General features: G+C 32.5%; 3 protein-coding genes and 1 pseudogene across 5 annotated transcripts; all 4 read right to left on the minus strand.

The window, feature by feature from the left end:
* Positions 1-7104: 7104 nt before the first annotated feature.
* On the minus strand, positions 7105-8288 carry LOC124848404 (ethylene-responsive transcription factor ERF106 pseudogene; annotated as a pseudogene).
* Positions 8289-17675: 9387 nt separating this feature from the next.
* Positions 17676-24129, minus strand: LOC124848401 (alpha/beta-Hydrolases superfamily protein). Of its 3 annotated transcripts, none has more exons than XR_007029689.2 (11): positions 23510-24129; positions 23246-23313; positions 22786-22856; positions 21939-22181; positions 20553-20716; positions 20395-20450; positions 20256-20308; positions 20053-20170; positions 19092-19189; positions 18776-18897; positions 17676-17937 (listed from the first exon to the last, which is right to left on the minus strand). XR_007029689.2 is itself a non-coding variant. In XM_047326063.2 (10 exons), exons 1-10 carry the CDS (start codon positions 23635-23637, stop codon positions 18826-18828), a joined length of 1071 nt encoding a protein of 356 aa, XP_047182019.1. In that variant the 5' UTR covers positions 23638-24128; the 3' UTR covers positions 18491-18825. The 3 variants fall into 3 exon arrangements, 1 of the variants encoding a protein (XP_047182019.1); XR_007029688.2 differs by lacking the exon at positions 17676-17937 and adding an exon at positions 18491-18698 and having other exon boundaries at positions 23510-24128; XM_047326063.2 differs by lacking the exon at positions 17676-17937 and having other exon boundaries at positions 18491-18897; positions 23510-24128.
* A 5079-nt stretch (positions 24130-29208) lies between these two features.
* Positions 29209-35804, minus strand: LOC124848403 (cucumisin). Its single transcript, XM_047326066.2, has 10 exons — positions 35685-35804; positions 34387-34472; positions 32287-32381; positions 31902-32136; positions 31125-31644; positions 30811-30914; positions 30499-30720; positions 30284-30395; positions 30000-30213; positions 29209-29866 (listed from the first exon to the last, which is right to left on the minus strand). Exons 1-10 carry the CDS (start codon positions 35769-35771, stop codon positions 29340-29342), a joined length of 2202 nt encoding a protein of 733 aa, XP_047182022.2. The 5' UTR covers positions 35772-35804; the 3' UTR covers positions 29209-29339.
* An 18156-nt stretch (positions 35805-53960) lies between these two features.
* Positions 53961-67604, minus strand: LOC148194026 (cucumisin-like). The gene is made up of 11 exons (XM_088096920.1): positions 67521-67604; positions 63319-63407; positions 62254-62348; positions 61931-62165; positions 60039-60555; positions 59869-59966; positions 59564-59785; positions 59271-59382; positions 58727-58940; positions 58063-58591; positions 53961-54184 (listed from the first exon to the last, which is right to left on the minus strand). The coding sequence occupies exons 1-11, from the start codon at positions 67602-67604 to the stop codon at positions 54151-54153; spliced, it is 2229 nt and encodes a 742-aa protein (XP_087953046.1). The 3' UTR covers positions 53961-54150.
* Between the last annotated feature and the right edge of the window lie 4485 nt (positions 67605-72089).

The following is a 72089-nucleotide window of genomic DNA, read 5'->3' on the forward strand; positions in this document are numbered from 1 at the left end:
AAGGCATTTTGTGATTTTAAGTAAACTTTGACCTAATCAATTACTCAAATTTGTACTCTTTTCTTAATACATTGGTTTAAAACAGTTTTAAACATGAAAACTCATACCAATTTGTTCAATTTTTCAAATTCAAATTCTCTCAATCACACAAATCCAAGCACAAACAAACATAAATCATGAACCAATCATTCAAACCGTATAAGCTAAATCAACCATACTCCCATAAATCAAATTTATCAAAAACAACTAAAATTCATTCTCAACATAAAAATCAACCATCATCATGCATTAATCAATTTAGCAAGAACTCTACAAAAGAATTAAAGACTAGCTTCTCTTATCTTGACAGAGTTGCTCAACGAATCAAAAAGCCAAAATGCCTCCCAACTCACAAGGTACCCCCTTTCTACATTTAGAGACAACATCAAAACGATTTGATCATGCCAACAATGACATTGATCAACAAAGATTCAAGAAACACAACACCAAAGACACATACAGAAAAAGGTTGAAAACTAACTTACTATAAAGAAGAAATTGATCAAATGATCCTGACGAGCTCATCCCAAGGAAAAATCTTATAGTTTCTGAACTTCAAAAGGATGAGCAAATTGTGAGAGATCTTATATAGAAGGAAGAAAGCGTTTGGAGAAGAGTTTCTAAAAAGATAAAGTGTCTTTTAAGTAACGAGACTATGAGTTTTCTATTTATATAAAAACGTTATATCATAAAAATAATAAAGCGTTATATTTTAAAACTTTTCCACTCTTAAAATACACTTATTACATTCTCACATAATTGACACTCTATAATAAAAATAATAAAAAATTACTTTATCAAATTAAAGGAAATTAGAAAAAAGGGAAAAGAATAATTTAAAAAAAATGATGAAATTTATAAATGAATAACTAAAATTGTAATTTATATATACTAATTTTTAACTCTACTTTAGTTTCTAAAGGACCATGTAAAATCAAATTTGATATAGATTTATATGAAGTATGAACAAAATTATATTTTATAAAACTCTTCCAGAAAACATAACTTATAACTTTTTTAAAGATGATGCAACAAAATAGGTTTAATGTTTCAATAGGTCCCTATTTTTGTTCAGAATTTGAAATAGGTCCCTTTATTTTTTAGCGTCTCAATTGGGTCCTTATTTTTGTTAATTTGATGCAAATAAATCCTTTCCGTCAATTTCATCAAACGACGTTAATGAATGTGTGACGTGGCCTGAGGACAGTATTGACACGTGTAAGGCCACGTCATACATTCATTAACGCCATTTGATGAAATTGACGGAAAGGATTTATTTGCATCAAATTAACAAAAATAAAGACCCAATTGAGACGCCAAAAAATAAAGGGACCTATTTCAAATTCTGAACAAAAATAGGGACCTATTGAGACATTAAACCCTACAAAATACTATATATAAAATAAAAAAAATTTATAACATGGCTATTGGATATGTCAAAGCAACCTTATCAAACCATAGTTCAACCAACATATAGCTGCCACTTGTATTGCCTATCATTGATGCACATGGAAACCTAGAAATTGCAGAAGAAAATGGTGACATAAGTCATTTTGGAGGTAATGCGGCCAAATGCTTCCACGGTACCCACAATACAAATTAAAGAAAGAGAGAAAGCTAGAAGATTCTTCTCATACTTTTTGGCAGATTCAACACTTCAAGGTCACATTTAGAAGATATATGTTCATCCATAACTTTCCACCATAAAACAGGAAATGTAACACACACCAACTTAAAAAACTTTAATGCTTTAGTTTGCATAATGCTATTTAGTAATTTTAAATATATGATACTTTTTAACTTTTATTGTTTAATTAATGTTATTAATTAGAGTTAGTTTAATATTGAAACAAAAAATATCAATTAACATAGTTAAGACCATAAATAATATTTTAAGTAAATATAAGTATATTATATTATTAGACGTATAATTTAGTTTTTTTTATTTCAAATATGTTTTAAAATTTTGCAAATATTATTTTGTATCATTTTAATTTTTGTAATTTTTATTATTCTTAAATATTTTAGATTTTTATTAATATTTTTAGTCTTTACTATTAACTGTACTTGGTACCAAAAATTTAAAATATTAACTAAAATAATTAAATTACTTTTAAGTTCATAATTCAATTAATTAATATATATGTTTAATATATTTTTTAAAAGAAGACAGTCGCATCTAATTTTATTTTCTAATATATTGAGAAAATTATTAAGATATTTTCATAAGCACAAGTTTATCGTTTTTAACGTAAAGAAATTGAAGGAATACATAATTAATAAGGATGTTCTACCAGTATATTTGGCGTAGATACTATTTTAATTCTTATTTTTGTTTAGTTTAGTATTTATTTATGTTCAGTTTGTTTAATGTAGTTTTTATTATTGTTGTTTGTGTGTTCAATTTGATTTTTTCATAAAGAGTTTAAATGGTTAACAAAAAATTATAATAATATGTTTGCATGTGCTATTTTTACTTAGGTGGCTTGATACGTAATTTTTTTGAGTTGTAAGTTGTAATTTTCTTAATTGAAGACTTAATTGAAAATAGGAAATTATTATTGTATTTTGAGATCCAAATTAAGGATAAAAAGGAAATAAGGTTTGGAAAATGAACTAGATTCATGATATATGTTTGGTTGTCAATCTTTTTATTATAATACTTGAAGATAACGAATTTATCGTTCTTCACATGATGGTGATTAAAAAGAGTTAAAGTTAATTTTTATTTGTAATTGTGATGAAATGATAATATCAATGACAAAAACTTCAAATTATATTGACAAGAATTTCAAAGAAAATGTTCAGAATCTACTAATTCCCTCAATGAAATTTGAAAACTTTAATTAATTAATGAATATGATTTCGTTCAATTTCAAACCTTAAAATTAATTGCCATCCATTTTTAATTAAGTCTTCAATTAAAAAAAATAAAACTCACAAAATAGTTATTATTTCATTAATAATTTAAACATCGTCATTGTAAAAATAGAGTGTTATAGAACAGATAGGTGTGTTAAAATAATGAGACAGATTATTTTACTTTAAAATAATCTTATAATATAATTAAAATTTTATAAACACTTCTCATTATTCTAAGAACATTTCATCTCTCTAGAACTCTATTCCTCATAGTTCTCTGACTTCTCTCTACTTTTTCTTTTCGCTGAGTTATTTGTTCGACGATCAGGAGGTGCCTAGGCGATCTTGGCGTTGAGAGCTTCGTTTTGGACCGATCAATTTTGTGTTCTTCATATGGTAAGTGGTTTCCATTGTTGTTCGTTCTTCACTGAACTGTGAGCATGCAACGTTTTTGTATTGCATGTGGTTAATAGTTCTTCCTTCCATTTTTTTCTAGCTCAAATTAGGTTCTAAGTGTTGTTCTCTATCACCAATTGGTGAGTTGTAGGTTTCTATGGAGTTTCCTTATAGTGCAAGGTACGGTTGGAGCGTTTCTGTGAGTGGGACTGTTTATCTCTGAGGTAAGGGAAGCTAGGTTGTGTTTCAGTTATCAGTTTGTGTTGTATAGGATAATTCTGTGTTATTGTGCTGTTTGGTTGAAAATTTAGCTGATGAATGTATGTTCTTAAAATGTTAAATTGTGGAGACTGTGGAATGATGATTATGAACTGAATTGGATGTTGTGTGATGCTGTAATTGAATATATGTTCAGGTGTGAAATCTAGTATTGTGGTGATTAAGTAATTGTGAAGTGATTTGAATGTGTTTAGTGTATTTTAGAGGAAGTGAGGTAGTGAATTTGAGTATTAGAGGTCAAGTGTTGTTAGAGGTTGCTGGGGTAGTTTAGACAGGTCATTTGTGACTTGTTTGAGTCATCAAAATGGTTAAAATCAGGTTCAAAGTGGTCAATTAGGATTTGGGTCTCTAAGTTGATGAAATTGAGGTTTTAGAGTAGGATTTGATGCATAAACACTTTAGATTGAGGTTAGGAAGGTCTAGAATCATTTAGTCAAGTCTAATTAAGTATATACAACGGATTAGGAGTGTTAGAAGTTGGCAAAGTTGAGTAGAATTGGTAAAGAGGGGTTGAGTTGCATAATTCTGCAGAATTTCGTTCTGTAGATTATGCAGACTCGTTGTGCGAATGGATTCGCATAGCGAGTCACCTTGGCGAGGTGATCTCTTCCAAGGCACTCGCATAACGATGGGTGCGCTATGCGAGTGAAGTGAGAGGGTTGCTCTCTGTTTGTCAATCCACATAGCGAATCAAAACGCTATGCGACTGGTTGGGGTTTGGAACCATTATTCATTTTATTCGAACAACGAGTGGGTCTCGCTCTGCGAGTGTTTAGGAAGTCAGAGGTTCTCGTATAGCGAGTTAGGACGCTATGCGAGGGGTTGGGGTCTGTTACATTTCACAGTTTATTCGCATAACGAGTTTAGTCGCTATGCGAGTGGTTATGAGGAGTTGGTCTTTGTCTAAGTATTTTCGCAAGGCGAGTTAGGTCGTTGTGCGAGAAGCTTATGGTTTCGCTATGCGAAGTTGTGCCTTATGCGAGTGGTTCAGTTCTACTTCAATTTCTCTTGTGATCTTAAGTTGTTTTAAATGAAACATTGAATGGTATGAAGTAAGTTGAAGTTGTATCATGTAATATCAGTGGTTATTGATGTATGTTGTATTTAAAAGTGTAAGGTTCAAGTGTGGTTAATGGACGTAATTCCATGATCCTCAAGGAGAGGAGACATGGTGGTGCCCTATGTTGTAATTCAAAAATAAATCTCTAGTTGAGATTCAAGTAAGTTTAGAATGGATGCAGGAGCTTAGTCTTGGGGGTTATCCTGAAACTCCAATGGTCTTTCATTCTCAAGTAGAGAGGATTGATCTATGTCGTGAGGAGTAGCAGGAGGTCCAAGTCTTGGGTGCTTCCAATATAACCCAAGGTGAGTGATAACGGACTAACCTCGTGAGTGTGGTAGGGTGAAACCCATTGGCAACGACTTTGCAAAGCAGTAGAGGCCACCACGAGTACACGACCCACCATAGCTCGACAATCATTCTAAGTCCGGACAGTCAAAGTCAGTGTGGTGTATGTGTAAAGGGTTTAAGTGATGTGAATGAATAATATGTTTGTATGAAGTTAAATGAATTGACGTATGATTAATATTTGTTTAAACTAGCTTACCCTGTTGTGTGCTTGTGTTTTGTATGTTCTGTTGTTCTTCTTCTGCAATGACCATCCTTTGGATGTGAGCAGTAGAAGAAGAGGTCTCTCTGGAGCAAACATTGGATGGAGGTGATGCTGCTGAGTAGTTGGATTAGTTATTAGTGATCTTGTGTATAGTTTTCAATTTCCTTTGGTTTGTATTTATATAAAGTTTAAATTTATAGTTATTTTTGGATGAATGTAAAAGTAACATTTTATACTCTAGATGGATAACTGTATTACTTTATCATGTATGGAGTTTCTCTTTAATATAGTCTATACTATACATTTTGGGATGTTACAGTCATAAAAATAATTAAATTAGATAAAATTGATTAAAATAAGAACCTGGACGAAAAAAAAAACCTATATTAAAAAATTGAACGAAAATAAAACTAAAATAATATTTACGTTTCAATAAAAACTATAATAAGGGAGTAAAAAAGTTCAACGATAGCTTTCGGCTTCAAGAAAAATCATACTTTTTATTGTTTTTAAATATAAACAATATGTGTTCCTATTTTTATCTCAGTTATGTTATTTTTTAAAATATTATAATTTAAATTGGTTTTAAAAAAATGATTTCAACATCATATTAAAATAATATAAAATACTTTTTTTAACAGACAATACATGACATATTTATCATGCTTACATGATAAATGCAATTTCATGATCAATAATAATAATATAAACCCTACGTGTAATTTATTGAGAAAAATACTTCAGGTAACATTCATAAAATACAAGAATGAAATAGATGTATATTTTAATTAAAAAGAAAATATAACTTTTCATAAAATTGTACATAACTCAAATTTTTATTATATAATCACAGATAATACAAATATATATATATATATATATATATATATATATATATATATATATATATATATATATATATTAGTTTTTAAAAATATTTTAGAAAATATATTAAAAAATTAATAAAAGTTAATCAACTTAATTATTTTATTGTAGAGATTTTTCTTTTTCTGAAAACTGGAGGCAGTACTAAACTTTATTAATGACTTTTTCCGACAACTGTACTGACAAGGTGCAGAAATGAATTTATGAACAGCTTGTTATTAATTTCCCTTATTTTTTATTTTTTACATTATAGATAATTACATTTTTTTATAAGACTGGTTAAAAGTAATATTAATTTGTATAAATAAATCCATTAATTATAAGTGTATAAAAATAATTTTAATTAAATTTATTTTTGTTGATTTGTTAAGTAATTTGTGAAACACATCAATTTAAGTATTTGTAGTTGCTTTATATACTACATATAGTTTCAGAAAAATGTTAAAATATAGGTTTAATTGCTTCCTTTGTCCCCAGTTTGGTTGAATTGTGTCAAATTCATCCTCATTTTTAAAAAAGTTTCATTGTCATCCTCACGTGGTGTAAAAGTTTCATTATCGTCCTCACGTGGTGTAAAAGTGTCAATTGAATCCAAACATAGAAAAAATTTGTGTCAAAGTAGTCATTTTTCCTATATATCTGTGTCTTCCTTTCATACAATCAAGTACAGATATTCATTTTACCTTATCCAATTTAAGGCTTTTCATAGCTCCAGAGAAGTGACATATGAAAGGAAGACACAGAGATATAGGAAAAATGACTACTTTGACACAAATTTTTTCTATGTTTGGATTCAATTGACACTTTTATACCACGTGAGGACGATAATGAAACTTTTTAAAAAATGAGGATGAATTTGACACAATTCAACCAAACTGGGGACAAAGGAAGCAATTAAACCTAAAATATATTTAACATTATCCATTCGATTAATGAATCATGTTGCAGGAACGAAGGCTGGAAAACGAGTCCACAGATTGAAGGTGAACCGAAGATTTTTTACGTTTGCCTCAACAAAAGACAGAAAAACAAGAAGAAAATATGTTGGTTTCATTTTTTTTGTGTATTTTTTCAAACAGAAACCGATTAACATTCTGGTTTTAAGGTCCTAAAAGTTAGTAAAACTTCCAAAACATAGATTCACACAGACATTTCACATTAGCATTGCTTCTATGTACAGATTGAACAGGCAAAGCAATCTTATTTTTCTAGAAAGCAAACTTATGCTATCGAAGTGTTGTGTTCTCAGTTTCTCATGACACACCATGATGAAGATGGACCTGTGGCAGCTCCAATTGAAGGCTCTCTCTTCTTCTTTTCCTGCCACAAGTGTTTGGTTTTGGATCATACTCTCCAGCCTCAAGAGGGAAGTTGAGAATGGCCTTCTGACCTCTCATCTTGAAAGCAGCACAATCATAGGCCTTAGCAGCATCGATTTCACTGTCGAAAGTGCCAAGCCAAACCCTTGTACCTTTCCTTGTAGGGTCACGGATTTCAGCAGCAAACTTACCCCAGGGCCTTCTCCTAACTCCTCTATAACGTTTTGCTACATCGTATTCTGCTTTCTTTGCCTTCTCTTGTGATTCCGATGATGCCAATGGTTCAGGAGAATTGCATTTGTTTAAGGGGATGGAGATGGTTGGTGTTGATGTGGAGTTCATGATGGGCTTCTGATCAACAAACTCCATGTCTGCCACCAAGTCATAGCCTTCAAGGAAAGTGAAGAAGCTGGTGTTGTCTGAGATATATGAGCTTAAATCAAACTCTGCTGATGAGGGGGCTTCAAGCTTCACAAGGTTGGAGAAATTGGAGAAAAAGGAGGTTGAGATGTTTTCTCCCAAGAGATGTTGGCGTATGAGATCCAAGTTTGAAGTTTCTTCTGCTGTTGTCATCTTTAAGGAGTGGTGAAGAAATGTGAGGTGGATTAATGGATTGAAAAATGGTTAGAAGCTAAGGTATATATTTATATTTGTTTGTCAAGGGAAAGGGTCCCCCACGATACCAAAGTCTTTGTTCAAATAGTTGTTTTCAATTAACAGGTCATTTGATGATGTAAACACGATCCTGTGTTCTATCTAGTATTTGCTCTCTACCCTTGGAATTTGGGGAAACCTTCCAACTAGATATTTCTCAAAGAAATACTGGCAAGTTGGAAATTTTGCCAGAACAAGGGTCTATGAGTGTGTTGGAATACTTGTTCAGTTCAGGTCAAGAATATATCAGTAGTGATTATTCTTTAATATCCTTATTCTATATAGGATAAGGTTATCTCAAATTGTAAAAAAACTCAAATTTTAATATTTTTTTATCTGGATTAAGTTAGCACCATGCATCGTCTATCTAAGATGTCGTCTGTTTTGTAAACTGAAACTCTGTATAAGTTTTATCTTTAAAAAAAGATGAAAGATTCTAATGATGGCTATTCTAACCATGACTTTGAGATGACTTTAGAAATGTGTATTTGAAAGTATGCAAACTCTAAACAAACGCACCCTTATAATGTCAAGTTTTCTTTACCTTTTGTATCTTAAAATTGAAAATTAACCTAATGTTTAACTGAAGTTGATCAAATTGCATTTGTTTATTATTCATAATGGCCATTGTAATGAGAGAGTAGAAGACAGAAAAGGGTCCCAGATTCAGTTGTGAGAGACATCAGAATTGATGGTTGGATGAGAAAGGAGGCTCTTTTATCTGGTTTTTGCAATGAGGTGTTTCTGGACACTGCATCTTCTTATCCAAATTGTGATGTCATAGTGTTAGAGGTGTGCCCACAAAGAAAAACACAATCTTTAATTGCATTTCACCAAGTTGGTCCTTGGCATATTCTCATATCCTCTGTTGTTCTTACAAGGAAGCAATCGACATGGACATCGGGGACAACAAAATCATGCAACTTGTGCTACCATTTTCTGCAATAATTCTTATTTAAGATATTTTATACACATCTTTTGTAATTTTAAATATTTTTTAATATGAATTTTATTTTTGGGATGATTTGTCCATGTCTAGAACTCAAAAAGTTGGTTTTGTTTTTTTTGTCTATTCTCTATATACATGCAAGAAGGAGACTATCTCCATTGCAAGATATAGAAAGTGGTTTTTAATAATGTTGATGGGACCCTATTTCTCAACTTGCACCAAAACCATTGGCCATGAATTTTGATACCATTAACCTTTCACATAAAATCAAAAACATCCTCATTAATAGGTAACAACATTACTTGCTCAACTAGGTTACCAAATCCAACAATGCAAAATAGTTGTTGAGAAATAACATATTGCAAGAGTTTTTCAGTCCAAAATTTAATTAAATTAAATTATTTTCTGTGATGGCTTTTAGTCGCTGAATGTGAATGTTGAATTCATTATCTGAAATAGAATTTTCTGACATAATTTAAAACAATACCACATCATTTTTAGAATTTGATTTGTTAAATTCATCTTATGAAAGGTCATTATTGTACTCTCAGATTTGTTTTCTGATTGTATGATAAAGATGAAATCAAATATGAGAACCTTACTAAAATATGATATAAATTCAAGATTTTTGTACAAATCAGATAATATTTTTGTGTTATCCTATTATATATTTGACAAAGAAGAATATTTGAGAATTCAAAGCTGTTATGTTGATTGCATATTACCCGTGTAAGCATTATTAACCCATATATTAATATTAAATATGAAAGATATTTTTTTCTTTTTTTCATTTTCTTTAAATTGAAAAGGAAGAGTTATTCATTAGAACATTATTATATTAGAAGAAAATAAAATATGGGTGATGATCCTTCTTAGTTATTAACAAGTTGTGATGATGATGACAAAAGGGTTGGTGGTAGTTAGAAGGAGAGACTATCATTTTCAATTATTTTTTAAATTAGCTTCTTTTTTAGGATTAAATTAAATATTACAATAACATGATATGAAATAGAAACTTGGATAAATGTATTAGAATATGTTTTGTAACTTTTTGTTGGATATGATTAATTATAATATTTTGTTTGGCTAATAAGGAGTTAACATTGTGATTCATACGGTGACGTCTTAGTCCATGAATAATGTCATTAATTTCAAATATGGGACATTTACTTCTAATTATGCAAGAAACATAGTGAATTGAACCACTAGATCACAATGGGCGGTGCCTACGGTAAATAACTCCATGTTGTTACACAGTATTAATTTCTCTTTAAAATTGGTCATTGAAAACTCTAGAATTTGAAACAAAGCACATATAATAAGAGCATGATATTAAAATACACAATAAGTCCAAAGAAGAATTATAACTTTTATAAGGATAAAATTATAAACATTTTTCTATATTTTTATAAGAATAAAGCTATATACTATTTTATAATCATGAAAAGGATTGCAGTCGAAGCTGTTGTGTAATGTAATTATGCAAAGTTTTATGTAAATGTGTATTCCCAATTGGCAAATCAACATATAAGAAAGTGATTCATAGCAAGAATAGGAAAAGAACAAAGAGAAAGGTTTTAGAAGAAAGAAATGTTATTTCACTATATTGTGTCTATATAAAAAGAGAGTCGAGTTTATATAGAAGAGGAAAAACAAAGAGAATATAAAACAAAAAAATAGAAAACAATTAGGAATTTATTGTATTCTCATAACACATCTCAAGCTTGGAATATATTCATAGTGTCAAGCTTGGGATAAATGTTCATAGTGTCAAGCTTGAAATTGATATTGTGAAAGGTGGAAGAACAAAGAAACTTAGTTAGGATATAAGCAAGTTGTAGAGTAGTGTATATAAGAAGGAGCTTGACAGTGTTTTGTTGGACCTTTTCATGGATGAGATGAGAGTCAATTTTTATATGCTTGATTTGTTCATGGAAAACTTGGTCATTGGCAATTTTAATGGCGGACATGTTTTCATAGTAGATGGTCGTAGGTTAGGAGAGAGGGAGGCATAGGTCCTTCACAAGATTGATGAGCTATTGAATTTTACAAACAATTTGTGCATGGGCACGATACTCTGCTTTTGAGGAGCTGCGTGAGACCGTTGACTACTTTTTTGATTTCCAGGATATTGGTGAGTTACCTAGATAGATAATGTATCTAGTGGTTGATTTGAGGGAGTTAGCCTTGACCAGGGGTTTGCTTTATATAATGCAGGATTCTAAAGGCAGCTTGTTGGTCAAGTTGGTGGGGCAACAACGTATTGACTTAAATGATGGACAACATAGGTTATATTTAGGCGAGTGTTAGTGAGGTAAGTGAGTCTCTCGATCAACCTTCTGAATGCAGTGAGATCATCAACATCAACACTTCATTAGGGTGCTAATAAGTGTTGGATCAAGCATCTTGGTTTCGATGAGAAGATCCAGGGCATATTTTTGTTTTGATAGAAAGATGCCTTCTTTGCTTCTATCAACCTCAAAACCCATAAAGTAAGACAAATTGCCAAGATTCTTTATTTTAAATTGGTCATTGAGCATGTTAGTAACTATATCAATATCATGAATATTGTTGCCAATAATTATTTTATCATCAACATAAATAAGCATTATAGTGATATTGTCCCATTATGTTTGGTAAAGAGAGAATGGTCACCAAATGTTTGTTAAAACTTGTTAGAGAGAAGAAAATAGGATAACTTGTCATACCATTGTTTGCTAGCTTATATCAATCCATAGAAGGATTTGTGGAGAAGACAAACTTGGGTTTTACCTACTGTAGTGATCCCTGGTGGCAACTACATATAAACTTCTTCATTTTAATCACCATGCAAGAAGACATTGTTGACATCCAATTATCATAGATGCCAATTTTTAGTTGATTCTAATGATAGAATGAAACAAACACCAGTTAGTTTAACCATAGGGGAAAAAGTGTCAAAGTAATCGATACCTCCATTTAAGTGTAACCCTTGGCAACTAGGCGAGCTTTGAATCTATCTATGTCCCATCAGCTTTTTGTTTTATTTTTTTACACCCATTTACACCCTATGACCTTCGTGTTGGGGGAAGAGTGATGATGGTTGTTAAGATGTCGGCAAGTGTACCGAATCGTATCAAGTATTGTTTCTCAAAGGACTCATGACACTAAACAATTATGTGATTACCCAACTAATTAAGACTTTTTAAGAACAATTTAGTGGTTTTGAATGCAAATGCTATAAAAATAAACATGAATGCAATTTTGACCAATTGAAAGAAAAACAAAAAAGTGAATGGATGATATTGAAAATATGAGATGAATATGTTGTTGGGGTTTAGATTTCACCAAGTTTTCTCTCATGCATATATGAATTCATGTTCTTCATTAATGTTAATATCACTTTCTAAATTACTAAAAACCTGATGTTTCAGCGAAGAAAGCCTATCCTTAATTACTAGTTTACAATGTCTTGTCTCCCTAGCAATTAATTATGCATTACATACGCACAGAAGCTTAAGATAACCAAAACTCATATCCCTATGTCTAGGCAATACTGCTTTTGGGAGCAATTCTCTATATCTAGGTTTTCCCGTATGTTTCCATATCACGAAAACCAATAATCATGTCATGAATGAGTTAAACATAACAAGCATTGAGCAAAGAAGAATAACCCTAACAATTAATGAAAGAAGCATAAATAAATAAGAATCAATTCAAATACATGAGAGTTCACAAGGTTACATCATCCCCAACAACAAAAAATGTTTAGTTCTCCATCGTCATGGAGAAACTAGATGAACAATGGAATGAAAAAGATAGAAAAACCCTAAAAACTAAAGAGAAGAGCTTCCGCATCCACTTTTGCCTTCGGAGAGTTGGAGAAAATCTGAATTTATGTCAATTCTGTCAAGAGATACCCTCTCTAGGTCGAGCTAATCCTTAAATAGGGTTGAATTGGGCCTTGGGCCAACGTTGCCACCGCTCAGCGCCCCTACTTAGGGCGCTCAGGCGTGCTTGCGAGAGAATGGCGCTCAACGTCCAATAGAGGGCACTCAGGCGTGAAACGTTGTAGGAAAGATGGCGCTCACCGCCCCAAAAAGGGCACCTAGGCATGAATGCGAAGCTCCAGCGCTGAAGGTCATGAAAGGGGCGCCCAAGCGTGAGTGCGACCTTCTGTAACCTTCTTTTCTGGTGCTCTTTCTGTCCTTTATGAGTTCCAACTTCTTGACAACTTAACTCCTCTTCCAATTTATCTCAATTTCCTACAAAACCAAGGGGATTTAGTGATAAAATCTTCAAGTGTAACCTCAACTCTCTTATTTCCCAAAATAAACCAAAATCAAGAGAACAAACAAGTTTCTAAGTCAAAAAGGGTTCATTTGATATCAAAATTTACTCTCAAATAACGGTGAAATCAATTGTTATCAATGGTCAATGTGTTGTTGTATTCAAGAGCAGTGATTTTTTCATGCATAGCTTATCGCCAATGACTATGTTGCATGGTCTCCTTATAATCTTGTGGACCAACAAGATTGTCTATAGAAAAAATGAAGGTTTTATATGCAAGTGATAATTTTTCAAAAGTTAAACACTATCAATAGGGTACTTAGTGTTGGTGGTGCTATAAGAAGAGATATGAAAATCTTTTAGATAAGCAAGGGGATTTCTAACTCTAGTAGACCGTCTAGGAGTTTGATTTTCATTTTCTGCATTTTCTTAGGCATGGTCATCAATTATGGACATATTATCAACTGGAACAATAGTATGAGTTTGATCATCATCATAAATAGATTATTTATTGTGTAATGGTAGATAATAGTGAAGGTCTGTAACAATAGTGAGTGGTATCAGGAAATTCAGTTTCAGTGAAAACAACATTTCTAGAAATTTTAATATCATGATTTTCAAGATCATATGTAATGTAACCTTTTGTAGCATGATGTAGACCAAGAAATAGGCTGGTCTTGGCACGAGGGTCAAGTTTCTTCTTATTGGCTTGAAGAGTGCTAACATAGTAAAGACAACAAAAAGCTTTTAATCTAGAAATGTAAAATCTTTTTGTTATAACATGGCATACGATGAGTTATGATTGAGAAAAGGGGTAGGCATAATGTTAATAAGAAGAGTAGCATAGTTAAAGGCCTAGGTCCATAAGTGAATGGAAGTTTGAGAATGAAAAAGTAAAGCTCTAGTTACATTTAAAAGAAGTTGATGTTTCCTCTCAACTATACCATTCTGTTGAGGGGTTTCAATGCAAGATGTTTGATGGATAATGCCTTCTTAGTTGAACAAATCTTTCATAGCAAACTCGTCATTATCAGACCTAATAGTCTTGATGTTGACTTTGAATTGATTTTTAACATATGCAATGAAATGAACAATATGTTGGTAAGTTTCAATTTTTTTTTTCATTAAGTGAACCCAAGTGTATCTAGTATAATCATCAACTATGGTTAGAAAATATCTATGAGAGTGTAATGAAGGATTATAGCAAGGTCCTCAAATATCAATGTGAATAAGATAAAACATTTGAGGTATAAGAGGTACTATGAACAAAAGGTAGCCTTTTATGTTTAGCAATATGACAGACATTGCAATCATCAGTTCTAGAGTCAATGTAGCTATATTTTTGCCTTAAAATTTCTAATCTCCTATCAGACAAATGGCCTAAGCGATTATGCCAAATATTTTTACATTTAGATATAAGTATATGATGCTTTTCTATAGAATGAGCAAATCTTTGTGTGATTTTAGTAGGGCCACAAAATGTGTATAGTCCTCCATATGTCTCAACTGAACCAATCTTATTTTTTGTTGTCAAATCCTGAATGAAACATGTTGAGTTAATAAATATTGTCGATAAACTTTACCACAAATCGTGAAATCTTTCAGTAATTGTCGATAATCATAAATTTGTCGATAAATATTTATTGATAATTAATTATCGACGAGTTCTGACCTTCACTAAAATATGCAACCAAAATTGTGATTGGGTCTTCTTCCTCTTCCTTTTCCTTTTTTTATTCTTCTTCCTCCTCTCCTCCTTGTCGTGTGTCCAACGTCGCCACTGTGTCCACTATTGTCACCTCGTCTCCTCCTCCTCCTTTGCTTTCTCCTTTTATTCCTCCTTTTTCTCGTCCTCCTCTAACTCTGACAACCACCATTGTCGCACCTTTGTGTCAACGTCGTGCCTCTTTGTTACTACTACCACCGACTTCGACCTCCTACTCCTTTTATCCCTCTTCTTTTCTCTCTTCTTTTTCTCATTCATCTTCCCTTAATATTTAACAAATCCTATCAGATTTGATGAGAAAATTATCGTTCAATTTACCAACATATTTACCAATAGAAAAATATGTCACTAATTAGAATTATAAGTTATCGATGAGATATACCGACCAAATTCACTATTGATACATTATCGATGAAAATATTTGTCGATAATACAAATTTTAATTTACCAACAAATTTTACCTACGAATTTTACTGACAAATTCATTAATAAAAGAAATATATATTTGTAGTTTAAATTCTAAAATTTGTCAATAAACTTAGATTTATCAATAAATTTGTTTATGTTGATAAATATTTGTTAGTAATTATAAAACTATTTATAATGTTTATTATGAACAAGTATAACATCCCAATTGCTATTATAAAAGTTTATTGTCAATTTATTGTTGAGATGTTTTTGTTAGTGAAATTATAAAAAAATATAAGAATTCTAGTATAATACATTATATGTGTTTCTTATAAGCAATTTACTCATTCATGTTTCTCTTCCAATCCATCGAAAAGTAACTCGTTTATTTGTGTTAAGTTCATTCAAAAGTAGCTTTTTCATTTGCGTTTCTTTTCTTGTTTTAGGCTAATTTAAAATCATTTCTATTTTCAATAAATTTATAGAAATTATTATTTTTACTAATTTAATTAAATAAAAGTAAAGTTATTAAAATTTGTATCCAAGCTGTAGATGACCTCACAAATCCATATATGAAATGTTATGCAAGATGAGTAAGAGAAATTAACCATTATTTCTTATGCAGGAGAGACAGGTCCAATCCACTTTTTACATGCCAAATACGGGACATACTAACCTGCATTACTATCCCTATATATTTTCTTTTCAATCTCACAATCACAATGCAAAAGAAATGATAAATATCTTTTGCCTTTTATTTTATTATTATTTCTTTTGCCTTTTGTTTTATTATTTTATCTCTGTCGAAGGCTTATCTTACAAGCCAATTATTCTTAAATACAATCTAACACTCTCATTCCCTCACTTCCTCCTAAGTTTTCAATCATAGTGAATTATTTTTTAAATTTTGGTAGACTACTCCTTAGCTATATCTATCAAACCAATTCTAAATTACACACTAATCACCCTCTAAATTACTGTGTACTTTAATTATTCAAACAATTTAACATGACCCTTAATCTCATAAAGAAGAGTGTTTTTTTCTTAAATGCTCTAATATCTACGTTCTATTGTGTTTGATCCAATGTGTGCTATAAAAGGTGAAACTCTCTGTGTATAAAAAAAGTTTTTCTTTTTTGGGAAATAGTTCATGTATTTCAGAAAATTCTTTCTGAAACACATTTTATGCTGAAGTGTTTCAAAAATACTAGTGCAGAAGGTATTAAATATGTTTAGGAAAATTTGTTCTGGAAATTTGTTTTGAAAAACATAATTCATAATATATTACACACGTTTTGGAAATTTTATTTCAAAAATTTCATTTCAAAAATTTTCTCAGAAATTCTGTTCCAAAAATGTCATTATGAAAATTCTGAAAAATCCTGTTCCAGAAAACCTGTTATGAAATTAATAATCTAAAAATCACTTATCATTTTGAAAATTGATGGAGTGTAGAAAGAAAATATGAGGTGTAAGAAAAAATTGCTATGAAAAGAAGTAAGGTTAATGCGAATTTAAAGCCCAAATTAAATCAATCAGTATTAGCACAATCCACTTTATTAAAATATATAAGACCATTTCTTCCTGTCCGTACCTTTTTCTTTTCCTTATATAATTTCACTTTTACCCTTACTAAAAACCCTAATTGGTTTTTGTCTCACGTCGTCGCCTGCACTTACAGTCTCCTTTCTTCTTCACTTTTCTCCTCATACAAAAATGGTGCACCTCCATCTCATTCTCTCACTGCTCTTCGATAGTTCTCCTACGTCTATACACTTGAGTTCCGAATTATTCATTCTAAAATGTATTATTAGATTTAGAAATACATTTCAGATTATCAGGAATGTATTTTTAGTATATTTTGTATTGACCAATCCGACCGAAAATGCATTTTAAACTATCTAATCCAAAAATCATATCTTCAAATTGATCAATTAAAAAATAATTACTGAATTTCAGATTGACTAAATTCAAAATATATTCCCAAATCTAAGAATTATTTTTGGATTGGGCAATCTAAAAACATATTTTAGATTATCTAATCCAAAAATCACACATAAATTTTAGATTGAGCAATTTAGAATACATATTTTTAGATTTAGATTAAGCAATATAGAGTGCATTCTCGGATTTGGAAGTGCATTCGGAAATCGCACCTGAGTTTCAAATTAAACAATCAGAAACCAGTTGAACTTTTCTGATTTTATTATTTATTTTATTATATATTTAAGAAGGTAAACTGGGATAATATATTTTATTGGGGTAAAAAAGGGAAGTGCATGAAAACATAGCCAACATATAAATGTGCACATAACTCTTGCTGTCCTAATATTAAAAATAGAAATTCATTTTAAAAAAAATACCAAAGCTCTTTATATTTCCAAATGTCCTCAATACTCTACTTCCTCAGAAATTATAAATAAATGACTTCGTCTGCATCAATGCAATTCACAACTGTGAGAATATTTCTGTCTTTGCTTGTGACTTTTGAGCACCATTTAGGTCACAACCACGCCTGAGTTAGGAGAATAATTCTTCCTGACGCAAGTGAAGAAGACCCATAGTGTGTTAGTCCAACATTTTCCTACCTCACTTCAAATCTCTTCCAATTCTCTACCTCACATCAGATTTCATCAATATGTAATCATATTATTAAAAAGAATTTACAATAATAATAATAATCTACAATCGCCTAATATTTTTTCTAATTCACTGCCTGACTTCAAAATTACTGCTGTTATTCTGATCACTCGTAAACTCTTCAAAATATAATTAGTATAACCTTAAAATCATGGCTAATAAAAAAATGAAAAAATTATTATATATTATATTATTTACAAGCTGTATTTTATACAAATATTTTTATATATATAAAAACCGTTTTGAAATATTTAAATTTTTATTGTAGAGAATGATGCGTGCCAAATGTAAAATAAATAAATAGTTTAATTTTAATGCCGTCAAAGTAAATTGTTAATTAATTAAAAATCATAACCAGACATTTAAGTAGTTATTACATGGTTAATAAATTAACTTTACATGCCATATGAACATGATTAAATGACAATGTGTAAAACATTTACATCAGGTGTATATACAAATCAATTTCATAAATAAATAACCTCAAATGCGGATACAAAAAATGGAATATAGATTTTTGAAATTCTATTGTCCCCGTGCAATTCACGGTTTCCGACTAGTTTATACAGTGTTAAGGATTATGGATGAGATCCATAAACAAAAAATTCATTTTCTTCTTCACGTCAATTTCATCACTCAGGAAACCAATTGTTTCCATCCTACAACGAATTCAATTTCAGATAAATTCGATTATTATAAACTCTAGCTTACTTACAAATAGTCAGTTTAGATTTACCTATAGGAAGCATAAATTGCCAAGCAGCATATTTAAGAGACAGAAGGCTACTACAGAAGAAAATGATCAATCATATGCTGTATAACATCTGCACCTTCTATTTGTGTGATTTGGTCTTTGACCTGTAAAGCATTGTAAAAGATGAAGGAATAACATGCGCAGATAAACCAATGCATTCAAACAAATACAGTTTGAAAGACTGGCTATATCAGAAAGAGGACAATTTAAATGGTGATTAATTATGAGTCATACATCAAAATTTAAAGGATATGCAGACGAGCAAATGTGTTTATCACAAGGGTATCGCAAGACAGACCTGAATGATAGTATGAGCAGCAAATTTATTCTTGCTATTGCGGAAGCTAACATCTACTTTTTCCCATGACACACGAGATAAGCCAGTTACAAGCTCCTCTGCAAGTTTTCATTCGAATTAGAAACCGTTTACAAATTGAAGATAACATAAAATAGAAAGAAACAGACCACCGTGACTCTATGGCCCAAATTCAAGCCATTTTAGTTATCCAGGGCAAGATCAATGGCCCCCATAACAACCAAATCTTGTCCTTTTTATTACCTAGAGCCAGCTTCAAATAGATCAACAAAAATTGCTGGGGTCTACAGAATTTAGAACAAGTGTAGAGCCATCTAGCATAAAGACCTTTTTATGGGTCTCTCTTAATGAAGCTGACCAAAATAAGTATTTAGGTGATTCATAAAAAGAAATTTGTCATTGCTTATCAGGGTAGGTTCCGGAACTGTTCAGCATTTCTCATGGTTTGATTGCACTCCATGAAAGATATTCACCTTCCTACGGGATTATTTAATGCTTAAAAGTTACTTGATGCACAAGATTATGGATTTCCTTTTAAAACAAACAATTTTGGATATTGTTAGAATATTCTGAAAATTCTAAAAAATATCTCATAGTATCTTGATTTTGTACGTTCAGAGTAGTAATTTAGAGTATGTTAGATGACCTCCGGAGTGGTTTCCATATTTCATTATATTTCCCGATTTATTTCATTATTTGACTATATTACCTACTGTAAATAGAGGTTAGTGCATTGTCTTTTTTTTTTGTAACATATCATTACACACCATACTCTAAACCAAATTGCATTTAGGAAACGGCAGCCTTAGATTATTATTAATAACATCGGTAGTATTCACACAACCATGTAGAGGGGGTGCAGTGGAACGCAAAAAAACTACAATGAGTGAACTTCCAAAACCAAGAAAAGTTTACATTTATAAAAATTACTGAAGACGCTAACCTTCTATCTTGTCAGAGTTGTTATCTTCCAATATGTCATACTGTTCAGCATCAGAACAAGCCTTGCAGTGCTCTTCATATACAACATGTGTATATTTTTCATTGAGGGTATCCTTCCACTACCAACCAAATAATTTAGCTCATTATATGATAACAATGATCCATTAAATAAGGCAACATGAAAAGATAAGTTAGTGAATATACATTTGCAAGTTCACTTTGACGTCTAATTGATGACGTTCTCCAGCCAACAATATCTAAATTAATTTATGAAGGAAAACCAAATAAATTAATGCACAATTAAATGCACCTAGAATCAGTAGAGAGAAGCAAATAAGGATACGATCATAGTCCACATTTGAATATGCAAATCGGCGTTTAAAACTACTCAATGCAGACCTACACAAGACAAACAGAAGACATGAAGATCGTTTAAAGGAATCAATCTCAGCAAATTACATGTATATAAAAGAAAACAAATATATGATGCAACAAACATACATGAAATACAAATCACCATAGTCTTCAATCATGCGTTTAAGCAATGGAGGTTTTCCTTCATCATCATCAGTAAGGAAAAGATGCCGACCAGTTCTTCTAAAAATGAAATGAATAACACAACTGGCAACTTTCTCAAAAGCAGGTACCCCCAAAAGAAATGGAACCTGATTCAAAAACCATTGACATTTAAATACCCAAGTAGAAAAAAGTGATACAACTTTCTTTCATGAAAATATCCCCAGTCAAACATAAGAACTTTATGTCATCCCTAATGGTATTGCAACATACTTTATAAAATTATCTTCATTACAATCTATGAAAGAAATCCAAAAATAATCATTTTCTATGGAAGACAAACTGATGGAGAAATTATTTATACTGAAAAAGTCTAGTTACACTCTAACAACATCAGGTCAACTTTGGACCTGTTTAATTATCAATTAATACATTAATAATTGATTTAGTGTACTGTTCCTGGGCCGTGGAGAGTACCTTCCAACACTTACTATTGGTTTGATCAAATATTGGAACAAGTTGTAGGATGACACTTCAAATTTGCAATGATATTGACAAGCCAATAAATATAAGTTATCTGGCTGAGTAAACGGAGTGATAGAAACCCATTATCTTATTAGAACGTCCAAGGGATTGCTCCCCTCAATACAGTGCCTAACATGCAGAACTTAAACGATCTGCACCTCCCAATGCCTAATGGCCCTAATTCTCTCATAAATGAGCAGATACCTCACTCTGTTCTTTTCACCTCTATATTTATAGGCAATATGCGTTATTTTTCTTATTATTCTAGTCCAAAGTAACTCACTCGCTAATATAACTAAGAAACCGTTAACTAGCATTATTGTAACTAGCTACTAACGGGGATTAGTTAAAAGAAGTATACGTAGGTGTGTTTACAAACTCCAAAGCAACCCTATCAATATACTTAATTATTAAACCATACAGTTTAGTGAGAAAAAAACAAGTCACTTTTACAAAAGGTTTAGTCAACTAAACCCTAAAAAAAAGAACCATTTTAGGAAAAAAAAAAGTGAACCATTTTATAGTGTGGTTTGGTTTTTAAAAAGTCAAACCATACACAGGTCTAGGTCTATACGCATGGATAATTAATTTTGCAGCAATAAAAAAATAGAAGAACGACAAAAGATTGATAACTCAAAACCTATACCCTACCGATTAAAATCAATTTCCCTCTTCCATAAGAAAGTATTATAGGTGTTATATGTGATGAATAGGCCTAAATTTCCCTAATGTGCACACGAACAATGAATCCGGAAACTAAGCTAAGCTAGATTTATTACATTGCCAACAATTTCTTTAGTTAATCATTATGTTTGGGAAACAAAGAAAAAAGTAAGATGTCCGCACCTGCTTATTGCCCCTTGATCCTAAATGAGGTGTGGCCACAGCAATGAAATTCATAGCCTCCAAGCCACCTATTGTGCCCACTGAGCTCTCCTTACTTTCTTCATTGCAAGAGTCCTTCATAGATCCCTTTTCAGGTGGCCTATACAGCCTCCCAATTGCATATCGTGCCACTAGTCCTCCCACAGAGTGTGCAACAAAGGATATCTTACGCAAATTTGGCTTGCTTCGAATCACTTCAAGCACCTAAATGTTAGAGTGGTTGTTACCAATAATTACAGGCATCAAATACCATGATATACAGGAATATCAAGAGTAAAGATCTTAAATTTACATTTTTCTGGTTAACAAATAGATTCACTTGAACATAAAGACACAGAATTTATCCATCTCCAACACACTACAGAAATTGACATATCTGATAGAAATAGTGAACAAACTTTAAGTTCCCTTCTTCAAACACATAGATCTCCAAAATTCTACTGTAGGAACAGTTCTTTTGTTTTCCAATAAATTACAAACATTTTATGGAAGATCCATGTAAAAAATTCCACATGGTATGGTTCACCAGTGGCACAAAGGACATGTAAAAGACAAATTTGGTGCAGCATACTTCATATGATTTGATACAGAACTTAATACTAAGATTATACTAATACGTTAACTTATTTCGTTTCACTTTTACATACTCAGGATATTCCTTGTTGTATATCTTAAGAACAATACATTTATGAAATAATGGCATAGGGTAATATAATCAACAGAATGAATCCAGTGAGATTAGATTAAACAGACTTTCACAAGACGTGCTAATTCATAAAACAGGTCTCCATTATAATCAGATACTAACCTCTTCTGCTAATCTCTCCCCCATTACATCCACGCCATCTAGAGTGAGCATAGACACATTTCGTTCGCTACCTGGGTGGAAAAATGGAGAAACGTAAAAGCAAGCGCAATATACAAAATTTATAGTCCATTACATTATTTTGAATAATTTCTTAATGATACCTTCTCAACAGTTCACAATCAAAGAATAAATTAGGAAATGAAGGAATTAACATTTGGTCCGAACACAACAAACACTATCGTACAAGTACAAAGCGTTTTTTCAAGGTTTACTATTATGACTACTAATAAACTTACCGTACATGAAACTCGAAATTTTTACATTGTAAAAGACTTTTACCCTTTTACCGGTGAATGCATTATTTATTCTTTACATGAATCAAACAATCCTATACAAAACACCAACAATCTTGTTTTAAACACACCAGTACAATCACCAAAGCTTTTCAAAAGAGCCTTACAGTGAACAAACACTTTATCAGGCAATTCCTTGACAAATTGCCCCGCAGCATATTTCCAATCCGTTGTACTGCAGAAGCAAACCATTAACACACGAACAAGAAAAATCAGTTAATTTCAAGAAATACGCACACTAAAATGTATCCACATTAGCAACAAGACTCAATTCAAACAAACACTCAGCAAAACCTCAACACCAAAACAAAACACAACAAAGTAAAATTACAGCATCTCATCAAATTCGAAGTGAAGCAAAGATGATATACCGTCCGAGAATTCCGTTCACCATTACAACGAGGTGATCTGCGGAGGTAGCGAGCGACGGTTCCGAACTCCAAACATCGCGACTTCCTTCAACAACCGACTCCGACGCGCACAAGCTCCTATCCTCCATAGAAAAACAAAAACAAAACCCTAGTGATTCACGAGGCGAAATCGGAGTCCAAATCCGATAGCGATCGCTGCACGAAAAAAGCAGTAGAAACTCCAAAATTTTCCCGAGAAAATCGTAGAGCAAGCGCGAGAAAAAGAAAGCCACAAAGTGAAAGTAAAATTTGAAGACGATCCTGATGACGGTGCTGGAAAAGGAAACTCGAAATTGATTATTCGATTTCGATTTGGCGTTATTTATACGAGGAAAGAGCTAGTTACTGTTTCTGGAAGTGATGGGTAGTGTTACCGGAGAAGGAAGGAAATAAAGGCGGAAAACGATGGGACACGTGGCGGCACTGCGAGAGTTGGGAGCGTTGGGAAGGTGAGAAAAATGTGAACGCCACTTCTGACTACTGTATATGGTTTTGGATAACGGTGGCGAGGATTTGGGTTATTTTATGTACAAGGATCGAGGGAAGCTGTTTGTTATGGTTAGGTAGGTTGCACCCGAAGAACCAAGAAACATATAAATGATGATATTCTCTAGACGCACTTCTTTTAGGATTGTTTTTTCTCATATGGCATAACTTTTTTTTTTATTTACTCTAAAGTATACTTTACTCAATATTTACCTAGAACGGTTTTGAAAGAAATTAGAATTCCGTTTATGAGAAACTGAATTCTAATTTTTTATTTTAATATTTTTTGCTAAAAATATATTAAAATTTTTTTGAAACCGAACTTGGTTTCTATATTTTAGTAACTTTTGTAAAAATATATGTTCGATTTTCGAAAATAGTTAAAATTTAAACAGTTTTCAAAAAATAGTTGAAAGATTATTTAATAGTTTTTTTGTAACATCCCAAAAATACAGCAATAAACTATATAATAGAATAATTACATTTAATAATATTTCAGTTCACTCTTACACTAGAGTAGAGCGAACGCTCATGGTCGAACGGTCTTACATAAAAGAGTTACAAAATTTACCAAAACACTTTAAGGAAGTTTAACCGAACGGTTTACAAAACGTATACCGAACAGTCAACTAACAATCAAAAAGGGGAGGTGATCGAACGACCACCTCACTACAAAACTAGACTACTGACCGAACGTCCTACGGTTCGGCCTTAACTTCAACTTCAACCAAATTTTCTTCTTACAGCTCATCTTCCAACAGCTCAACCACTTCTGCTCACATCCACAGCGGATGATCATTGCAACGACAAGACGGACATACAAAACAAGACAATACAGGAAGAACAGGGTAAGCTTATGCAATTTAATTCAAGTATAAACATACATTTCTCATATTCAAACACATAAGATACATTTCAACATACGTTTCAAGCAAGGCCTACTCCTAGACTGACGGTCCGGACTGTATGAAATCTTTGTAGCTACGACGTTCGTGCACCCGGGTGATGTAGTAACTGGAATACTCTCATCAGCTGTCACCCGAGGTTAATCCTATCTGTCCAAAGTACCCCTAAGGACTAGGACCTCCTGTCGTTCCCACACATGACCTACCCTCCAGTGAGGACGAGTACTTACGGAACATCAGGATGAACCGCCAGCTTAGCATTACCACATTCATACTTTACCAATTTCAATATTCACTCACGAGTCGTTCCTCCCCAGAACGCTCGTTCATATTTCACAACATTTCATTCATATCATATTTTCTTCATCTTTCATTTTTCATCATCTTAGTTCCATCTTTCATTCTCATTCATTTCAATTTCTTCTTTGTTCAAAAATTTATAAAGACACCAGATACCGAACGTTCAATCCTCACTCAGAATGAGGACGAACACTTAGAACGAGACGGAGAGGTCTTCAGTTCCAGAATAGAAAAATACCGAGAGGGTTACTATCGGATACGAAAGAAATCGAAGTCAACTGTATATCGCAAGAATGACTAGAACGACCATCACTTACAAAGTGAGTCAATTAGATGAATTGACCCTTGAGAGTTTTAACTGAACACAGAAAGAACTAGACCAAATACTAAGGCTCTAGGCCGGAATCAAATGGACGTATACACTTCAAGACTTTCAGAGAAAAATACTTAGAAGAATTCACCTGAAGAAAACGAACGCTTATGAATATTTAGCTTATTTGAATTTACATCAAGAAGTCTGAATACCAGCCAATGACCGATCACGATAGAGAAGAAAATTCTATTAATGTTAGACGAACGATATTTTTCATCAAGATAAATTATACAAGAAACGAGTACGAGCGCTTGGTGTAAGACCGATCACTACTCAGTACGAGCGCTTGGTGTAAGACCGAGCACTACTCAGTACGAGCGCTTGGTGTAAGACCGAACACTAATAAACTTATAATAAAAGGCTTGATAAATATAATAAGATACTATTGAAGTAGTGTTTACGAACAACGAAAATATACAATTACATAGATATAAAATTTTAAGTTTAGCACAGGATACCCAAATACAATTGTGCTTGGTCGAACGCTCAAGCATAGTATTACCACACGAGGACGCTCATCCTCAACTAGGATTCTCCCCAAATGAAAGAATCTCATTTCAACTATATTCACCAGAAAAACTGAACGGTCAATGACCGTTCAGTAACGAACGTACACTTTCATATGAGAAATTTCATACCAAAATCATTTGTTTTCAAATTCATTTCTTAACATATAGTTTCATAACTTTATACATTCATATCATAATCAACTTTCATACTTCATAAGATCCATATCATATAAGTTTCATATATTTCATACATCAGAACATAGCAACCATCATATATCATATAGTCAAATATCACAATAATCATACTTCACTTTAATTTAGCAACTCGAACAAACGTTCATGCAACACCGTAAACATACAATTTAAATTAAATAAGCTTCCCTTACCTCTAAGCGTGAACGAACGTTCCCAGAGGCAGAATACACTTTCACCACTACCGGTTTCCCTACCGTCAACGCTCGACAATTCCAACTACACCAAGTGACAACCCAACACTATCAGAACCACTCATTTTGAGAATGGTGATCAACACAGGAACCCAGAACTGGGTTTGCATGTTTAGGAAACGAACGACTAGGTGAAAAGAAAGACTTACCAGTTCAGCTTCACAAACTGAACGGTTTGTCTCGAAGCTCTTGACGCTGGAAGTGCTTCTACGGTGGCTGAATGGAGATCGGAGAAGGGAAAGGGAGTGCGTCCTTAGAGAGAAGATGAAGAAGATGCAGAGAGAAGGAGGAGAGAATGAGATTTTTCAGAAATCTGAAAAGAGGGTGCAAGTAGAGAGTGGAGTAGATTTTCTGAAAATCCAAGTTTTGCTTCCCCCGTCAAAACGAGCGTCCAATCATCTGCCGACACCTGTATTACACTATCTGATTTTCGGATCTTCTTCGCTTGATACCTGGCGTCCGTCATCTGAGTGTCGAGCCCCCCTCTTGACACGTGAACTCCACTAAAACGATACGTGCGTGTATTTTACTGGTTCTGACATTTTTAAAAATCGTTAAACATATTTTTTTATATTTTATTTTTTAATTTAAATATTAATAAATAATTTATTTATTTTAATATTTTAATATTTTAATATAATATTTTTAAATTTAATTTTTTTTTGTAAATTACTCTTATTATAAAATTTTAAAAAAATAATTTATTTTAATATAAATTAATAATATTATAATAAATATTATAATGATATTGAAATAAACAAAGTATTTTTTAAATTTTATAATAAAAATAATTTAAAAAGTTTAATAAATGTTAAAAATTATATTAAAATATTAAAATAACTGAATTATTTATTAAAATTTAAATTAAAAAAATTAAAAAATATGATAAAAAAACCCTTTAACATTTTTAATTTTTTTAAAATTAAATTTCATAAATAACCAATTTATTGTAATATGTTAGTCTGATTAGTATTGTATATGATATTGTTTGAATTAGTGAATCTTGTGTAATTCAAATTTGGTATACTTTAGCATTTATGTTTAATATTGGACTGATTTGTAGGGTTGAAATTACATAAATCTACAGAATTATGTTTGGCAGAATTATGTAGGCGAAGCCAAAATGAAAGAGCTACTAACTTTGTGGTTGCTGGACGAAGCCAAAGTTAAAGACCTACCATCATTGGACGAAAATATACTCATTAAGTTAAACCAAAGTCAAAGTTAAAGAGTCTAATACCAATACATGTATTCGGATAATTGAGTTTTGTATGAGTCTTTATATGTGATATGTTTATTTTATTAAATAAATGAATGATGATAACTATATGTTTGTTATTTAAGTTTCTTTTTGCACATAGCTTACCCTTCTCTTCTATGTCGCTTTGTTTGTGTTATACTATTTGCTTGCAATGATCACCTTCATTGTATGAGTAGATCATATAGTAGTTGATCCAGTTTAGGATGTGGATGATGCAGAGACTTAGATTATGATCAATTGTAAGGATCAGATATATTATCTTTATATTTTATTTTTAGTTAATTTGTTAATATTTTTTATTTATATTTTGAACTTAACCGTGTTTCTTCTATTATAAATAAAATATTTATTTAACGAGAGAGATTAATCCCATAAATAATTTTTCACTATATTCAATTATGATAAAGAAAAAAATTTCTATCGCCTGTTTAGATACACTGCAGATGTGGCAACAACATTGTTCATATAAAATGAGTTAATTAAAGTCAAAATCAAAGTCAACTTTACATAATTAAATAGTAAATATTTTTCAAAATTATATGATTTCCTAAAGATTAAATTATAAAGCTTATATATTAATTAGAAATTGACACTTAATTCATTTTTATTATTTATAAACATTTTTATACATACTGCTACGAGGAAAAAACGATAAAACGAATGTGATTCATTTTTGAAAAATATATAGTTAGTTTAAATAGAAGAAAAAAAAAGCATAAAAAAGATTCATATATTTTTTTAAAATATATGATTACTTTTCAAATTCTGTATATACGTAATTATTTTTTAATTATTAGTGAATTAATCGAAGTTAATTATAGTGACTTGTCATATTGACATTCTATTTTTTCAAGAATATATCGAATCACTTTATATAACTGAAAGAGAAAGAAAATGAATTTTTGAAAAAGTAAATGATTGCAAGTTTTAGAAAAAACATTATAACAAGATTGCTCTAAGGAGATTGCCTAAATATATAAAACACTTTTTTTTTTTAATTTTAATATGTTAAATGTAAATAAAAAATATCGAAAATGAATTTTTTTAATTTGTTCTTAGTTTGGTTAATGGTTGTTACCAGGTTGATATGGAAATAGCAAATCCATTATTTTGACTTAACTAACATTTATTAAGTTAGTATTACATTTTTATTTTTGTTACTATTGTCAATATAATATAATATTTGGTGTAAAATTACTTAGACTGTATATCGATATATTTGTTTGGATGTATAATGTTGTAAAAAAAGTTGTCAATGTTTTGTTTCCTTATATTTTATAGAAGAGTTTTATATTTTATTTGTTGTATCAGTTTATGGAGAATATGCATTATTTTTATTTGTAGTTCCAAAAACACATAATAATAACAGTAAAGAAGCAATTGGAATAGGTACATACACAATTCTTTATTTTTTCAATTCAACACAATGAATGTTGAAGATGATTAAATAGTAAATACATTGCACTAATAACAAGATTATTATATAAAACATAAACAACCTGAAATTACATTTATGGATGGAAAACAACAATAGGACTTCTAACTTGAAAAGTTCCATCATCCCAAATCAAAGAAGACGAAACTGTCTCCACATTAAGTGTCCCTTCAATCACAAGAGTGAAGGATTTCTTTTGACCCACATATGAGAAGGAAATAACATCTGGCTCCACTTTCACCTTCAATAAAGCTGCAACTACACTTAGTCTAGCTTTATACGTTGATGTGTTGGCTCCAACATTGGTAACTGTTCTATGAAAAGTTCTACTGAAAGGTGTTGAAGTGTTGATGGAAAGAGCAAAAGATGGGAGATTAAGATCCCAAACCATTCCATTATTCGGTTGTTGTGTACAACTACTATCATCTTTTGTAATAGTTCGTAGTCTTTTGGTATTATATCCCTGACCGCATAGAAAGTTAACGTAATCAGTTTCATTTGCATCATAAACTAATCCAGGATTCAGTGCCTTCATAGGGTTGATTTGGCCAGCACCATAAGCAAATTCAGCTTCAGGATTGAGTAATGCACTCATTGGGGTAGCTGCAAATAAGTAAGAAAAACAACACTCATGCAGTACTCTATTTGTTTACATGTTTACTTTGTTTTTTAATTCAAAACACACAAAAATCTTTAGCAATGTTTATGTGATTTAGAGGTTGAGAACAATGATTACCAGTGGTCATAAGTGCTGATTTGATTGCTGCAGGTGACCAATAAGGATGAAATGATTTGACATAAGCTGCTGCTGCAGTAGCATGAGGGCATGCCATTGAAGTTCCAGACACTACACTATAGTTTGCAACTCTGTTATCTCCTCTTACATCAGAAACAGGAGAAATTGGAGACCATGCAGCTAAAATCTCAACCCCTGGAGCAGCTAAATCAGGCTGCAAAATCAAGAAATGGTTAGAAGAAGCAAACTGTTTCTTTGAAAATACAAATTGATATGTATATTACCTTAAGAATGTTTGGAGTGATTGCATTTGGTCCTCTAGATGAGAATGAAGCTATGTAAGGGGCTACAGAGTCTTTACCTTCATTACTCTTAAATATAGTAGCAGTGGAATTACTGTATAGTATGCAGTTAATATAATATAAATTAGTCATATGTATACACGAATGAAAATTGCTCCTGTGATTCTTAAGTGATGGGATGTGTGTAGTAAATATACCTTGTTAGATTTATGTAAGAATGTACGAGTGCCCCGTTTCTAAGGCCAAGTTGAACGGTTGGCAATGCATAGATAGAAGTCACATCTTCTGGCACTGCACTTCTCAGTAAAACACCAGCTGCTCCAGACACCAATCCCAGAGATGAAGATTCTTGAAGACCATCACACAAAACAATTTTCCCCTTCACCAAATTCTCGTCTAAGGAATGTTGGATGCAAAACCTAAGTAGTCATGGTGTAAGGATAAAGAAATAAGACTCACTAAATGTAATTGTAAAATTGTTACCAGAGAGAAAGATTAGATTTTGGTACCTGGATATGGAACTATTGTATCCACCATTGATGTTTGGTGCATTTCCAGCATAAATTAATGGAAAGCTCTCGTTTTTCAGATCAAATGAATTGATTGAAACTCCCTGAATATTTAGTATGATTTATGAGGCTAATTAGTTAAAACAAAGGAAGACTTGCCATTGATCACAATATAAGGCTTCACTAGCAAGGTTAACATTAATTATCACTTTTTTCTTAATGAAGAGTAAATTGAAACAAAAAAGAATATAACCAAAGTGAGTTATGGAAATATAAATATGATGTAAGACCAAAACATTTATACTCTGAATTACCTGATAAACTGTGCCATCACCCAACTGAACACTGGTAAAAAACTTTCTGTCTATAGTGCTAGCTGCTACAGAAAGTGTCCACGGTGCATTTTTAGATATTGTATAAAACTCTGGACCTGTGTTACCAGCTGAAGTGGATGTTAATATGCCTTTCTTCATAGCATGGAAACTCCCTATCGCATATATATCATTGAAATAGTCGTTGTGTTCTACGATTCTTGGTCCTAATGAAATGGAAATGATGTCAACACCATCTTCAATGGCTTCATCAAATGCTTGAAGGATGTCTGCATCGTCACAACCAGATGACCAACAAGGCTTGTACACAGCAATGCGTGCTGATGGAACTCCTCCTCTTGCTGTTCCTGATGCAAGGCCAAAGAAACTTGCGAACTCAACTGAATTTCCTGCAGCAGTGGATGCACAATGAGTGCCATGCCCATCTGAATCCCTTGGAGATATCAACTCATCTTTTTCATACGAACCCTCCATGTGAAAATATTTTGCGCCAATTATTTTACTGCAAAAGGGTTATGAAAACATGCATAAATTGTAATTTAACTAGTTTGTGTCAATGATCTTTCTAGCTAAAATGTGTCAAGGAGTTGGCATTAAGCAACTGAACAGTGATTTATTAGAAAAGAAAACATGCATTATACTTTCCTATTTTGCTTAATAAGAAACTTTTAATGTTTACTTTCAGTTGCTTAAAATCAGTTTTAAGGTTTGGTGTTAACAGAATGCTATAAATGTATGAGTGTAATAAATGTTATGTACTTATTGCAAGTGAAGTTATGGCAAGTGCCCTTCCATTTTCGTGGAGGTGGACGAAATCCTTGGTCATTAAAACTATCAGATTCTGGCCAAATTCCAGAATCTATTACTCCAACAATTATGTCACTCTCCGCAGTTGTTCTCTCCACAGACTGAGGTAAGCCTATGAAATCCCAAGACCTTGTTGTATGCAGCTCATTCTTTTTGTTTTGGAGAACAGAAACAACACCATCCAATCCTATGAAAATATCAGAATCATACATCATAATGAATACACTTACAATGATACATTACATAGACACATAGAAAGGCAATTTGATAGTGATATATAGAGATTATACATGTAATGTATATTAGAAAGTGGGATCTCCAACAATGTAATCAATACCTCCCATTTTCACTGCTTCCTCTTCTGTTAGCTTTGCAACAAAACCATTAAAACTCTTCTTGTAGCTGTGTAGCAAAGCATCTGCTGCAAATTTGCTGCATGGATGCCATTTGAATCGGTAAATATTTTAGTGAAACACTTTTTTAATTCATCAAGATTTTCATAAAATAAAATCATTATAAACTTAATTAATAATTTGGTTTTTATATTTATATCTTTGATTTGTTTTGATTCTTATATTTAAATTTTTAATTTTCTTTTTATTTTTATATTTATTTTTTACTGACTTGAGTCCATATTTTTGTAAAAAGATTCAACGTGCCACTTTCATTAAATTGGGATTAGTATTGTTTGGAGTTGTCATGTATCAAAATCAAGATAATTTTCTCAATGTAGCTCATTTCGTTAAATTATGGTTAATACAGGTGTGTCAATATTTAGATAAAATTTGGACCATCTTCTATATTGTAACTTCTCTTGTTTTGACACATGACACTTTTAAGTAGAAAAAAACCCAAGTTTTAACATATAATAGATGTAGATTTTGACACATGATACTTTCAAATAACATTAAAGTCAATCTAACAAAAGTGGTTATATTAAATATTTTTTACAAAAATAGAAACTCAATGAAGTATTTTAAAAAAAAAAATAGAGATTCAATTGAGTAAAAAAACATATATCCACCAAAATGAATTAAAAATTTAAATATTGAAACCCAATTGTTAATTAAACCACCACTATAAAAAATGTTTCATATTAGTGATTCATTAAAAATTGATATGCATGTATAACATTATGTTAGAAGAGATTATCGTATAAATTTTGAAACTTTAAACCTTCCTAATTTTTTATCACCTTAAACTATAAAATTGTTAGGAGGTATATATGGATAGGTTTCCCTAGGGAGATTTGGTGTCAATGAATGACAAACAAACTTATAGAAGATATTAATTAGGACATTACCTTCCATTAAAATTTGTAAGACAATGACTTTGTATGTCTTCTTTCTTTTATGTTATAATATGTAACTCAAACTCACTTGAACTCTTTACAATGTCTTCATATTTCTTTTATATTGATATACTCCTCCTTAAATATAATCTATACTTATACTATTATCAATAAAATTTTTAATACAAGAAATCAATAAACCTTAGATTTGTAGGTTTAGATTTAAGGTTTAAATTTTATAGGTCACTTTAGGTCATACTCATTGAAATAAATCATCAAGATGAGTAATTGACTTTATTCTATACTTGTATGGTTATCAATAACATTACGATGTCGTCTCTCCTTCATTGATATATTCTCTCATTGGTATATTTTTCCTTAATTTTAATTCATACTATTATTAATAAATCTTTTATACAAAAAATAGACAAACTTAAAGATTTATTGGTCACTTTAAATCATACTCATTAAAATTGATCAATTAAAATCGATCACTAAGATAAGTAATTGATTTTAAGTTATAAAAAATTCACGAGTTAATCAATCTAAACATATAATTAGTACGTAATTGATAAAGTTTTACTTTTAATTTAATTTTTCCATGACCAATAAATTTGATTTGATTTTCAAATTGAAAATCAATAACAAAAAAGTATTGATTGTATTACAATATAATATTATATATTTTAAATTAATTAGCTAGGAAACAAACATAAATATACTATCTTTGCTTATGTTATGAATATAGTATTATATTTATCAAAATATGATAATTTATATATTTCAATTTTCAATTATAGAATCATATAATTTATTAAACTACGAAACAAGTTAAAAATAATTAGCTATTATATTAAATATGTTTACCATAACTATTTTTATTTGACATATCTAATTATAAAGTATTTAAGAATTGTACAGGAAAAATTAAAAACCCGTACAAACCAAATTATAAAACATGTATTTGATTTGATTTATATTTTATACTAAATTGAAACTAAACCAAAGTAAACCTCATCTCATTCTATATTTAATTCCAATGAGTTTTTAATAAATAATGATAAAAAACAAATAAAAAATTGAACAAATTCTATCACAATCAGTTAAAACAATGGAAGAAACTTAAAAGAAAATTGAATTAATAACCTGCCGAGGATATTTTGAAGCATACTGATGTGAACGGATTCCTTGGATTCGCCGTTGGAATGATCGCCCATATACACAATGTAGGCCTTAGAAATAAAATGCAGAAAAGAGATTATTTAGTATCTAAAAATTTATTTACATATTAAATTAATTCTTCTAATTAAAGAAACCTAAACAAGTTCTTAAAAAAGTTTAGAATTTTAATGAAGCTTTTAAATTTATCAAGTAAAAACTTAAGAAGAGATAATAAAAACATATATTTAGGGGAAAAATATTTAATTTAGGAACTTAAATAAATTTCATAATTTTATTATTTGAATTTCTTCAAAATTGAATCACAAATATGTTGCCGAAATAAAGAGATTTTTAATTTTGTTATAAATTTCATTTTAATATAAATCTTCATAAGAATTTTATTTTATTGTTGGTAGATATTCTCTTTAAAGTAGAAACAAAATATATTTTTATAACTTAAAGTATTAAATTTCTGTCATATATCAACATATTCAAAATTGAGTTAAACCCAGATTTTCAATCTCTCTCTCTCTCTCTCTCTCTCTCTCTCTCTCTCTCTCTCTCTCTCTCTCTCTCTCTCTCTCTCTCTCTCTCTCTCTCTCTCTATATATATATATATATATATAGAAACGATTTAATATAAACCAATCAATTTTCGACAATTATTGTCGGGGTAGGTAGGAGGTAGGTATGACGTTAAGTTAATTATTCAAAAATAAACATTTCAGACCTTGAAGTTTATAGCAAAATTAATGTATAAATAAAGAGTTTTATGTTATTATTCAATTTCTGACAAGTAAAAAGTATTACTTTTAACTTAATAGTTATTTTAAAAGTTATATTTTATTTACTATTATTATTTTTATTATTTATACACTCATTATAGACAAACTACACTCAAAATTTCAAGATTAATTTTTTCCCCATTTTGAATAATTTCCCCAACTTTTCCAAAACACAATAACTTCATGCAGCCATACGAGTGGGGTTCTCAAAATTGATAGAATTTAAACAAAAATTAGAATTCCTTTTTCTAAAGATGGTTATTTAAGTTCTAAAACCAGATAGAAAGAATTGAAAGTTTCAGTGAAAATATTAAGCAAAGTCTTTCAAATGCTTTTTTTTTCCGGAAAATACCGTTTCTTAAAAATAATATATTTTTACTAAAAACTCTTTCAAATACTATAGAAATAAACTATACATTATTATTGTTATTTCAAGTAAAACTACACCTCATAAAAATTAGTGCTTTGCAATTAAACTTGAGATGAAAATTTATTTACCTTCCTTCCATCTTGAGAATATGTTTGATTCAAAAAAAGCAAGCACGTAAGTATGTGGAGAAGATAGCATAATTTGAGAGATTTCATTTTTTTTTGAAGTGGAAATTCAGATGAAATATGAAACCCTAGCTTTCATATATATCCAAGTTCTTCTTAAGGGTATATTTATAGGGAAGAATTTGATCTTGTAGAGACTTGGTCCTAGTAGTCACTTTACACACATTAATTGAGAATGCTTACACAAAAATGCACATGGAAGAAATTTTCCTAACTTTTTTCTTCTTTTCTTCCTATTTAGTTTTCAGTCACAGAAATCACTTACGAGACATTTAAGAGGGAATACTTATACAAAGATGCAATGGAATTATATTTTTCTCTATCCATTAGGGTTTACTCTTAATAAAGATGTTTGTAAATATTTAAGAAGGAAAAATACTTTACTATGATGATCAAACATTCTTTTGATACAAAATTTAATAAAACTATTAAAACAATATATAAATAATCATATGTATAGTTTAGAAAATGGTTTAATTCAATGAAATTAAAGTTTAAACTTCTTAGAATACAACATAATGTAGAAACAATATCACATAAAAGAAAAAATGTTTAACTTATAGTTGAAATAGTAATAAAAGAAAAGCACCTTAAAGACTTGAATAATTTTGGTAAATATCAAACCAATAAAACATTTGAGATAATACCAAAATATATATAGAGAAAAATTGCTTTTAAATTGAAATGAAAAATACCATAAAAATAGGGAAAATAAAATTTTAAATTACTTCATAATAAACGAATATAAAAAAATTAGATATTATTACATTAAAATAAAATGATAATTTCTCATTAAAACCAAAGTGTATTATAATACCAAAAGGTGCAAGTTTGTATATCATTTAATTACTCATAAAAAACCTTTTAATATACCACGCCCAATAACTTGCTTTACAGTTAAAGTACTCACATTAAATTGAAGTTAAAATAATTTATCACTCTTTCGATTTTAAGTTATGAATACAATTTGTTTTTTTCGAGACAAAATCTTAATGGAGTTTTTAAAACATAAAATTGAGAAAATATTGTGATGAGAACATCAATATGATAAGCACAAAGTTAAAACTTTCAAATGCCTTAAATTTGGAGGACCTAATTGAATTTCTTATCTCAGAGTTTCTTTCTTTCGTTTTCATTTTCATTACATCTAATTGTTTGAAAGTAACAGTCATGAGAAAGAACAATTCAATGTGCTTCTGTTAGAAGGTGGATGAGATTATTTAAATTGGAAGGTTTCTAACAAGAAGAAAAGCTTATTTGAAAGGTCAGCCATTGAATTAAATTACAATATGCCAAATTGGTGTTGACTGCTTCTAATTAAGTAGCCATTGAGTAAGATGTTATTTCCTAAATATTTCATTTATAAGTAGGACATTTTTACTTGTATTAAAATAAAAATTGGATCAAAACATCAAAAACAAGAAAAAGAAAAAAAAATTAGAATAATGTTTTTAATTGAATTTAAAATAAGGATATTTACGATATCCAACACAACTCAACTTATAAGCTTCTCTCAGAAATTTGTATTTGATTCTTCTTTAACAATACAACAATTCGTTTTATATATCTAAAACTATATCAACTCATACCGTCTCGATAATATTGTTTATATTGTTTATATTATTTATGTCATCTAGATCATCTCGCCCCGTAATACGTAACAATTAAATACAAAAAAAAAGTGAGATTAGTGATATAATTGAATTAGTGTAACTTAAAATGTAACTACTTAGAAAAATAAGATAAAATGAAGAATCAAGAAGGCAAAAAAATTAAAGAAGAGTTGATTTTGTTAATAAATTACGACTAAAATAATGGTAAAATTTGATATTATCACCTGATGGTGCTTAGAGTCACACTCTTCATAAGACATAAAATCCAACTTTTGTGTAGAAAATACTAAAATATGCAATTTCTTCACAAACAACAAGTTCTTCATCTTGTCCTTCCATAAGTAATAATTTTAACCATTCAAAGTAATCATTTTTGCATTTGTCTCCATCATTCAAGCAACTAAATATAACCCTTAACCAAGAGCTCTAATACCACTGTTGGATCTATGGAGGGATGAGGTTCACTAGGGAGATACAAGAACAATGAGACCTGAGCACAAGCACAAAAGGGATTGACATCACTCTCAACCAAAAACCTTAATAGGTTTATGGGTTTTCATCCTACATAGTGTTTTACTTTCTTATTTCTACCTAACATGGGACTTAGACTTAAACTTTTCCCAACAATCTCCACTTCAAGGATGAATACCTTCCACATTGACACACTCCTCCTCCAACAAAAACATTCCTAATCACGAGTCACTAGTACAGAAAGGGCTTTAGACGTCTGTTATTTTGGGTTTTTAATATTTGATCTTTGTCTGACATCTATAAGGGTGACGTTAATGAGACGTCTGATCCATACAGGTCAGACGTCTATATAGACGTCTGACTCTATAGATCAGACGTCTAAAACGTCGCCGTATTTGATTGGATCTTTTTTCGCTTGAGGCCTCTCGGGTTGCTCTTGGCTCATGGTGATTCGAGTTTACAACTTTATATTTTAGTTGAAGAGAATGTATTGCACGTTTTTTTTTGTATTGGATGGTTTTAAAAACATAGTGTAGAGAATTGGAGGAGTGCGAAACGCAAGAAATCGCCGCCCAAGAACGCCGCCCAAGGACACGAGCAAAACTGCACCAAAACCCAACGAAAATGCATTTTAATCGGTTCAAATGAAAGATAATGCATCAAAGAGTGATGTAATCGGAGTAAAATTAATTTAAAACGGTGCAAATGTGAGAAAACGAACCTGAACAACATAACCCGTAAAGAGAAAATGCGAGGAAGATGATGAACATTAAGTGTGTGTAACTGCTGCCTCGCGTTCGCGGTGTTTTAATGCAGCCATATAGAAGTTGGTTCCCCCCACATCAGACGTTTATATGGCTTTAGAAGTCGGATTGACGGGATCTGACGTCTAAATAGAGTTAAAAAGTGACTTTTTAGATTTCAAATATGAGTATATATAAGTCGGTTCCCCCCACATCAGACGTCTATATGGCTTTAGAAGTCGGATTTGCGAGATTTGACGTCTAAATGGAGTAAAAAAGTGACTTTTTAGATTTCAAAAATGAGTATATAGAAGTCGGTTCCCCTCACATCGGACGTTTATATGACTGTAGAAGTCGAATTGGCGGGATCTGACGTCTAAATGGAGTCAAAAAGTGACTTTTTAAATTTAAAAAATGAGTATATAGAAGTTGGTTCCCCCCACATCGGATGTCTATATGGCTGTAGAAGTCGGATTGGCGAGATCTGACGTCTAAATGGAGTTAAAAAGTGACTTTAGATTTCAAAAATGAGTATATAGAAGTCGGTTTCCCCCACATCGGACGTCTATATGGCTGTAGAAGTCAGATTGGTGGGATCTGATGTCTAAATGGAGTCAAAAAGTGACTTTTTAGATTTCAAAGATGTGTATATAGAAGTTTGTTCCCCCCACATCAGACGTCTATATGGCTTTAGGCGTTTGTTCCCTCAAGAACAGAAGTCTATATGGTTGTTTTATTTATGAAAAATGCCACCAGTCATTTTTTACGTTGGATATTCGAGGGTCGGACATCTAAAGGGTGACGTTAAAGGCCTTTTCTACACTAGTGAGTATCCTTTTTCGTGTCATCGTTTTTCTTAACGGGACACACTTACTTGGAACCCTTGTCAGGAAAATACAAGAACAATATTGTACTTGTCTGAGCCGATTAGTAAAACTAACTATCGGCTCTAATACCACTTCGATGGAAAAACAACAATACAACTAAATTTCTAGAGTATGTAGCGGATAAAATTTCTCCTAACTCACTAGTGCAGAATTGGCCTTTAACGTCACCCCGTAGATGTCAAACGACAAAATAACAAACGTAAATTATTGATCGGTGACATTTTCATAAATAAGTTGGACATATAGACGTCGGTTAGAGGGGTCCCCGACGTCTATAATATTAGGGTTAAATATGTTTTTGGTCCCTTAACTTTCAGTGAAAATTGGAATTAGTCCCTCTTCAAAACTTTGACCTAATTTAGTTCCCAAACTTTAGAAATGTGTGAATTTAGTCCTTTTAACTAAATTTTGTTAGGTTTATTTGATGTTTCAAGTGCATTTCATGATAGCATTTGAGTTGTTTACACCGTTTGACACATTTTTGCTTCAATGTTAACTGATAAATGTATTTGAAACATCAAATAAAGCTAACAAAATTTGGTTAAAAGGACTAAATTCACACATTTCTAAAGTTTGGGGACTAAATTAGTCCTAAGTTTTGAAGAGAAACTAATTTCAATTTTCACTTAAAGTTAAGGGACCAAAAACATATTTAACCCATAATATTATAGAGGTCGATGCCCCTCCTAACCGACGTTTATATGTATGAACTGTAGATGAAAAGTTCTTTTTTTCCGCCATATAGACGTCTGATCCCGCCATCCCGACGTCTATATACGATTATTGACGTCGGCCCCTATCACAAACGTCTATATGCTTGACAGGTAGGTGAAAAGTTATTTTTTGCGCCATATAGATGTTTGATCCCGCCATCCAACGTCTAAATGGCCTAACAGGGTAGGTGAAAAGTTGTTTTGGACGTCGGCTCCCCTTACGTTCGACGTCTATATACACCGCGAATATTAATTTTTAAATCAAATGGACGTCATATTAGTGAGGTCCCCGACGTCTAATTGAGAATAGACGTCGGGCACTGGGGGCACCGACATCTTGATTCCTGTAAATCAGAAATCGCGAACCCGTGGTTAAGCGCAGTTCATCGTCTTCCTCCTCGCCTTTTCTCTCCGTGCCATTGCATTTCCATGTGCGTTCCTGCTGTACTAGAAGGGTTACAGTGATGTTAACTGGATCTATGATTCATATGAGACAAAATCCACTAGTGGTTATGTATTCACACTTGGGGGTGGTGCGATTACATGGAGATCAGCCATACAAACAATTATTGCAAGATCAACAATGAAATCTGAGTTTGTTGCTCTTGAGATGGTTGATAATGAGGCTGAGCAGTTGAAAAAATTATTAGCGAACATTCCACTAGGAATGAAACTAACTCCATCAATATCAATACACTATGATCATTGTTGTCAAAATACGTTGTAACCCGCGGGCCAACCCGGCCCACCACGGGTTTAAGCCGGGATGGGTTTGAAAAAGTGAAATTTTTTATGCGGGCTAGTTTTCAACCCGGCTCACTTAGAACTCGACTCACCTGGGTTGAACCCATGGTGAGCCGGGTTGACTCATTAACTCACCTAATTTAATTTAATTATTTATTATTTTGTGTTTCAATATTATTAGTTAGCATTTTTTATTATATTTAGATGGGGATAAAAAAAAGATGTTTCAAGAGAGAAAAATATTATAGATTTATCTATTCATGACTCTAATATTATAAATGGAAAAGTGATACAAAAATTATCAATATTAAAAACTTATTTGTTTGCCTTTTGTGCTTGTTTTTGGATTATGCTTGGATTGTATGATATTTGTTTTTATTTGGAATTGTCTTTGAGTTTAACATCATTTTATTGTGAACTTTATTTAGATTTAAATTTAAAAAAATTACAATTTTTTTTATTTAAAAGAAACTTATAATTAAGTGAGCCAATTCGTTTAACCCATCAACCCGTGATGGGTCAGGCCGGGTTCGAATTTTTACAGCTCGCTAATAAGTGAGCCGAGTTGGGTTGACTCACTAGATGATCAACCCGTGGTGGGCCGGGCCGAGTTGAGCCAGGTTACCCGTTTTGACAGCTCTAACTATGATTGTCAATCGACAATAACTATAGCTAAAACCAAGAATTACAATGGAAAGAATAAACATATACAGTTGAGACACAATTTGGTGAAGCAACGGCTAAAGAGTGGAACTATTTCCATTGATTATGTGATGTCAGAACAGAATCTAGCAGATACTCTAATAAAACCCCTGGGAAGACAAATGATATTAGAAACATCAAGGAGAATGAGACTTAAGCCACTTGCAAACAAACAAGTGATGATAACTCAACCTTTGTGTTAGAGATCTATGAATAAGGTTCATATAGGTAAAAACAAGTCATTTGTTAGTTCTGATAGCACTAATTTGATATAAAATATGTCCATTCCTATGATGTGTGTGAAAGTGTTTGAGACTGCATTATTGAAATGTTAAACTTTGTCATTAAAATTCTATGTGGTAAAAGAATTTTAGCTTAAACAAAGTTTTTAATGATTTTCATATCCCTTATGGTTGGTGTGTGATTTGTAGCATACACTTGATGAAATCACCTATATAAGTGTCGAGTGGGGCCGCTTGCATGAGATCTTGGCATGATTTCTAGAGCACTTATGAATACCGGACATGCGTATGGCCTAATAAGCGCAACACAGCGATAACAAGGATTATAGGGGTGTATTGTGAATGATAAACCTCTAACACACGTCAAATGTCTTTGGTTCATAGAGCTTGGTATATTTTTATCTTTCTTTCAACTTTCTTTTGCAATAGGTGGAGGATTATTGTAAAATAAGTATTTATTGCAAAAGAAACGTTAGTTTTAATCATTGACCAACAATTTTTATTTTCTCATTAACGTTAATAAATGCACAATTTTTTTTTTCTCATTAAAGTTTATAAGTGTCAACGCTCAGTTTTTATTACTCATTATTGTGGCAACGGTTTTTGATCAACTTTTTCCTCTATAAATAGAGCATTTCCTACATTCCCAACAACACACCAAATCAAGCTTTTTCTTCTGCTCTCAAGGAAAATTTATTCTTCAAGCTATCTTCTTAGTTTTTCTTCCTTTCTTTTCTTATCTCTTTATATCCTGGGTTTATTCTTTTACTCTCTTGTAGAGTTTCTTGCTAGTTTTGAGATCCTTAGAAATTTCTAGGAAGTTCCTGTTGTATCTTAGGTGACTTGTGCAATACACCATGGATAAGTCCTTAAGGATAATAAAACTACACGCCTTAGGAAATATTGTTCATGTTTTTGTCAGCTTTTTTGCAACATAATCAACTACAAAAAGTAGTGTTAACATCTAGGAAAAAAACAAAACAACAAGCTTGCAAACATAGAACAAGGAAGATAAAGAAAACTTAAATATACAATTGTATTTGGAACCAAATTTCTTCCTACTTAAACCTCTTTATCAACAATTCGAATGATCAAAATAAAGAACAAAATGTTCCAAACTTGTGGTCAAATTTTTAGTAAAATCCAACAGTGACATGTCGATTTTATAGTGAAGCTCTGTAACAAAAACGTGAACAAATTTCTTCACTAGGTTAAATGAGACATGAGCTTATCAATTTTTGGGTTTTTTCTCCACATTAGAAAGGCGAATATTACCCAATATTCAACGTTTCTTCCTGTTATTGTTTTTTCAGGTCAACATAATCCATGACCACTAGTGCAAAAACAGTGTATAACGTCACGCATTTAACGTCCAACCATTGAATAGCCAACGTTAAAAATGATCAGTGGCATTTTTATAAATAAATGCAATTATTAAACATCGTTTAGAATTATAACATCAATTTATTATTGTCAACACCCAATTTCGTCCGGGTGACTAATAAGATTTATTTTATTTTATTATATGTTATTCTAATTATTTTACTTTGTTATTTTGAGTTATTGTATTTTTGTCTATTTTATTATATTGTATTTTATTTATTTTATTTTAATCTTATTTCAAAAAGAAACAAAAATAATGGCAAAGTTCAACTCTCCCGTCTGTTTCTTTTTTCCATGCTATCTCCCATTCTTGTGCAAATTCTCTGTTGCGCCATGCATGCGTCTACACTGCCTTTAGCTAGCTTACCTTAAGGGGAAACGCAGTAGAGCAGAGTAGGGGTGGTGGCAGGAAGCAACCATTGAACAGGCACGCTTTTGACTTTGGTTTGATCGAACCCGTGAAGATGGCTAAGGGGGAGAGTCGTTTAGGGGGATAGGAATTCTTTTTTTTTTTTTTTGACTTGATCCTATCAGTCTCACAGCAGATACCAGGGCCGAACTCCAAACTCTGGAGGCCCCCTCGCTTCCAACACCATTATCATTCACTCTCACACGGCTCTGAGAATGGAATTCTCCACCAAGCAGGAAAAAGGCCCAGAAACATTTTCACAGAAAAAAAAGAAAAATTGATCCCTCCCCATTCACACAATAGGACCCTCACTGTCCACTGTCGTTAGTATCTTCATCTATCCCATCTCGTTAGCGTCTTCATGGTCGTAGCTCGCAGGCACTTACGAAGCAAGGAAAGCTAGAACACGCAAGGTAAGTCTTCACTCTTAAACTGCTCATATACTATGAATGTTTGGGATATTGATGGTTGTTATGTGCTTATTGGGTTGATATCTGTTTCCATTTGACTTGATAATGCCTGGCTTTGTCTGCTCGTATTGAACTTGCAATTATATTGAGTATACATGATTTGCTTCTGCACATTGTTTGTTACTCATTCATCCCAACAAACAGAAACCCAAATTTGCTTAAGCTGATTCTTCCATTCTCTGTCAACCCCCACGGTCCATATCCATCCACCAACCACCAAGAATCCAAGAGCCCAAACCAGATATTGATACTAAGCCTTCAAGCCTCTGTTCATCTCCAATCATCAATACTGAAATTGAAACAGTAAACACAAAACGCACAACAGAAAAATCATGTAACAGAGACCATAGAACCGTGTCTTCATCCTCACTGAACCTCCAACACCCATCATCATCAACCCTAAATTAATACACAGAGCCTGAAATATCAGACAACACTGAAACCAATCAAAAATTAAAAAAAAAAAAGAAGAAGAGTGGGAGGAGGATAGTGACGCCGCGGCAGCTCGCGGTGGTTGGCCTCACCGGGGGTGGCGTCGGCGTGGTGCGGAGAGGCGAAAGTTTCTCTCTCGCGCGCGAAGAAGCGGAGAAGAAAGGGAGGGGAGAAGCTTGGCACGGCAACCGGCAGGGTCTGTGGTGGCAATCGACGCACTGGTGGTGTCCTGGTTTTGCGGTTGGCGGCGGCCGTGTTGGCGGAGGCGGTGGCGCGTGTGCGCGAACGGGCGGAGGTCCACTTTTAGCTGCCTCGTTTGGGAGAGGGGCTCTAGGTCTCTAGGTTTTCTGAATGTTTGAATGGGAAGAAGAGTGGCAGAACCCCTAATGCTTCTGCTTGGAAAAATAACCTTGGGCCGATCCAAATATTTTTAGAAACAAAAAAAAAAAGAAGACTCTTTTCTTTCCTAGGCGCACCCCCATCTCTCACCCTTACACCCATACGTCCATCCCCTGCCTTGGGCTCAGGCCCGTTCTGTTCCTAACAAACAAAAACACTGTCTCCTTCACGCAGCCCCCGTTTCTCACCCACGCACCCCCATACGTTCCCTGGGCCTGGGTTTAGGCCCATCCTGTTCTTAAAAAATAATAACAAAAGAAATAAAATTATTTTTCTTGCCTGTACCCCCTATTCTCACTTTCTCACCCCTTTCAGTTTGGGTTTAGGCTTCATCCATTTATAAAAGGAAAATTAGTTTAGACACTCCCATTTTCTCATTTGGACACCCCTCACTATTTGTTTCATTTTTATTACTTATTTATTTATTTGTTTTTCTTTATTTATTTTGTTCCCTCATTTTTCTTATTCTATTTGTTTTTATTTTATTGTTGTTATGGTTTTTTATTGTTTTTATTTTATTCTAAATATCTATTTATGTTAAAATACATATTAATAATACATAAAAAAATAAAATATTTATATATATATATATATATATATACAAAAATTACAAAAATACGTTTAAGGGTTTAAGCACACGTGTGGCCGTTCGCGTCGTCCTTGTGCTAAAAACTTTTTCTTGTTTCTTATAAAAAATTACAAAAATACGTTTAAAGGTTTAAGCACACGTGTGACCGCTCGCGTCGTCCTTGTGCTAAAAACCTTTTCTGTTTATTTTATAAAAAACCGAAAAAATATTTTTAAAGGTTAAGCACATGTGTGATCGCTGTGCTAAAAGCTTTTCTGTTTATTTTATATAAAAACCGAAAAAATATTTTTAAAGGTTAAGCACATGTGTGATCACACGCATCGTCCTTGTGCTAAAAACCCTTTCTCTTTCTTTTATAAAAAAATACAAAAATATATTTTAAAGGTCAAGCACATGTGTGATCGCTCGCATCGTCCTTGTGTTAGAAACCTTTTTCTTTCTTTTATAAAAATACAAAAATATATTTTAAAGGTCAAGCACATGTGTGATCGCTCGCATCGTCCTTGTGCTAAAAACCCTTTCTCTTTCTTTTATAAAAAAATACCAAAAATATATTTTAAAGGTTAAGCACGTGTGTGATCGCTCGCATCGTCCTCGTGCTAAAAACCTCTCTCTGTCTTTTATAAAAATATAAAAAAATATATAAAAATCTTCAAAAACTAAAAACAACACTTTCAAGCAAACAAACAATATTTCTAGCCAGAACTACGTGATCCTTGATTCTCCATCAAGAGTGGAGATACGTAGGAGCAAGGCTAGTCCTTGTCAGGTTCACTTTCCCAAAAATCCAAATTTATCCGTAATCATTTTCTCAAACAAATCTTTCAATCTATTTCTCAAACAAATCTCTCAAACATTGTCAAAAAGAACTACGTAACCCTGATTTCTCATTTTGAATGAGAATACGTAGGAGCAAGGTCAATCCTTGTCGGGCCCAAAAAACTAAAAAATATGTTTTGTTTATTTTAGAATTTTATTTTAGGGGATAGTTAAACATTTTGAAAATCACATCATATTCGTGCATTTAGTTAAAGGTACTGCCTTAGGGCAGGCGTTGTGGGGTGCTAACACCTTCCCCACGCGTAACCGACTCCCGAACCTAGAATCTGGTTTTCGCGGACTGTGCTTTTTCGTTTTACGGTTTTTCCGTAGTTTTCCATAATAAACTATGGTGGCGACTCCAAATCTTTCTTTTCAAAACCGATTTCTTTTTGGATCGTCGTCCCGTCGCGATTCCGGTTGCGACAGATGGCGACTCCGCTGGGGACTATATCGAGAGTCAGGCCATTTAATTAGATGCGCGAATTTGACATGATTTTTCTTTGTGTTTTTCTTCCCCTGTTTTTTTTCTTTATTTGTGTTTGATAGTTGGAATAACTGCATGTGAATTGTTGAATATGGAACCCTAGGGTAGAAAACATGTTTATATCTGCTTGGGAATTTTTTCTGGTTGTTTTGCAGGTGAGGGTTTGGGTATGCATTGCATTCTCCCTTCACACACACACTTTGTGCATATCATGAGTGGGGCCCTATACCCGGGTCTGAGCGTAACTTAGAATTAGAGGAGTTGTGTAGCGGTGTCATTCTGGGATGTACTTCCTGTCTGGCTATCGTGAGAACTCCAGCTAGAGTATGTTCTCTTCACTTGTGTCTCCTCATCTAGTTGATTAGTCGACTGTTGTGGAGATGCTATGAAGGGGGGCCATAGCTCTAGTGACCATTGACCTTTAAGTTTAGGGAACCATCCTGGTGAGATTGCATGTGGTTGACCTTGAATCCGAAGCGTTGAACCTTATCTAGGGCACAAAGGGAGATATGTGCAGCCTTATAATCCTCATTTTTTGCTTAATAAAATCAAGCACCTTGTACATATCTTTATACCTTTTTTTATATACACCTTTTTCTTTTATTTCTTTCTTTTTCTCATGCATTTTTACGATCTTGTCACTGGTTCTAGTCAGAAAGTTATAAATTTGTGATTGAGTCCTTAAGGTAAAGATGGAGATTAACATGAATTTTGAGTCGAGGGGTATTCGAGTTCATACATTCTGATGAAAAGACACCCATCAAGCAAAGGAGGATAATACGGGTGGATCAAGGGATCTGGTGAGAAAAAGATAGATCTGAAAGATGCATTCAAGAAGTGGTATAAGAATTTGATGAGCCTGTCAGAGGTGAAGAGTTTGGGCAAATCTTAAATACACCTCTCGAGGAAAAAACTCTATGCAACTATCTTGGGTAGTATACCCATGTCTTGCAGCGAGCGAGAATTATAAAAGTACCCCTATGAAGTTGGAGGGTGAATTCACACTTAAGGGTAAGGTGAAGGGCCTTTGTCAAGGATACCTAGAGTGGTACTTGCGTTGAAAATTGGAAACAATTACGAATGTACTAGCTCTTATCCTCTATGGTGTCATGCTATCATGAATTTTGTCAGCTACGTTGTCATGAATGTGTTTGTGGGATACGAAGTTCGCTCTAAAGAATCCAGTCAGTATTGTCCTAACTGAAGTTTCCAAGACCCTTAGTCAAGGTTATGAGCCATGCAGAAAGAAGATCTCTCGCATAAGTAAGGCCATTTTGAATGCCACATGTCACATGGAGGAGTTATTGCGGTGTAAACCGAAGATGAAAGAGGCAAATGAATGAGCGTAACTCTGTGCAGCCTTAGAGGAGGAAAAGTTTAAATGGTGTGTTCCTGGCAGCGAAGACCGCATATCATATATCATTGCGGGAAGTTCCCTAATGTACCCCTCATGGGTATTCGATGTTGTACTAATCACAATACTGTGTTAGCACAAAAGCAATCTGGGTAAGGCCCACGCCTGCATCTCTTGCCACATTGCAGATCTTATGAGGAATGAACCTTTGTTGAAATGCTTCATCAAGTTAGGGACGCTTGGGGCAATGTTCTTCACTGCGAGAGAGGCCCAGGATCATGGACTGTTAATGAAAGATTCCCTTAGCCAATGGATCACAGAGAGGGTTAAGACAGTCAAGTTGTCATTCAATGTAATTTCTCCAGACCCAAATTGTGAAGAGCAATTTCACACTACTAAGCAACGTGTGAAAGCAGCAGTGGGAAAACTGAATAAGGAATGTTGACATCGAGCTAAAAAGGAGACATAAAGAATTGATAACTCAAATGAAGAGGCATATTGTTGAGCAAGGGGGAATTGAAAAAGAAGTCTCTCACAACTAGCTTCCCTCGCCAATGAAGCCATTGAAGGTGTTATGAAGTTATTAACTAATGTTGAGTCCGCAGTGTCGATCTTTAACTTACCTAAGGGGATTGAACTTTCCTCAATTGCTGCAAGAGCTGACTAGAGAAATGAAGAATGGGATGGCTAAGGCCCGAGATGGTTGACAAGGACTTTCCATGCTTCACATTTTGGGAACTTCTAGAGGTGGTGGATGTTTCATTGTATGAACCACCCTATTGACTCTATTTCATGTTAATTTCCAAACTATACCGGGGCAATGTTTCACAGCTTTATAATTTCCGACTAGAGTATTTGAACTACATTGTTTCTTCTTCTTTTTTTTTTTATTTGTTCATTTTTGTTTTCTTAATTTGTTAAAAATACGGCTAAACATCCGAGATACCCTAAAGGACTCGAACCAGTTATAGAATCTTGGAGAACCAAGGAAAAGTTCAAGAAGGGATGAAAGTCGGTGTCCAACAATTGAATGAGCAAATGAGTTGAATTCTAGAGCTTCTGAATGCCTTGCAAAGCCGTGTAGATTCGCGCGCATGAGCGCAACAAAGAGTTCTAGGAGCACAAACTTTCCCTCCTTATGGTCTTCCCTAGAATTACACTACATCCTTGGAAGTGGACTCGAGACAATTTCACACTCAAAAGGCATAAAATAACGCAGTTGAAGGAAGAAACAAGCTTAGGGCAACCACTTTCATGGTCCCTACAGAAATGATTCAGCCCAGTGTAGTAAGCAAGACAATGACAAAGCAACCCGAGGCGAAATCTTCTCCTCATGTCGTTACGCCAATGGATGTTGAGGCTGACAGACGTAAATGGGAAATGCTGGAAAAGGGCAAGAGTCATAGAAGTTGGAGGAAGCCTTAAGTTTGAAAATGTTGTAGGGTTATGCTTAGTCCCAGATGTGGTGATACCTCCCAAAGCGTAGATGAAAAAGAGAGACCATTTGTCTTAAGACCCATCTCATGACATATGGGAAGAAAATGGTTGTTCACGCATGTGATGAAAAGTTGCTAATTCATTTTTCCCAAGATAGTTTGGTTGGCATGGCACCAAACTGGGGCACTCATCTTGAATCTTCGTGCATCCGGTCTTGGGAGGATCTGGTGGATGTTTTCTTGAGGCAGTACAAGTACAATCTGGATGTAGCACCTGATAGATTGCAATTGTAGAGCGTGATGAGGGAGTTCAAATCGTTCAAAGAGTACGCCCAAGGGTGGAATGAGATTGCTGCTCAAGTAGGGTATCCTATGAGTGACACGGAAATGGTTGTCATGATCTTTAAAACTTTACAATCACCCTTCTATGAGCATATGATGAGCAGTATTTCCTCAAACTTTGCAGACTTGAGGATACTTGGAGAAAGAATTGACATTAATGTGAGGAAAAATCCGACACGATACTACCATGATGGCAAATGTTAACAAGTTCGGTCTAAGCCTGGGATAAGGAGAGAAGAAAGAGCCCAATCACATCCCACTGCTCAAATACTGTTGGCCTACCCTTTGAAGCCGTTCTGAGGAAAATTGGAGACTAGACCTAAACTCAACTTCCTACCGAGCCGTGAGTCAAAAAAGGTTGATCAAGACGAAAGGCATATGAGTTTCACTCCTAACCTTCTGACTTATGCAACATTTCTTCCAAGTCTCCTGCATAAAAAGGCTTGGTCTCTACTTGTTACAGGAAGCCTTTAAAGCCTCAATACCTCAAGACTCGTGATACATCATACACAAAAGGTGATTAGCATGGAGTGGCTATCGGTCATTCCACCAAAAGTGCTGGTTGTTCAAGCGCAAGGGTAAACTTTGATTCATTCAAGATGATTAAAGTGTGAAGAAAGTTAACCCAACACTGAGGCAAGGCTTGAGAATGCCACGAAGAAATGAAGTGGGCTTTAAGATCACATAAGAAAGCATAAGTCATTGTACAAGTGAATTCGATGTTGTGAAGTGTCTTGCTATGGAGAAGTATGCTCATTGGTTTCACATCTTCATCCATGACTTGCAATGCGAACATTCACTACAGGGTTTCTCCAAGTAGTGCTGGAAATCGAGTCCTGAAAGGGTATTAGAAAAAAAAAGGAGGAAAAACAAAATTGAGAAAAACAAAAAATGAAGGAAATCTTGAGTCACTTGTCTTTCTTGTGAATCGTCAAACTCTTGTTTTTTGAAAATAGAAAATAGCAAAAAAAATGATAATAATCAAAAATAAAAATCGAATGTCAAGCCTTTCCGAGGTCAAGTGTTTAATCAAAAAATAAAAATTTGACGTTTCTTTCCTAGACGTTTGTCCGCATGTTGCTTGAAAACCTTCACCCTTCACCTTTCCGAAATAAAGGATCTTCCCCAACAAACACTGTCACTGCCTTCAGTAATGAAGAAAACCTTTACACTGGGGCAGATTGGCCGGACCAAAATTACTCTCGCTTGTGCTAGTTGGGTGATCCCTGATTCCATTGAGACAAACAAAAGAACTTTAAAAAAGAGAATAAGTCCACTAGATTGAAAACCCGAAAGGGCGGTCTAGAAAGAAGGAAAAAGAAAAATGACTCATGTTGAGGCCATCCAATCGTGAAGTTAATCTTTTGAAAATAAAAGCAATCAGAGTTCAAAATGATGTGTGGCCTTCTTCTTGTCTTTATCTAAAAAAAATCCATTGTCACCCTGTTTTGAGCCAAAAATAAATTCTTTTTCAAATTATCCCCAAGCAAGGATTGTCATCAGGTGGGAGTCAACTCATGATGCAAATGAAGAGCACTCAATGATCAAACGAAGAAATTTCATCAAGAAGAGTGAACAAAGAAAAAAACAAAAAGAACAAAAAATCACAAAGTGATGAAAAAAAAAATGAAAAATCGAAGTTCAAGAAAAAAAGCAAAGTGCTCAAAAAGGTCAAATAATTGACACAATGTCAGATGATAACCCTTGTTTCAAAAAATAACCGACAAGCATTCATTTGGGCCTTTAACCCTTTCTTTCGATACCTTCTAGCCCTAGCCGCATTACAAGCCTAATAAAGTCCACACAGATTGAATAATGTTTGCTCAAATTTTCATAAAGCTTAATTTTGCGATAAGACGAAATGACTTTCAATGTGTCAAAAAAAAAAAACAAAAAAAAAACAAAAAATTTGAAAATGAAAAAAAAAAAAAGAAAAAGTAATGTCTCATGAAGAAGGGATCTCTTTGCCAACTAGGCAAAAGCATGCAAAAGAAAATCAGACCAATTGGGGTCATCCTTTTAACCGATCCTTTTCATGCCCACTACCTCTTCCAAACTGAACCCCGGGCCAAAAACTGGGGCAGCTTTGTGGATCTCACCACGTGTCTTCGCCCTGAAATTTATCAACACATAATCCCAGACTGGGGCAGCTTTGCGGATCTTACTTGAATTTTTGACCCGAATTTTCAAAGGTCCATACCCCATGCTCATTTCCCCAAACACCAAACTGGGGCAGCTTTTGGGTGTCTCGTTTCCTTTAAGCAATGTATAAGGAATGATGTGCTTATGTGGCTGTCCCAGACTTCTCCAAACCATTCTAAATAGCTCTCATTCTTCACTTGCCAGTAAATTCAAGCAGGTGTGCGTCGATGTCTCGAAAGGAAAAGTCAACATGAAATCATATCAAACATTAGACCTCGAATGTATGACATTCCTCAAATTCACAAAACATTGAAAATAAAGATCAGTTTGATGATGATTGCAAGTAAGATGAATGACTCAAGCAAAAAAGAGAGACAAAACACAAAATAAAGCAAATGTTTTCCATATGTGTGCATTCATCCATCAAAAGAAAATCTTTCAAATCGAAACCCTCTTCATTCATATGAATGGTTGTCGAATCCTTCTTCGAAAATACAAAAAGAATAACGTTATGGTTTTTTCGTCAGGTCATGTTGTTTCATGGTGATCATGTTTTTTCTCTCATTTTGGGGTTTTGACATTCACATTCTTATACACTATTCACCGCCTTTAAGTTAGTGTTTCAACATTCTACCATGGTCTTTATACTTTGTTTCTCCTATCCTCATATTAGGACCTTCTCTTTGGAAATAATCACTGATACCTTTTCAAAAATCAAATTTCTGTCAAAAATTACAAAAAAAAAAAAAACATTTCACAAAATTACAAATTACTAGAATTTCAAAATTTGAAAGCCCAGTTTCCACACTGGCCCCCAAAGCCCAGCTCGCCTGGCCCCAAAGCCCAGTTTTGCCTGGCACCCTAAGCCTAGTTTTATCTAGCACCCTCAGTTTTCTTCTGCGATATTGGCCCTCTGCAAGGCAATGGCCAAGTCCAGATTTTAGTTTTTCTAGCGGCTCTCTACTTGGCAATGGTCAAACCCAATGATCACATAATTCATCCATAGGGTTGTTACACCCTCCACGAGGTTGTTACACCTCATTCACTTATCCATAGGGTTGTTACACCCTTCACGAGGTTATTACACCTCATTCACTTCATCCATAGGGTTGTTACACCCTCCACGAGGTTGTTACACCTCATTCACTTATCCATAGGGTTGTTACACCCTTCACGAGGTTATTACACCTCATTCACTTCATCCATAGGGTTGTTACACCCTCCACGAGGTTGTTACACCTCATTCCTTATCCATAGGGTTGTTACACCCTCCACGAGGTTATTACACCTCATTCACTTCATCCATAGGGTTGTTACACCCTCCACGAGGTTGTTACACCTCATTCATTCATAGGGTTGTTACACCCTCCGCGAGGTTGTTACACCTCATTCATTTATTCCTTGTTCATTTTGAAGTCCGAACGAAATTAGTGTTTCTTTCTTTACTTAGATTTTACACCAATAATATGAAAATATCAAATTTTCATATTATCCGGTAATATCTAAGTAAAGAGGGGCAGCTGTCAACACCCAATTTCGTCCGGGTGACTAATAAGATTTATTTTATTTTATTATATGTTATTCTAATTATTTTACTTTGTTATTTTGAGTTATTGTATTTTTGTCTATTTTATTATATTGTATTTTATTTATTTTATTTTAATCTTATTTCAAAAAGAAACAAAAATAATGGCAAAGTTCAACTCTCCCGTCTGTTTCTTTTTTCCATGCTATCTCCCATTCTTGTGCAAATTCTCTGTTGCGCCATGCATGCGTCTACACTGCCTTTAGCTAGCTTACCTTAAGGGGAAACGCAGTAGAGCAGAGTAGGGGTGGTGGCAGGAAGCAACCATTGAACAGGCACGCTTTTGACTTTGGTTTGATCGAACCCGTGAAGATGGCTAAGGGGGAGAGTCGTTTAGGGGGATAGGAATTCTTTTTTTTTTTTTTTTGACTTGATCCTATCAGTCTCACAGCAGATACCAGGGCCGAACTCCAAACTCTGGAGGCCCCCTCGCTTCCAACACCATTATCATTCACTCTCACACGGCTCTGAGAATGGAATTCTCCACCAAGCAGGAAAAAGGCCCAGAAACATTTTCACAGAAAAAAAAGAAAAATTGATCCCTCCCCATTCACACAATAGGACCCTCACTGTCCACTGTCGTTAGTATCTTCATCTATCCCATCTCGTTAGCGTCTTCATGGTCGTAGCTCGCAGGCACTTACGAAGCAAGGAAAGCTAGAACACGCAAGGTAAGTCTTCACTCTTAAACTGCTCATATACTATGAATGTTTGGGATATTGATGGTTGTTATGTGCTTATTGGGTTGATATCTGTTTCCATTTGACTTGATAATGCCTGGCTTTGTCTGCTCGTATTGAACTTGCAATTATATTGAGTATACATGATTTGCTTCTGCACATTGTTTGTTACTCATTCATCCCAACAAACAGAAACCCAAATTTGCTTAAGCTGATTCTTCCATTCTCTGTCAACCCCCACGGTCCATATCCATCCACCAACCACCAAGAATCCAAGAGCCCAAACCAGATATTGATACTAAGCCTTCAAGCCTCTGTTCATCTCCAATCATCAATACTGAAATTGAAACAGTAAACACAAAACGCACAACAGAAAAATCATGTAACAGAGACCATAGAACCGTGTCTTCATCCTCACTGAACCTCCAACACCCATCATCATCAACCCTAAATTAATACACAGAGCCTGAAATATCAGACAACACTGAAACCAATCAAAAATTAAAAAAAAAAAAGAAGAAGAGTGGGAGGAGGATAGTGACGCCGCGGCAGCTCGCGGTGGTTGGCCTCACCGGGGGTGGCGTCGGCGTGGTGCGGAGAGGCGAAAGTTTCTCTCTCGCGCGCGAAGAAGCGGAGAAGAAAGGGAGGGGAGAAGCTTGGCACGGCAACCGGCAGGGTCTGTGGTGGCAATCGACGCACTGGTGGTGTCCTGGTTTTGCGGTTGGCGGCGGCCGTGTTGGCGGAGGCGGTGGCGCGTGTGCGCGAACGGGCGGAGGTCCACTTTTAGCTGCCTCGTTTGGGAGAGGGGCTCTAGGTCTCTAGGTTTTCTGAATGTTTGAATGGGAAGAAGAGTGGCAGAACCCCTAATGCTTCTGCTTGGAAAAATAACCTTGGGCCGATCCAAATATTTTTAGAAACAAAAAAAAAAAGAAGACTCTTTTCTTTCCTAGGCGCACCCCCATCTCTCACCCTTACACCCATACGTCCATCCCCTGCCTTGGGCTCAGGCCCGTTCTGTTCCTAACAAACAAAAACACTGTCTCCTTCACGCAGCCCCCGTTTCTCACCCACGCACCCCCATACGTTCCCTGGGCCTGGGTTTAGGCCCATCCTGTTCTTAAAAAATAATAACAAAAGAAATAAAATTATTTTTCTTGCCTGTACCCCCTATTCTCACTTTCTCACCCCTTTCAGTTTGGGTTTAGGCTTCATCCATTTATAAAAGGAAAATTAGTTTAGACACTCCCATTTTCTCATTTGGACACCCCTCACTATTTGTTTCATTTTTATTACTTATTTATTTATTTGTTTTTCTTTATTTATTTTGTTCCCTCATTTTTCTTATTCTATTTGTTTTTATTTTATTGTTGTTATGGTTTTTTATTGTTTTTATTTTATTCTAAATATCTATTTATGTTAAAATACATATTAATAATACATAAAAAAATAAAATATTTATATATATATATATATATATATATATATATATACAAAAATTACAAAAATACGTTTAAGGGTTTAAGCACACGTGTGGCCGTTCGCGTCGTCCTTGTGCTAAAAACTTTTTCTTGTTTCTTATAAAAAATTACAAAAATACGTTTAAAGGTTTAAGCACACGTGTGACCGCTCGCGTCGTCCTTGTGCTAAAAACCTTTTCTGTTTATTTTATAAAAAACCGAAAAAATATTTTTAAAGGTTAAGCACATGTGTGATCGCTGTGCTAAAAGCTTTTCTGTTTATTTTATATAAAAACCGAAAAAATATTTTTAAAGGTTAAGCACATGTGTGATCACACGCATCGTCCTTGTGCTAAAAACCCTTTCTCTTTCTTTTATAAAAAAATACAAAAATATATTTTAAAGGTCAAGCACATGTGTGATCGCTCGCATCGTCCTTGTGTTAGAAACCTTTTTCTTTCTTTTATAAAAATACAAAAATATATTTTAAAGGTCAAGCACATGTGTGATCGCTCGCATCGTCCTTGTGCTAAAAACCCTTTCTCTTTCTTTTATAAAAAAATACCAAAAATATATTTTAAAGGTTAAGCACGTGTGTGATCGCTCGCATCGTCCTCGTGCTAAAAACCTCTCTCTGTCTTTTATAAAAATATAAAAAAATATATAAAAATCTTCAAAAACTAAAAACAACACTTTCAAGCAAACAAACAATATTTCTAGCCAGAACTACGTGATCCTTGATTCTCCATCAAGAGTGGAGATACGTAGGAGCAAGGCTAGTCCTTGTCAGGTTCACTTTCCCAAAAATCCAAATTTATCCGTAATCATTTTCTCAAACAAATCTTTCAATCTATTTCTCAAACAAATCTCTCAAACATTGTCAAAAAGAACTACGTAACCCTGATTTCTCATTTTGAATGAGAATACGTAGGAGCAAGGTCAATCCTTGTCGGGCCCAAAAAACTAAAAAATATGTTTTGTTTATTTTAGAATTTTATTTTAGGGGATAGTTAAACATTTTGAAAATCACATCATATTCGTGCATTTAGTTAAAGGTACTGCCTTAGGGCAGGCGTTGTGGGGTGCTAACACCTTCCCCACGCGTAACCGACTCCCGAACCTAGAATCTGGTTTTCGCGGACTGTGCTTTTTCGTTTTACGGTTTTTCCGTAGTTTTCCATAATAAACTATGGTGGCGACTCCAAATCTTTCTTTTCAAAACCGATTTCTTTTTGGATCGTCGTCCCGTCGCGATTCCGGTTGCGACAATTATATTGGGTAAATTTTGCGAAGATGTTTGGCGCGAAGGTGAAAAATATATTTACGTATGACGTTGAATTCCCTAGAATTAAACGTCAAAAGGATATAAAACCATCGAAATGTCGAATGTCCCCGCGTTAGACTTTAAAAGGTTAGTGAATTCAATAAAAATTTGAGCGGAAGATTGAAAAATTATTCATTTTATCTTAGCGCGCGATACCCTCTTCTCTGCTCAAACTTTTCTGGAACGAACTTTGACGATCATCACATGTAATCTTTCTTTCATTTGTTACAAATGCATGTTAATTAACTGCTTTATGTATGATTTTCGTTTGTTTTGACCGATTATTTTCGTGTTCTTGTCCTTCATAGACGCATTATGCTTTCTCTCTTAGTGGTTGCAACACATTATTTCGACGAAGCCACCTTTTGAAGGTTAGTTTTCGTTTTCGTTTTGAAGAACTTATTTGTTGAACTTGTTTGTTATTTTTTTTTTGTTGAACTTGTTTGTTGTTATTTGGTTGAACCAGTTTGTTGTTCTTGTTTGATTGAACTTGTTTGTTATTTGTTATTGTTGTTTGTTGTTGATATTACACTACACATTCATAGTTCATGCTTTATAAAATACCAAAAACTGAACTTTGTTGTTTTTCTGCTTTTCAGGTCTCTTAGTGTTGTAAAAAAGGATCACAATTAATTAAGAAAAAACAAAAGAAAAATTGATTAACGTCGAATATTGAAAAAATTTGACGTTAATTTGCTTAACGACGAATTGTTCTATGTTCGATGTCAATTTAACGTCTCGAGATACGACGTCGACGTCGACTTCGAATTCAACGTGAAAGGCTGAAAAACAACGACCTTATATAATGTTTTTGTAATAGTGGATGAAGACGATCAAATAGTGAATATAGTGTACAAATAACAAAATAGTTTATAAATAGGGCTCACTTGTAAATTACATTTGTGGATCGAACACAACAATAGGGCTCCTTACTTGAAAAGTTCCATCATCCCAAATCAAAGAACACGAAACTGTAACCTCGTTAAGTGTTCCTTCAATCACAAGATTGAAGGACTTCTTTTGACCCACATATGAGAAGGACATAACGTCTGGCTCTACTTTCAACTTTAACGAAGACGGAGGTACATTTAGCCTAGCTTTGTATGTTGATGTGTTGGCTCCAACATTGGTAACGGTTCGGTGAAAAGTGCTACTAAAAGGTGTTGAAGTGCTCATGGAAAGGGCAAAAGATGGGAGATTAAGATTCAAAACCATTCCATTATTAGGTTGTTGTGTACAGCTGCTATCATCCTTTGTAATAGTTCGTAGCTTTTTGGTATCATATCCTTCGCCGCATAGAAAGTTAACATAATCAATTTCATTTGCATCATAAACTAACCCAGGATTCAGTGCCTTCATAGGGTTGATTTGGCCAGCACCATAAGCAAATTCACCTTCATGATTGAGTTTTTTACTCATTGGGGTAGCTGCAAATGAGAGAGAAAAGCAACACACTATTGGTTTAGACAATATTACATGTTTACTTTCTTTGTTTGTTATTCAGAAAAAATAAATATCTTTAACAAGATGTATGTGATTTAGAGGCTGAAAACATTGATTACCTGTGGTCATCAATGCTGATTTGATTGCAGCAGGGGACCAATCAGGATAAAACGATTTGATATAAGCTGCTGCTGCAGTAGCATGAGGGCATGCCATTGAAGTTCCAGACATTATATTATACTCTGCAATTCTAATATCTCCTCCGACATTAGAATCAAATGAAATTGGAGGACTCGCAGCTAAAATGTCAACCCCAGGGGCAGCTAAATCTGGCTGCATAATTAATAAATGGTTAGAATAAACAAATTATATTGTTGAATCTACGGAGGAGAAAGTTAGAAGACACGAACATTAACAAGATACGAGTCCAATCATATAAGAAATTGACACCACTTTATCAAAAACCTTATCCAACTTTATAAGTGATTGATACTACTCTTTATCAAAAATCTTAACACAATAGATTAATGGGTCTTTTAACTTTTATATAATGTTTTACTTTCTCATTTATATACAACGTGAGACTCGACTCAAATTAGGATTCCCAACCATTATATCTTTGAAAATACTAATTATTATATATATTACATTATATAAAGTTACCTTAAGAATGTTTTGAGTGACTGCATTTGGTCCTCTAGATGAGAATGGAGCTATGTAAAGGGCTATTGAGTCTGGATCTTGATAAGTCTTAAATATGGTAACAGTAGGATTTCTGCAGTATGCAGTTAATATAATATGAATTAGTGATATGTATACTCTAAAGAAAATAGTTGTTCTGATCTTTATTGTGCAAACTCTCAAAATATAACAGAAATTTCTGAAGTGGCATCTTAAGATTCATAGAACTATTAAGAGAAAATAGTAAAACTAAAATAGAAGAAAATTAAATATACCTTGATCGACTTATGTATGAATGTATGCGAGCCCCATCAATGCGACGAAGGAGAACCGGTGGCAATGCATATGTAAAAACGACATCGTTTGGCCCTAAACTTCTAAATAAAATACCAGCTGCCCCAAAAACCGATCTCACACATGAAGATTGTTGGAAATCATCACACGAAACAATTTTTCCTTTCACCAAATTCTCGTCTAAGGAATTTTCCTGGCATAACCTAAGTAGTGATAATGTTAGGACACAGAGTACTGGAAATCAGTAAATGTAATTGTAAAATTATTACAAGAGAGATTTTGGTACCTGAATATGGAACTGTTGTATCTATCGATGATGTTTGGTGCATTTCCAGCATAAATTAATGGATAGCTCACGTAATCAAATATATTAACTGAAAATCCCTGAATGTTGAGTAAAGTTTAATTGAAGCAATAAAAATACATGAAGACAAAAACAATTATACTCTAAATTACCTGATAAGTTCTGCCATCACCCAACTGAACACTGGTTAAAAACTTTCTGTCTGTAGTGCTAGCAGCTACAGAAAGTGCCCATGGTGCATTTTTGGATGTTGTATAATACTCTGGACCGCTGTTACCAGCTGAAGTAGACGTTAATATACCTTTCTTCATAGCATAGAAAGCCCCAATGGCATATACATCAGTGAAATAGTTGTAGTGTTCTACATTGGCAGGTCCAATTGAAATGGAAATGATGTCAACACCATCTTCAATTGCTTCAACAAATGCTTGAAGGATGTCTGCATCATCACAGTAACCAGATGACCAACAAACTTTGTACACAGCAATGCGTGCTGATGGAACTCCTCCTCTTGCTGTTCCTGACGCAAGACCCAAGAAACTTGCGAACTCAACTGAGTTTCCAGCGGCAGTGGATGCACAATGAGTGCCATGCCCATTTGAATCCCTTGGACTCAACTCTTCTTCATACGAATCCTTCGTACGAAAATATTTAGCTCCAACTATTTTACTGCAAAAAGTTGTCAATGTTAAATAACTATTAATTTAAAAGTGCATTGTATATGTAATTCTCGTGGGATGATTTTAGTGTAAGAATATATGATATATTAACTATTACATAATAAATTTATTAATAAAGTGACGAGAATTGTTTTAGATATGTTCAAATTAATTACTTCTTTTTAGTTTTAAATAAATAATTCAAATTTTGAATGATTTAGAGATTTAAATGCCGAGGTAGTTATCCAAATATAGAAAAACTTTTTTTTAATTTTTTTTATCATCTTTCCAAAGGGTTATTGAATAATGAGTTTTGCTTCGAGGTAATGTCAAATTCTTTATATATACTTACGTTGCATTGTTCATTGTTGAATCTTTTTGGTAATGTGAAAAAGAATCACTTAGATGGCATAATTTCTTTTGAAAGAATAACTTTCAAAAGTTAAGAGGGTTGTTTTTATCAATCACCAAATGATGAAATTTAGGAAATTTATGATTTTAATTATGTGATCAATCACTTATAAAGATTTGCTTGCATGTGTTGATTGTGTACATTGAAGTATGTTTAGTGGGCATATTATGAATATGAAATGTATTTATTTTATCTAAAGGAAAACTTAAATACATTATTAAAGTCAATATAGTTTGAAAGTGTCTCAAACATTAACTTGTGAGTTTGCTTTAAATGTATGCATATAGAGCCATGTCTAGTATATGTTTGTTTTGGGTATCTATTTCATCAAATTCAATTATTTGAATAAAATGATTCAGTTTTAAGTAGGTGTAATGTGCTTAAACGTTGCATTGATAATGGATGAAAGGCTGATTATGGCTTAAGTCATTTATGTTTAAAATTGATAATACAAAGGAATTCAATAAACCGGTTAAATAGTTATCGAAATCTGACATTAGTGGCAATTTAATGAGGATTACAATAATTATACTTCTGCGTATGTTGTCATTGAAGATGCATATTACAGCATAATGTAACTCTAATTGAGTTGAATGATTTGTGATATATGGAAGGAATCATGTTGTTGGAAAACTTCCAACCGTTGTTATATAATCTATAATTTATTTGATAAAGTAAAATGACTTAATAACTTTTGTATATAGTGCACATTTAAACGTTGAATCTTTAAGTCAATATATCACCTTTGGAAGAATGTTCAATTGTTTTCAATTTAATAATGAATAATGTAATTATATAAATATATTAAAGTTATGGGAGTTATATTAAATATATAATAGTCTTTTAATAAATAATTCAAATTTTGAGTTATTTAGATAAAAGATTTAAAAGGGAATTATTAGAACATAAGAGTTGTTTTCATTTTATTTTTATACTACGTTCTCTTGGAAGGGGAAAAGAAAATGTATTGTACTTGTTGCAGCTGAAGTTATGGCAAGTGCCCTTCCATTTTGATGGAGGTGGACCAAATCCTTGATCATCAAAACTACGAGATTCTGGCCAAATTCCAGTATCTATTACTCCGACAATTATGTCACTCTCTTTGCTTGTTCTCTTCGCAGACTGAGATAAACCTACGAAATCCCAAGACCTTGTTGTCTGCACTTCATTCCTTTTGTTTGGGAAAACAGAAACAACATCATCCAATCCTAAAAATTATCAAAATCATTCATTACATATATATAGATACAATTTGACAATGAGATATACAGATTATTCATGCACTGTAATCAATACCTGCCATTCTCGCTGCTTCTTCTTCTGTTAGCTTTGCGACAAAACCATTTAAACTCTTCTTGTAGCTATGTACCAAAACGTCTGCTGTAAATTTGCTGCATCAAAGCCATTTCAATATATTTTTTTACTGTATTTCAGGAAATACTAACTTCAATTTCAATGAATCAGCTTATTTTTATTATAGACTTTTTTTAATTAACTTTTAATTTCAAGTATCAATTCACGTAAACTTTTAATTTATTAGGAAATGTAAGAATCTTATTTTATCAATTTTGTTTGATCTTTAGTTTTATTTCATTTGAAAATTCTTTGTTTCGTTGAAACAATATCCTTTTTTTCATCATAACATTAATTATATTTGTTTGTGGTTCCATGGTATATTATATTTGAAGAAATACAATCCTTACTCTTATTGAATTAAAAGGTAATTATATTTATACATTTGATATTTACACAATTATTATTTGATAATACGATTTGATGAAGAAAAAATTATAAAAAAAACATGTAACTTTTTACATTGAATCGTTCATAATATTAAGTTTATTTAGTTGTTATTTTTTAAAAAATATTTAATTAATATTTGAAAGAGTAAATATAGACATAGAGACCACTATAATCTTTATTCGATAGATATAAGACAAAAATTCTACGCCTATAAAATATGTGAATAAAAATAAAGATAAAGATAAAGATAAATATTTATTTTAAAAATAAAGATATAAATAGTAAAACAAACCTCTCTTCGGCCTTGTTGTTATCTCTGCTAAAAATAATTAACATTTTTATGAAAAGGTTTTACAATGAGTATTTTAGTTGACAAATTTAATAATAAAATATTGAACAATTTTATAAGAAAAATTAAAAATCGTACAAACCATACTGTAAAACATGGATTTGATTTATGTTTTATATTAAAACTAAACCAGGTTAAACCACATCTTATTTTATATTTAATTCCAATGAGTTATCATGAAAAAAAATTATCAAAATCAAATAATAAATTGAAGCAAATCCTATAATTAGTTAAAATAATAGAAGTTAAAAGAAAACTGAATTAATAACCTGCCGAGGATATTTCGAAGCATAGTGATGTGAAGTGATTCCGTGGATTCCACGCCTTTGGGAAGATCACCCATGTACACAATGTAGCTCTTACGAAAAAAAATACACAAAACCATTATTTAGTATCTAAAATTTTGTTTGCATGTTAAATTAACGATATATTCTAATAAATAAGGTCTTATTATAAAAATTATTATTATTAATATTTTATTTGATTTTTTTAAGCTTTATTTTATCATATATTTTTCATAATTTTTAAAAAATTTATTCTAATATAGAGAGTCTCTCGTAATGCATTTCTGATAGTGGAAAAACTCAAGCTCTAATGTAGTAATCACTTTCTTATTTTTTATTCATGACGATTAAGAACGGACAAATAAACAAATTTCAATTTTGAATTTCGGACCTGAACATTTTCATCATGTTATTTCACGGTCAGTATTGAAAACGAATGGAGAAGAAGGGGAACGTGCTATTTTCATCAAAATGTTTTATTTGATGGTAGGTAGAAAATAAGTTTTTAAAATTAAAAACATTTTGATTTTTATGATTTAAAGTATTAAACTTTGGTATTTTACTAAAAAGTGAAATAAAACTTTTTTCTTCCTCCTTCTCCTCCTTTTTTTTCTTCTTCCATTTCTCTTTCACCTCCCACCGTTGCACCATCATGCAACACCTACCATCGCACCACCATACAACACCAATATTGTATTTTCTCCTCTTTTTTTTTATTATTCACTTCCTTCCCTCTTTATTCTCTCCCTCCTCCTCCTTATTCTCTTTTTCCTTCTTGTCTTTTAATTCTCACTCATCTTCACTAGTGCACTAAGAGGATATTGCAGCGGTTGTTTTGGCTTATTCGCACCGGGTTTGCAACCGAAGTATATAAAGGCGAAGCAAAAAGCCTACCACTTTTGGTCTCAGTTCTGAACCGAGGTATAAAGATATATGTTTTTGTCTCGGTTAAAATGAAACTAAGGCGGTAGAACGTATTATTTTTTTTTTTGCCAGACTTTTGGTCTCGGGTTCTAGTGAACCGAGGCAGTAGAAAGGTTCTTTTTTTTCTCAATCTTTACACTAGAATCGATAATATACATTTTTAAGGTCATGAGCATATCACATTGAAGGTGTTCAACATCTGCTTATTGTGATAAACTTTAAAGAGAGGAAATTTGAACTCAATCTTCAATCCCACAACCAGCAAAAGAGGGGAAAATATCATAGAAATAATAAAGCTCACCCCAGGCTAGAATCATATTCGTTCCTTTCATATCTTATCATAATCATATAACACAAAAAGAAAAAAAAAACACAGTTTTTCCTCTAAGCAAGTTCATCCCTTCAACCTACACTACACGGAACCCACCACAAAAGCTATATCCAGAGAGGAAAACTTTCTCCTTCAATTCCTCTTAACAAAACCTGCTAGAACGCCAAAAATAAAAAAAGCCATATCCAAAAATGTGTTATGCTCCTTCTTCACCTGCGTCAAATAGAGCCAATAGCCAAATGAGACTCAATACACATCAAATTTCGTTAAGCCAACAGCCAACAACCATTTTTCTCTGCAAGAAAAACCCAACCACCCATTCGGCGACCACAAACCAAAACAGATAATGAAATTAAGCCTCCACCCCTCTATGTTCATCTCCAACCACCAACAAAGGAGTTGAATCCTTAAGCAAAAAACACGGGAGATTACCTATACGGCGTGACTTCCTCCAACGTGAGCAACGGCGACTCCGACGACTGGCCTCAGCGAAGACGTGGCGCGAAGGAGCAACGACGTTTCTCTCTCGGGGAGTTGGCTTCTGGGGTAGAGCTGAGTGAGGCTATGGCTTCGGAGATGTTGGGGATGGAGGAGGGGTCTTTACGGGCGGAAGCCGAACCTTCAGATCTGTAGATCTGAGATATTTCTCCGCCAACAGCCACCGCTTGCTCCACCTATCTGTAGATCTGAGATTTTCCACGCATTGGCAGGCGAGGTGGAAGCCGCGCTCGCAGCCGTCGCATACGACGAGGTGGTGGTGGCTCCCGGCAGCGACGGGGCAAGCAGCGCAAGGAGCGAGGGGCAGGCAGTGCAAGGAGCGACTGGAGCGTAGAGAAAATGGGAGATATGCTAGGTTTTCCTGGCTTGAAAGAGGCATTTGGGGAAAAGCTTTCGCAGGGTCCAAGCCCAAGAAGGCTTATAGGCCTCGGTCAAAACGAGGCCGAAGTACCTTTTGACACCGGGTCTAAGAGGGACCGGATGCCGTAGAAGCGTGTTTAGGTGTGGTAGAGGGTTTATGCCTCGGTTATGCATGTAACCGAGGTAGTATCAATTTTTTAAAAAGTTGTCAGCCCGAAAGCCTGGCTGGTAGGTGGGTTTTAGGCACCGGTTCTTCCTGCAACCGAGGTCGTAGCATTTTTCTACTTCAGTCTTGCATGCAACCGAGGTCTATAAGGTTCTCTTAATTTCACTTTTGCCACCGTGGTTTGATAGACAGCGGTTTGGTGTGAAATGATGTATATTGTGTGAGTTTAAAAGCAAATATTGTACTAGTGCTTCTCTCAATATACAAACAAATATAATTAGACTTAGTAAGAAACTTTTTGCGTATTTCACCGATAAATTTACAAACAAAAATATTTGTCGGTAATATGAATTACAAATTACCGATTAAATTGATTATTAGATATATTATGACCAAATTGACTGTTGCATACATTACGAATGAAAATATTCATCTGTAATACAAATTCTAATTTGTCAATGGATTTTTTCAATGAATTTCACCCACAAATTCGTTACTAGCAGAAATATCTGACGATAATTTAAATTTTAAATTTTGTTGATACATTTGGCTTTACTAACGAATTTATTCTCATTGGTAAAATTCTGATAGTAAAAACAAAAACTTTTGTAATGTGAGAAATATACAATTTTTATGTCCAAATCAGCTAAGGTTAAAACTTATGTACTCTTGTAATTGTAGAAAACATTTGATTAATCTAAGAGACTCGTAGCTTTATAAAATGTTTATCTTCCAATCTAATGTTTTGTGATGGTAAGATATTGTTTGATAACAATTAAGTACATAAAATAAGATGATTTGGTTGGAGTTTGACTAAGTAAAAGTTAAATGTTTAAGCCTCTTTAAATAATCTTAATGTATTTTAGATGACAAATTTATTATTACACTTCTATCACCTTAAAATAGGAGTGTTAAAGTGAGCCAATTAGGCTCATAGGAGTTGGTTAATCACAAATTGACCTAAAAAAGATCATCTCAACTCGACTCACTTTTTGATAAGTAAAATTTTTTTTAACCTAGCTTAACACATCACATGTTTGTGGATTAATAGGTTGATTCACTTATGAATATTTTATTTTTTTAATTTATTTTATATATTTATTGTAATATAAGAAAAATGGATTGATTCAATTATTTTTTTATAGTAATGTAATCAAAGTGTTTACCTAATTATCTAAATATTATTATAAAAATAATAATTGAAAATTAAAGTATAAACATACATTGGTAAAGAAATAAATTAAACATATATACTATTTATATATTATTTCAACAATATTCTAGCATTTAAAAAAGATCAAATTATAAACCTATATAATTAGAAGTAATAAATAATTTTAATAAAAAATGGTAAAATATATCAATAAAGTGTTTTATTAGTGGGTTAGGGTGAACCAACTTTCAATTCAGCCCAAACCGATTTAATTCTTGAATTAAGTAAATCAAACTCATTAAACCCACGAAAAAGAATTAAAAAATTTCAAATTCAAACCATAAAACTCCTAATAGACCAAATTAACTTAGGAATTATATCTCATCTTGACATCTCTATCTTAAAATAATTAGAACTTATTTATAGTAATTGATAAATTTAACAGGTTTCCAATATAATGTTAAAAAGATAATTTTGTCATTAAAAATTAACAATTATTAAGCGAATAAAATATAAAATCAATTTTTTAATACTTTCTATCTTAACATAGTTATTGATTAAATCTACAATCATACTACTTATAAATATGAAAAAAATTAATAATATAGACACTTTTAACTTGAAGTTATTCTAATTTTAAATCAAAAACAATATTATATATATATATATATATATATTATAACTTCCTTAAAGTGAAACTTCACCTTATGAAAATCAATGATTTGCAATTAAAGTTAGGATGTAAAGTTATTTACCTTTCGTCCATCTTCTGAATGTGTTTGAACCAAAAGAAGAAAGAACGTAAGAATGTGGAGACTGCATAAGCGAAGAAATATCATCTTTTTTGGCAAATACAACTTTATAGTGCAATAAGTTCTTCTTAAGAGTATATATATCTATATATATTATAGGCTAGAACTTGGTTGTTACTGACATATTCAGAATACTTATAAAAAAAATGCAATGAGATTGAACGTTTCAACTTAATTATATTTTTGTCGTACAATAATAATCGACATAATTTATAAAACATCCAATGGAATGTTATTTTTCTCTAGTTTACACCTAACAAATCTGTTGGTAAAGCTTTCGAAGAAACTATGCCTATGATGAACTATGAATTTGTACGATTAAGCAATTAAATATGACAATCAAATATTTACGCGGGAAAACAAATATTCAAATAAAACTGTTAAAATTAAGTATAATCATAAGATATACCTTTCAAAAATAATTTAATTTAATAAAATTGAAGTTTTATAATTATTTATGGGTTTTTCAAGATATTCATTAAAGAGATGGCATAAATATGATTCTAACCTAATTCACGGAAGTAATTCAGGTAAGACATGTGGAATTTACATCATTTTCAACCTATGAATGATTTTTCTTATGAGTAATTCACGTAAGACATGTGGAATTCACGTAAGAAACGTGTGAATTCACGTAAGACATGTTTCTTCTATAATGTTTAGTTTTTTTTTTTTTTTTTTTTATCCAGAAGCACTTGATTATTCTCAATAATTTTTTTTCAAGAGTGAACTTTTCTTTTATATAATACACTTCTCCACAAATGTACAATGATAGATGTTTTAAAGGAACAAAATGATAGATTTTTTAAAGGAATTCATTAGGAAAAGACTATTTAGATTAATCATATAAATAATTAATAAATTTATGAATTTTTTATATGATATTTAATTTTATTAGTTTTATCTAATGGGTTATTCTCAATAAGTTTTATGATGGAATACATCATTTTCTTATATTACAAATATCTATTTTTGTCATACAAATCTCACGAAAAATAAGAATACTTATCTTTTCTTTTTGGAGACAATGTTCATATTATAGCACCCATAATTCAAATGGGAAATAGTTTAAACACCTTTGAGAAATACAAGTTTATTTATTATCGATGATAACATACTGTAATTAAATAATGTCTTACACCTCAGATACACAATAATCCTCCTTTAATCAATCAATATGTCTCTATAAGACGAAATCAATGATAGAATCGTTAACATATAAATACCTGGGAAAATATAATGGTCAAATTATTGATTTGGTAAGTAGAAAAAAATAAACCTATAGAAATGTATTTTCAAAATAAAATTATAACGAATTCTTATATAGATTTTTGTTTTCTTTCGTTTTCATCATATTTAATTATTTTAGAATACAGTCATAAGAAAGAACAATTCAACGCGCATGAAGGTGGACGATTAGTTTAAATTGCGTTGTTGAACATACTAAATTTAAAAGTTTCTTTTTAAAAAAAAATCTTGTGATTTGAAACTGTATAATGCATTACATATTTTAGACATTAATTTGGACACGTATCTAGAACGATATTTACCAAACCAAGTTTATATTAATTTCTTCTCTTACATTTATTTTCCATCAATTCGTAGGAATTTATTTATTGTCTACAAATTGGATTTAATGCAATGTTTGAATCCGAGGTCTGAAAGAAACAACAAAAGTTAAATAAACTCAGGCTTACCTATACAATTCACTTTATTATAAGCATCTTATAATATTTTTCTAATTCAAAGTTGACTGTAAGAAAATATTAAAACACTAAATTCAATTTCACTCCATGAATATCATTTGCTTTGTCGATTTTTTTGTTTGCATTGTTCTTAAAACAATGAGACAATAAAAAAGATGAAAAGAAAATTAAAGTAAAAAAATAAATAAAGTATGCAGATGAATTAAAATTTTATTATAGAAAAAACAAAAACCATAACTAATGGTATAGGGATAAAACTTCGCATTACCTTCTTTCTTACATAATCAATTAAGGTCAACTTCTTAATGTAACTCCTTAATTTCAGCCTGAAATTCAGTTTTCATAACTTGATGCACTTTTAATTTTCCTTTTGTATTTTAAATTGTCTAATCAAGAATGTAAAATATTACATTTTGAATTATACAAAATTTGTATTTTTATTTTATATTCTGAAGTATATAATTCAAAATATAAAAATTGTATTCTAGATTATAAAATTCAAAATATTGTACAATCTAAAATACATTTTACTTTATATTCCAGAATGTAAAATATGGATTATATTCTGAATTATATATCGTAGAGTACAAAAATTTATGACGTCCAAGTTAATTATGGAGGTGCAAAAAGAAAGAAAGTAATCAAGATGTATCTTCAAAGTAGATTTCTTGCTATATCTTATAGGGGTTCATACTACACCCCAAACCTTTCATCTACGTCTTCAAAAATCTCAATTTTAATCTTAAATAATATTTCTTTCAATTTATTTTCTTTTTTGATAAAGTCATCTAATTTTTTCTCTTTCTTATTAAAATTATTCTGCACCCCTTTAATAGATTTTGGAATCTGTACAGATTTTAAAATCCGTTTCATAAATTTTTTAAATTTCATTTTAAGATTTAAAATTAAATAATAATCTAATTTAATTTAAAATTTTAATATTATTTACCATATCTTTATATCTTAATAATTATTAAAATATAATTTCTATTATTATAATAGTTATATTAAAAAAATAAAAACAAAAGTAATTAAAATAAAAGTAGCAATAATAAATATTAAAAAAATTGTTTAAAAATACTATAAATAATAATAGAATTTTAAGTTAAACTAAATAATTATTAAATTTTAAATAAAAAACAAAATTAAAAAAAAAAATTGTTTATTGAAATTCGTTAACATATTTTAACTGATTTTGATATTAGATAAACAAAGTTTTTTAAAAGGGTTAAATATGTTTTTAGTCCCTAAACTATTGGCCGTTTCTGGTTTTCGTCCCCCTTCCAAAGTAAGGTACAATTTGGTCCTCATTTTTTAGAAAAACGTTCGTTTTAGTCCTCAAAATTTTGTTTTTAGTCTTCGTTTTAGTCCTCAAAACGTTCGTTTTTTCGACTAAAACGAACGTTTTTTAAAGATTGAGGACTAAATTGTACCTTACTTTGGAAGAGGGACGAAAACCAGAAACGGTCAATAGTTTAGGGACTAAAAACATATTTAACCCTAAAATTTAGTTCTTTTATTTAAAGAGCAGTTCTCCTGCACCTCACCTCTTTCTCCCTGTATCTCCCATTTTATCTTTTTGTCCTTCATTTAGTAAAAGTCAAACTCAAATTAATGATTACTTAAAGATTTCTCAACTACGACCGATCTTTCTAACCTCCAACAATCCTAAACCCTAAATGGTATAAACCCTAAATATTATTGTACATGTACCCCCTTCATTCCAGCAATCTGACTTTCATTTTTCACTCTTTGCACTGTTTGATATATTGGTCTGTGGAGTGTTCTAGATTTAGAGTTGTAGTGGTTGTGCCTGGTAGTGCTGTGGAAAGTAACAGAGGAAGAAGAAAAGAGTGCTGGTGGTGCTGTGAGGAAGAAAAGAGTGGTGGTGGTGTTGTCGAGAGTGGAAGAGGAAGAAAGCAAACAAGTTAGTATATTATTTTTCCACGATTAAAAACGTAAACCGCTGTTGGATATGCGGTTAATAGTGGGCGCAGCTGGAACGTCAGTTAAAGAGGGTCGCAGTTTGTTTTTCGGCTCACCCCAACCGCACTTCAAAATGCGGTTAAGGGGTGCCACACTTCCAAATACGGTTTCACTGTGCTTCGTTTTTTATTTTCACGCTTCCAGCCTTTGCTGCTTATCGATTTTATTTTTATTGGTACTTTTCATTATAAATCTTCTTATTTGTGCTGTTTGGTTATTGCAATATTATGGTTTATTGTTGTTTAAGATCTTTATGCAATGCATATTGTATTATGAATCATGTATTAGTGTTGTTATCGTTATGTTATGGCTTATAGGATATCCAGTTTTACTACATAGAAAACGTTAGATTGACATCCAGTTTGATTTACTATATAGAAAATGTTAGATTGACAAGTTCCAGTGTATCATATCCAGTTTGATTTACTATATGGAAAACTTTATATTGAAAATAAATTGAGAGCATTAAGTTTGAGTGAGTGTTGTCTATTAACTTTTGAGGGTTTACATACCAATTCATATGACTTTAATCTTGAAATAGAATTTCATAGTGTTAGATTAGATATTACAAATACATTTCCAAAAAGTTAGTGATGTTGGTTATATATCATATGGGTATATTTGAAGGAACAAAAGTTTTTTTTAAGTGGTATTAGAAACCAAAATTCATTTACGAAATTTGGATAGACTTTTTACATATTAAAGTTATTTTAAACTATATTAATATTAAACTATATTAATATTATTTAATTTTAATATTATATTTAGTATTTACTTTATAAAATTTTCTGTTATATTTTTTTTTAATTATTTTTATGTA

Source organism: Vigna umbellata, chromosome 8 (genome assembly GCF_029865625.1).
Source record: "Vigna umbellata cultivar VRB3 chromosome 8, Vumbellata_1.0, whole genome shotgun sequence".
In the NCBI taxonomy this organism is placed as follows: domain Eukaryota; kingdom Viridiplantae; phylum Streptophyta; class Magnoliopsida; order Fabales; family Fabaceae; genus Vigna; species Vigna umbellata.

Bases quoted from the DNA above. Each gene is read 5' to 3' on its own strand.
- LOC124848401 (XM_047326063.2), bottom strand. From the start codon at position 23,637: ATGGAGGATAGGAGCTTGTGCGCGTCGGAGTCGGTTGTTGAAGGAAGT. The intron at 20,309-20,394 runs GTATCCTTATTT...AAATTAATTTAG, and splicing joins TTCAAATGTGGACTATGATC to ATATTGTTGGCTGGAGAACG. The intron at 18,898-19,091 runs GTCTGTCTTGCG...AATGCTTTACAG, and splicing joins CTGCTCATACTATCATTCAG to GTCAAAGACCAAATCACACA.
- LOC124848403 (XM_047326066.2), bottom strand. From the start codon at position 35,771: ATGAAATCTCTCAAATTATGCTATCTTCTCCACATACTTACGTGCTTG. The intron at 32,137-32,286 runs GTATTGATTACA...ATATTTTCATAG, and splicing joins GGAAGCAGTGAAAATGGGAG to GATTGGATGGTGTTGTTTCT. The intron at 30,721-30,810 runs GTACCAAAATCT...ATGACTACTTAG, and splicing joins TACAATAGTTCCATATCCAG to GTTTTGCATCCAACATTCCT.
- LOC148194026 (XM_088096920.1), bottom strand. From the start codon at position 67,604: ATGATATTTCTTCGCTTATGCAGTCTCCACATTCTTACGTTCTTTCTT. The intron at 59,383-59,563 runs GTATATTTAATT...TGCATACTGCAG, and splicing joins TCATACATAAGTCGATCAAG to AAATCCTACTGTTACCATAT. The intron at 58,592-58,726 runs GTAATCAATGTT...TCTCATTTGCAG, and splicing joins ATCAGCATTGATGACCACAG to CTACCCCAATGAGTAAAAAA.